Source organism: Phascolarctos cinereus, unplaced genomic scaffold (assembly GCF_003287225.1).
Source record: "Phascolarctos cinereus isolate Bilbo 61053 unplaced genomic scaffold, phaCin_HiC Scaffold_7;HRSCAF=346, whole genome shotgun sequence".
Classification (NCBI taxonomy): domain Eukaryota; kingdom Metazoa; phylum Chordata; class Mammalia; order Diprotodontia; family Phascolarctidae; genus Phascolarctos; species Phascolarctos cinereus.
Genome location: NW_027556180.1, coordinates 69,308,224 through 69,380,312, shown reverse-complemented (window position 1 = coordinate 69,380,312; position 72,089 = coordinate 69,308,224). Strand labels below are relative to the sequence as shown.

Sequence of the window (72,089 nt, the reverse complement as noted above, 5' to 3'; positions counted from 1 at the left end):
GAAGACTTTGATGAAAGTCGAGCAGAGGAGACCTTAGTGGTGGCAGGGGGCCGGTCAAGATGACCTATGTTGGTACTGGACCAGACACATTGTTGAATTGTGTTCTCTGACTCATTATCATTCCTTCTACGGACCTCACTGTATAAGTAGAAAGAGAGACAAATGAGAGAGGGCATAGGACTCTTCCCTCAGGCTCCAGCATTCAAGGCCAGGCAGCTGGCCTCAAAGCTTCTGTGTAGCCAAGTGAGATGGTGAGAACTCTGAGGCTGCTGAGTCGGATTTGAGAGAATTACAGGATTCCCCAGTGAACTGGTTCTTTGTTCTCTTTATAATCTTCTAATCCCCGGGAAAGGAGAAAGTAAAATTTTCCCCTGGCCAAGGGTTGAGTTTTCTAAATCTTTCTGTCCTTCACCCCACCTCGGGGTTGGGATGGTGCTGGAGACCAGTGGGGTGGGGGTGGTGAAGTAGAGACAAGGGAGGGGTTGGAAAGCTAGAGGCAAAATAATTGTTGAAGTAGTTGAAATCAGTGGGATAAAGCCACCGCCTTTCCCAAGGGAGAAGGGATATACTTACCTGGAGGGCACATTGGAACCTGCTCCTTTTTAAAATTCCATGCCATAATATTTGCACTCACCTCTCCAAGCCCTGTAACTGTTTGACCCAAGGTCTCTAGCAAAAGCAGCCTTCTGATATGTCTGCTAGCTGGAAATTTTTTATTTCTCCATCAACAAATCACCCTAACAATTAATTTATCCCAGAGACAGTATGATATGGTAGATAGGGCACTAAATATGAAGTTAAGAAGGTCTGTGTTCACATCCTCAGTTTAGTCAAATCACTAAATACTACCTGAGCCTTAGTTTCCTTATCTGTAAAATGAAGGCACTAGGTTAAATAACTCCAAGATACTTTCAGCTGTTAGGTGGCATAGTAGATAAAACACCAGGTTTGGAATCAGGAAGACCTTAATTCAAATATGGCCTCAGACACTTACTAACTGTGTGACCCTGGGAAAGTCCCTTAACCTCTGCTTGCTTTGGTATCTTCATCTGTAAAATGGGGATGATAATAGGATATACTTCACAAGGCTGTGAAGATAAAATGAGATAATATTTGTAAAGTGCTTAACATAGTGTCTGGCACATATCAGGTGCCATGTGAATGTTTGCTATTGTTAATCTATGATCTGATCCGTCTACTAGCTCTGTGATCTTGGGCAAGTTATGCCATGGGCCTCAGTTCCCCCATATGTGAAATAAGGATAATAATTCCTATCCCACAGGGCTGTTGTAAGAAAAGTGCTTTGATAGCTATGGAAAACTATGGGAACAGGAGCATTTGCTCTGCTTTTAGACCCTGGAAGGCAAGGATGGTGTCTAACATGGGGAAATCATAGTTTAGTGCTGAACCATAGGACTCATCTAGGCCAACCCTTTCACTTTATAGGCAAGGAAGCTGGTCCAGAAATGTTGCTATTCCAAGAGGGAAAAGGAAGGGAACAAGCACCTACTATGTGTCAGACACTCTACTGAGTGAGTGCTTTGCAAAGATTATGTCATTTGATATACAGTATGTGATTTGGTTAAATAGCAGGAATTGGTGTGCAGCTAGGTGGTTCCATAGTGGAGCACTGCGCTTGGAATCAGGAAGACTCATCTCCCTGAATTCAAATCCCAACTCTGACCCTTTGCAGCTGTGTGATCCTGGGCAAGTCACTTCACCTTGTTTGCCTCAGTTTTCTCATCTGTAAAATGAGCTGGAGAAGGAAACGACAAACCACTCCAGTATCTTTGCCAAGAAAACCCCAATGAGGTCACCAAGAGTTGGACACAACTGAAACAATTGAAGAACAAAAGCAATGAATTAAACTCAGGTCCTCTCAATGCAGAGGACTGTGCTGCTGTCTTTCAAATTTAACCTATACTTTGTATGTATGTGTGTATATGGGTATGTGTGTATGTGTGTATTAATGAAATGGGGGCTTTAGGGCAGCTAGGTGGTGCAGTGGATAGAGCACCTGCCCTGGAGTGAGGAGGACCTGAGTTCAAATCTGGCCTCAGACACTTACTAACTGTGTGACCCTGGGCAAGCCACTTAATCCCAATTGCCTTAAATACAAAAAGAATGGGGGCTTTGTTTTGATTGTACATATACATACATAGGGTGTCTCAAAAAGTGTAGTTTTTAGCTTTAATAGATTTAAAAAGTGTGTTAAGACTTTTGAGACTATATCTATCTATCTATCTATCTATCTATCTATCTATCTATCTATCTATCTATCTATCTATCTATCTCTTTATTTGTTTGTTTATCTACAATATCTTTTCCTTATCATCTCAATTCTTACCCTGGCCCCTATTTCTGACCTCCATTCTACTGGCCCATCATCCCTGCTCCAGAGGATGACTACCTTTGAGAAGCTGCTTTCTAAAGCAGGAATCTGATAAACCTTTAAGTGAGCAGACTGAGAGCTTGGAGGCTCTGAGGCTAGAGTTCTGCACTGCTACTGATTTGCTGTGTGGCTTTTGGCAAGTTGCTTGTCCTATCTGAACCCCACAAGGGTAACACAGGTCACAGGAATGTATAGGCAAATAAGGAGGCCTGACAAGCTCTTGGTTCAGAATAAAAAGACATTTTTTGCAGCATAAAATAGTCAGAAGTGGGTACTTCCTGGAGTGGGGGGGCTGAAATGAGTCACAGTGCTGAAATCAAGGAAGAGAAGGGGAGCAGTACCACAGAGCTGGGGGTGGCCTTGTAGAATTGACCCTTTTCCCCTTCTCCCATTTCCTGTCCTCTTCCTCACTTACCCCATTCCCAAATGGCTGCTTTTTATTTTTCAGGACATCTGGACATTCTTTTTGGCCTATGCAAGCTAGAGTTGTATTAGCAGGACTCTTAGGAAGGAGGAGGGAGGCTGCAGAGGGAGTAAGTTCATTCCCAGTTTGGACTGGCACAAAGGCCAACCCATGGTCTTAGAAGGATGCCCTGCTCTGCCAACCTCAAGACCAGACGCTGCCCAATGAGCCTGACATTGACAAGTAGCACATTCTGGGGATTGACATGCAAATAAGAGGGACCCAGTGTGCAGGTGGGCAGAAGGAAGTTCTGTTTGTGAATCTGAGTGGATGCATTCCCTCCCCTTCCCCATCCCCTGCTGAGTGCCAGTCTCTTCCTACTGCCACCTACTCAGGAGAAGGCATGAGACAACGGCGGGGAACACAGGAGTCCAGAGGAGAGAGGGAGGAGGGGAGGGAAAGAGCCAGCAGTGGGAAACCAGCTGCCCAGTAAACAATACCAGCTCAAGTTTCATGTGGCTGCTTGGGAACCCAGTCAGATCTCAGATGAATCCTCCAAGCAGCCTCCCTGGTCAGACCTCGCTTAGCTTCCCATGCTGGCTTCTCCTCTCACCTGGAGGGGACCCTGTCTCTGGATCAGGAACATGACTCCTTCTTTTGTGACTCCCCAGAGATCTTGGCACAGATCTCCACATGCTGGCCTCGGTCTTCCCTCAAACATAAGCCCTTTTCAGGATTTCTGCTTCTCCCTGACTTTTATGTGGTGCAGTCATTTTCTGAAATGCCAAATCCTTCATGAAGCATTCTGGGATTGATTAGAGGGACTATCTTTCTCTGATCTCACCCCTATTGATAGGCATTCCCACTATAGGATTTGGAGCTGGAAGAGGACTTAGAAGCTATATAGTGCAGTGGTGGGGGACTTTATTAAAGGGATTTGTTCTGTGAGGTTTGGATTCAGTCAAAGGGCCACACCTGAGAACCTAGAGAGCCACATGTGGTGTTGAGGCAGCAGGTACTCCACCCCTGATTCTAGTCTAACCTCCTCATTTGATAGATGATCTTTAGGGAAGAAAAGTGACTTGCCTGAAGTTACATCCGTAGTATGTAGCAGAGCCCAGAATCAACCTCTAAGGTCCTCTGACTATGACAAACTTGCTCCTGGAGGCGTAAAGAAGCACTGAGCCCTATGAAGAGTCAGCTGGATGCCCTGTGCAGCCCAGTCTGGCAGCGGATTGAACTATTCATCAGAGACACCATGCCCTTTGACAAACAAGCCCAGTTGAGCCACCCGTCCAGCAAAGAACCAGTCTAACAGAGCTGTGAGACATCCATCCATCCATCAGTGATGCCACACCTGTCAATGAATCTTGTGAGGACTCTCTGGACAGAGAAAGGACACCAAAGCCCTACTGTTTCAGAGATGAATTACCTTACCACATATATTCCCAACATATTTCCCTCTCTTGAAGTTTGTGACATCTCTCCCTACTGCACACTCTGAGTGTAAGTGTGGGAGAATTCCTCCCGGAGTTTCAGGGAGGAGGAATCTTTTGTAACTACTATTAGCAAATGTCTTTTCTAAGAGCCAATTAATTTACTGGATAGGTGCTAATGGGAAGCACACTGGTGGGGGCTCATGAGGTATAGGAATAGGAGTAGCCACTCATGGGATTACTCCTACAGCCTGAGGTAGCAGTTGCCACTCTGGGGTCTCCAACAACCATATGGCTTCAAGTCAGCCTTTGACATACACACACACACACACACACACACACACATATACATATACATATATATGTATATATATAATATATATATATATATATATATATATATATATAATATATATATATATATATATATATATATATATAAACATAAGTAATACTTTGACATATACAGTGGCTATGTAACTCCAGGCAAGTCACTTATTCTGTCCATGCTCTAGGCAATTGAATAATATAAGTTGCAGAGAAGACTAGGACCTCTATTGATAGATGACATTTCCTCATGTAGGAGTTCTCTATACCAGTGAAATCATAGGATCAGTCCAGATTCTAATATATCCCAGTACTCAAAATGGATCTGTGATTGAGGCAGCTAGGGGGCACCATAATGCACAGAGTGCTGGGCCTAGAATCGGAAAGATATGAGTTCAAATACAGCCTCAGGTACTTATTAGCTATGTAACCCTGGGAAAGAAACTTAACTTCTGTCTGCCTCAATTTTCCTGTTCGTGAAGGGAATGGAACATGCACTCATTGAGCACCTACTATATGGTAGGCACAGTGTGAAGCACTTTACAATTATTGTTTCATTAAATCTTCACAACAACCCTATGTGGTAGGTGCTATGATCCCCATTTTATAGTTGGGGAAACTGAGGCAGACAGCAATTAAGTGACTTGCCCAAGGTCACATAATAAGTGCATGAGACTGGATTTAACCTCCAAGTCTTCTGAATTCTAGGTCTGGCACTCTATCTATGTACCACTTAGCTGCTTTAAAATGAGGATAATAATAGCACTTATCTCACAGTGTTGTTGTCAGAATTAACTGAGATAACTTTAAATTTTAAAGTGCCATATTAAAATTATATTAGAATACTATTAGAATAGTATAAGTCTATACTGTTATTAGAATAATAGAACTATAATATTAGAATAGTATAATTATATCATAATATCATGGGAACATTATAATTAGATTACGATGAAATATATTATTATCAATTAATCAATTTGGAAGTTCCTTCTAATGATGCAGATTGTGCTAATTTTATCTCTGTTTTTCCATAAATTCACCACAAGGGAAGTACCACACATGCTGGAGGATTTCTCCTGGTATTCCCAGTGTATTAGTGACCTGCCCTCTTGTTACCTTATGCATTCTCCACTGGATTTTGTTCTTGTTTTTATATTTCCTTTTTCTTTCTTTCCTTTTTTTTTTTCGAGGCAATCGGGGTTAAGTGACTTACCCAGGGTCATGTAGTGAGTATCATGTGTCTGAGGGCAGATTTGAACTCAGGTCCTCCTGATTCCAAGGCTGGAGCTCTATCTACTGCACCACCTAGCTGCTCCTTGTTTTTACATTTCCAGAGGAGCTTATATTCCAATACACTGAATCAATTACAAAAAAAGCAGTCTTTTTATCTTTTTATCCCCATTCAATACCCTGTAGAACAATAAGTATACAAGAATTAATAACAGGATATTGACTGGTCCTTATAACATTTCTATCTCTATCACATTAAAAAGATGAGTGACGATCATGACTCACACTCATCTGGCCACTTAGCGTTTATAAGATACTTTCCTTACCACAACTCCATGAGGTAGGTAGTTCAAGGATTATTATCCCCATTTCACAGAAGTGAAGGGACTTGCTTGTGGTCACCCATGCCTTAAGTGTTGGAGCCAGAAAAGATTATTCATCTAATTGAGCTTGATTCACCTTCTGGAGTGATTACACTTTTAGAGCTTCAGCCTGGCTTTTTCTCAAAGCTCACTGCTCATCATGGCCCTGGGGGGGGAGGTGTCCCTTCTCTTTAGTCTCTAGGCATAACTGCTCAATTTCAAGTTGTAAATTTCCTCTTTCAATCTACTCAAATCAGGATCTGATGATGCTTACTATCCCTTGAATTCTGCCCACCATGTTTTTAGAAATATGCCTTCCCAGGGGGACAGCTATGTGGCACAGCGGATAGAGCGCTAGCCCTGAAGTCAGGAGGATTTGAGTTCAAATCCGGCCTCAGACCAAACACTTGACACTTCTTAGCTGTGTGACCATGGGCAAGCCACTTAACTCCAATTGCCCCCCCCCCAAATGCCTTCCCCTTAGCCTCTTATACAGCTTGGACAAATTATCTTCAATGACTGTTCTGTTTTCAAGACTTTCCCAGCTGACTTGTCTCTGGTCAGTTAATATATTCCTTTCTCAATGCCCACTGCAGCAACTCCACCCTAGATCAAATCATCATGCTTTTTGCTTGCCAGTTTCTCTAAATATTTCCTTTTCTCTCCATCTCTGCACCTACTCCCGGTCACCAAATCCTATGGATGCCAAGTAGTCACCCATCATTCAACCATGAAATTAGCCTTTCAAATCCTCCTTGATGTTGGGTAACATTTTCCTCTGTGAGGAAGTACAGGTTATGATTCAATATGTAATATCAGTTGGAAAGGGAGGCATTTCTTCACGATGACTCATAAGGGATGAGTATAGGACTTCTCTGACTTTTGCTGGCATTTTACAGATTCCCCCCCACACCCTGCTCCCCTCAAAGGGAACATGGGAGTTATTAGATACAGTTTCTCAAACAATATATTTTTTTGATTATTTGAATTTGTCAGTTTAAGGAACTTTTTTGTCAGTTTGTAGACTCCTAAAGTTGGTCACCCATCTAACATATTTTAGAAACCAGGGCCAGAGGCTCTATTCAGTTTGCCATCCTGCCTTTCTGTTCTCTTTTCTCCTGGGTTCTCTCCATCTGATTGGACTGCTTCTCTCGGAACCTCCCTTTAAGGGGGGCTCCCAGGTCATCCAGGTCTTCATTCCTCTCTAGGTTGCACTCTTGATTTTCTCTAACATGCCCCATCTCCCCTTTTCAGCTTCTTTGTATGCACTGTCTTCTCCCATTAGAATGTAAGCTCCCTGAGGGCAGGGACTGGTTTTTTTCTGCTTTTTCAGCACTTAGCACAGTGCCTGGTACACAGTAAATTTTTAACAAATGCCTATTGACGGTGGTTGACTTGAACACATCCTACATGAAGTCTTTTACCTGGTCAAAATGAAACAATTTAGTCTTTCATCTCCTTACATCCTCTACAATTCCCAACGTTAGGAGTTTCATGGAGTAGACTCGAAGTAAAAATTTGATGGTTGATTCTCTGAAATGTATTCCATTGGCGAGTTAAGAAAAATCTAAAGACCATTACTGAGTATTCAGTACTCTTTCAGGGGCTTCTCCGGAGGATGTTTTAAGGTTGGGAAGGAGAAAGAACCCATGAATTTGAGAAAGGAGATCAGTTGGTTGGATAGTATCCATGGAAGGGCAATCAGGATGTTCATGACATATGAGGATTGATTGATGAAACTGGAAATGTGTAGGTCAGAGAGGAAAAAACTTAGGAGGAAATACTAACAGTTTTCAAATATCGGAATATCAGTGATGTTAAAGAAGGATTATTTTGGGGGCAGCTAGGTGGTACAATGGATAGAGCTCTGGTCTTGGAGCTAGGAGGACCTCGGTTCAAATCTGATCTCAGACACATAACACTTACTAGCTGTGTGACCTTGGGCGAGTCACTTAACCCCGATTGCCTCACAGAAAAAAAAAAGGATTATTTTGCTTGAACCCAGAGGGTAGAGCAAGGAGCAACAGAATAAAAGTAGGAAAGGCAGACTTAGACTTGATACAAAGAAAGACTTTTTAAAAACAGCTATCCAAGAGTGGGATTGGCTGCCTTGAGAATTCCTGGGTTTTCCCCTACTTTAGCACATCAAGAGAAAGTTGGATGACTACTTCTTGGGGACATCATAGAGGGGATGTGTGGTGAGTTTCTGGTTGGATAAATTGCTTCTGAAGTATCAATTTTGATCTGAGATTTTTTTTGTAACTAGTTTCATTTTCTTGCTCTATCTCCCCAAATACATGTTATATGACAACTTGTTGGGGTTAGTGATGCTTCCCCCAGTCTTGCCCCCAAGTTGGATGAATAGTAATATTTTGCTTTATTGAGACCACAAGTTTTACCTCCTAGCTCCTTCATATGGGCCTAAATATTTCTAAGTGTCTCTCTGATAAAGAAGCATCCTCTGACACGGGTGACTCCAGGGTTCCAAGAGAAGAAAGCTGAAAGGGATGGTACTTCCAAACAATGACCTTGTTATGGAGGTGAAGGGCAGAGGGTAGTTTAGGAGGTGAGGGAGAGACCATAATTGGGAGATGAGAGTATCTCTCACTCATGTAACCCTGTTCCGTTGGTCCAGAGTGACTCCACTCCGGAGGACAAGCCAACCAACCAAATTAAAGACAGGAAGGTGACATGGTCACACACATATATTGATGACCCTCCCAAATTAAATATTTGAAGAATTCCATTTCACTTTGTTTTCTCTTAAAGAGGCCATGTTTTTTTCTCATATCAGAGGGCTAAGAAGACCTCATAAATATACTAATTAGCCCTAGTCACTCTTCATTTTTAATTTAAAAATTTTAATTAAATTAAAAAATTTTAAAAATTTAAATGTAATAAAATTTTTAAAATTAATTTAAAGAATTTTAGGGTAGAAGTAGCACACTATTTCCTCTGGATGAGTGGCAAGCCTCAGCAGGAAGTAGAATTCTAAGCGCTAGGACTCTTGAGTCTTCTTAGTAGGAAAGGCTTGTAATTAGGGCCTTATTTGTCCTTCTGAATTCTCATAAACTAGGAAATCTCTTTCCTACTTTCCTTGAGTCCCCTTGGTTAGGATCAGAAGGTATCATTTGGAGGAAGGGAATAGAAGATGGGGGGAGAGGGAGATTGGGAACAGATCTCAGATCACAGAACTGGAAAGAATCTTATAGACCATTTCATCCAGCCATATATTTTATCATCATCAGTCCAGGATTAGGACATTTCTCTAGGGGACTGATAAGGGGAGAAATGCTAGTCAGCAATTTCTGCCTGAAGTAACAGATATTCCTTTTCTGGAATCCATCATTTCCTTGGCCATACTAAATCATGGCTACTGATGAGGAAACTGAGTCTGAGGGAAGTTAAGCCCGAGGATGTGCAGTTAATAATTAGAAGAGCCTGAATCCAAACCCATCTTCCCTGACTCTAAATTCAGGATTCTTTCCATTTGTAAGATGCTTGGGAAGATGCAGACACTGGGGGATTTAGAGTTCTATAGGAATGAGAAGGGATACCTCAGCACCTAGCTGTGAATTAAGAGGGGAAGGGGGATTCTGGAGGTAGAGAGGACATGAAGCAGGAGTACCCAGGACAGGGCAGGACTAGGAAACCCTCCCAAAGTAGGATGGACAGGTTCTCAGGTCGCCCAGCCACTGGGCAAGGTTTTCATGCTCATTGGGTTCCTTCCCTCAAAATGAATCTCTTCTCCATTTTCCTCTATTGACTCTCATTTGGAATCAGGAGCCCACCAGAAAAGGTGTGAGTTATGAATTCTCAGCATTGTAACCTGCAAAGAGTCCCTTGCATTTTTTTCTCCTAGTAGACTTTCACTGTCCTGGGTGACTCAATTAGATGAACTCAAAGAATTGAAATTCTGTTCAAGTTATGTTCACCATCCCTTTTCCTCCTAGCGCCTTCTTTCTCTCTGTGTGGCCTGGGAAAATCTTTGTCCTTCTGTATGTGGGATTCTGCTTTTCCAGTCTGGGAAATGGGGAAAATTCTTTTCTTTTAAGCCTTAGGACTATTATGGGTGAGCATGGAGTTTGTGGAGAGTAATTGGAGGAACCAGAAAAATGGAAACAACTGAGGGAAATGTATCTCCTAGCTTTTCTGTGTCTGTTTTCCCCCCTTTGCCTTTTCTTGCTTTCTTTCTCTCCCTGTCTCTGTGCCCACTTGGTTCCTTATGTGTCTGTCTCTATTATGTGTCAGCTTTGCTCTCAGACTCAGCCTGCACCTGCTTCAGAAGTCCAAGTGATGACTGGACAGAGGCCTGCTGGCAGTCAGGTCTGGGGCAGAGGAATGGGGGTTGGGGTTAAGTAGAACAGGACTCTCTTCCCTGGGAAACAAAGGTCCTTCTCCCACCACCCACCTTCTCCATCCTTTCCAATAGCCATCTTTTTTTCCTTGAGACCAGAAAGAAAAGTGTCATGAGATGAGGAGGCAGGGGATGGAAGGTTGGGGGAGGTAGTGAGAGAAAAGAGCTGTGTCAGTGTGAGGTTCTTTTTGGACTGCTGGCCAGAGCTGGCTTAGCTCAAGGCAAGAGCTATCAATGCTACCCTTTTGAAAATGAGGAACAAGGGAAAAAGAGGAGGAACAGAGGAGAGGAGGGGGGGAAGAAGAGGAAGAAATGGGGAAAAAGGAGAGGGAAGAGAAAGAAGGAGAAATAGGGAGGGGTGAGAGAGGAAAAGAGAAAGAGAGAAAGGTGAAAGAGAAAGGGAGAAGAAGGAAGAGAGGACAGAGGGGGAAAGGAGAGAGAGAGAGAGAGAGAGAGAGAGAGAGAGAGAGAGAGAGAGAGACAAAGAGAGAGAGAAAAGAGGGAGAGAGTAGAGAAAGGAGGGAGAGAATAGAGAGGGAAAAGAAGGGAAGCGGAGAGAACAAGAAAAAGAGAGAGAAAGGAAGTGAGGGAGAGAGAATAAGATAGAGATAAAAAGGAGAAAGAAGGGAGCAGAGAGACGGGAAAGGAAAGAGAATGGGGAAAAAGGGAGAAAGAGGGAGGGAGGGGAGAGAGGGCAAAGAGAGAAAAGACAGGTTGAAAGAGAGAAACAGAGAGACACACACACACACAGAAGGAAAAAGAGTAAAAGAGAATGGGAAAATGAGAAAAAAAGGGAGGGGGAAGAGGAGGGGAAGGACAGAAAAAGGAGAGGAAGAGAGAAAGAACAATAGAAGAAAAGTAAAAGAGAAAGAAAGAAAGAAAAGGAAGGAAGGAAGGAGGGAGGGAGGGAAGGGAGGAAGGGAAGAAAGGAAGGAAAAAAAGAAAGAAAGCAGATGGTTGAGGCAAGACAGGCTGTGTGTTAAGAGAAGTAGGGGCAGGAGAGGACTGAAAACAGGTGGGGACTATTAAGTAAAAGGCCTGACTCAGCAGTTTTCTTTCATGGGCTGTTTGTTTTAGCTGGGTGGCAGGAGGGAGGCTGGGGAGACTATTTGCATTCATGGGGAGGGAGCAGGGATGCAGGGTTGGAGGAGGATCCTCTTGTCGCCTTTGGGCAGCTAAGCCCCTCTACTCCCCCTCCACCCCTAACCCAAGGAGGTTGTGTGGAGGGGCCGGCCCTTTGAGCTTCTTTTCTTGGAACTCTGGGGCCACCCAAGTCAGTTCTTGCCTCTTCAAGCTGCGGATCATTTAGAAACATTCAGGCGGGGAGGGAAAGTCTAACAGGTGAAGCTTGGGGGTGAGGGTGGGGATTTTCACTTCCACGGTCATAGTATGTATCTCTGTGCAGACCTCCTTTCTTTCTGTTTTCAGCTTTTTTCTTTCTTTTTAAAAATAAATTAGAGGGGACGTAATTTTTCATGAAATGATTGATTTAGAACAAGAAGGGGCCTGGGGGGGGTGTCATCAAACCCAATCCTTTATTTTACAGGTGGGAAAACCAAGGCCCAGCAATGAGAAATAGCTTCCCCTCACACCATAAGGTAGTAAGCAGATTCCAACCAAGGTCCAACAATCTTTCCACTGCATTATATTGACTCTTTTTCTTACAAGCCTAATAAAAAGTGAACCTTGGAGATAATCGGGTCTAACCTTCTCATTTTATAGATGAGAAAAGAGGCCCAGGCAAGTGTAGTCACTTTCTTGTGGTCACATAAATAGGAGCTATGGAATTTCAACTCTTGTCCTATTCAGAAAATTTAAAAGGAAGTGAATTCTTTAGGGTCTTATAAACCCTATAACCCAGGAATTCCAAGACCCCAGGAAATCCAGAAAACACTGTGCTCGCTTCCTGGGAGATGGCATGAACTCACTATGAGCCCATATTTAACTCCGAATTGGGGTATCAGCTACATGTACCCTCTTGTCAAAGATGTGGCTTTGATCACTAGATGGTGGGGAAAGTGGGAGGAAGGAGATTGAAGAGGGAAGAATGGTTTGAGTAAACATGAAACATGTTTTCCATATGTGTGTGAACAGATAACACACACCAGACACCCCCCCCCAGTTCAATGGTAAATATAGTTAATAATAGCACAAGATTCTCCCACTTTGATGCAGAATGGAACATCTATTTTTTTAACCTGAGGTCATTGTCTTCTCTTAGGGTTATAATCTGAGAAGGCTGTGGTAGAGAGGATAGAAAACGTGTCTCAGACTTAAGAAGATGATTCAAGTACTACTTTTGATATATAAGGTAGAATATGAAGGCAGCATGAGCAGCGAAAGATTGATGAATATGTTGTCTATGAAACTGGGTTCAAATTCTGATCAAGCTATCTACTACCCATGTGACTTTGGGCAAGTTTCTCTGTGATTCTAATAACTCATTAGGATTTATCTACTAAATTAGATGGGTTTTGAGAAGAAATCATAGATTTTTTGTATGTTCATTACACACACACACACACACACCCCAACAATTGCAAGAACCTAATTGGTTTTCCTGCATTGTCTCACCTATTTTTGGTGTATCCTTCACACAGTTGCCAAACTGATTTTCCTAAACTGAAAATCCAATTATCAAGCAACAAGCATTTATTAAGCACCTATAGTATAACAGGCATTACACTAAGCAATGGGTACACAAAAATAATGCAGCATGTTATTCTCTTACTCAGCAATCTAGTGTCTCCCAATTACTTCCAGGGTCTGTTCTTACTTAAAGCTTTCTGCAACCTGGCCCCAACCTTTTCATCTTCTTCATGCATTCCCTTTCTCGTTGCATACTTTGGTGCAGTCAAACCGGCCTTTTTGCCTTTCCTTTTTGTTGTGATTGTGATTCACTTGTGTCCTATTCTTTGTGAATGGTTTGCCATTTTCTTCTCCAGCTCATTTTACAGATGAAGAAACTGAGGCAAATAGGGTTAAGTGACTTGCCCAGGGTCACACAGATAGTAAGTGTCTGAGGTTGGATTTGAACTCACATGTTCCTGATTCTAGGTCCAGGGCTCTATCTACTGCACCACTTAGCTGCCCTGTTGCAGTTCCTTGCCAAATTCCAATTTTTGTCTCTCTGCCTTTGTCCTGGCTTATTCTTCATGCCTGAAAATTCATCTCTCAGAATCCCTAGTTCCTTTCAGGGCTAATCTCCATGGACACCTTTTACATCAGACCTTTGCCGTTCTCCCCTATTTCCCATTCCCTCCCCTCCCTGTGACTTTCCTCTACAATTACTTTTCAACTACCTACTATTTACTTTCTGTGTGTTTTGTTTCTTTGTCTTTTATATCCTTAATAACTAGGATAGTGCCTGGTACACAAAAAGTGCTTAACAATTCTTGTTGATTGATAATCACAGTAATGTTGACTCTCACTTGGATTCTGTGTTTCCCTGTGGAAGACACTACTTACTTTTATCATGCTTAAAAATATGGTAAGGATTGGACATTTCAGTGGCTCCTGAAATCCTACCTCCTACAAAAAGAACTCCCAGGAGGCTTTCTTTCTGTTCTGTCTAGTCAATGTGATGCATTCCCCTAAAGTTCTTGCTCCTGCCCTGTATGTATAGCATATTTGCATATGCATACACATGTGCATAATCCACATATTCACATGCACCCATGGTATACACATGCGCGACATATGCATGCATGTATATACTTACACACATGTGTATGTATGTATGCATGCTTGCACACACAATATATACCAGGAGTGGGGTATATAAGAAAAATTAGTGACTTCAGGATTTTTTTTCCTGTTCACACTTCAAATCTGAAAGTCAATCATCTGTTTAGTTAAGAGGTTCTACCTTGATTGGGCCATTAGCACCCATGCATACATGGATCTTTGTTTGGATTAGATAAACTATTTTAATTTCACACCAGGAAGCCAAGATCAAGCCAACCTTGAATATGGGTTTTTGCTGCCAAAAAAAACCTTATCCCCTGGTGATCAACCTACTGTAGGTTGCCTCTCCTGGTAACTAGCCTGGGCTTTGGATGGCAGCAGACTCAGTCTATCCCCAGGTCCATACTCAAAGTCTTTCCAGGTTGGGGGACACTACTGGAGTTTGTGTTCCATTGATATAGTGTTTGGGAAATATAGGGTTATTACCAAGCCATGATGAGAAGACTTCAATGGAATGATTTTAAGTATAGAATTTTAATATATAATGCTAATAATATAGTATTTTAATGCTTTAGTATGTAATGCTAATAATATGATGTTTTTAAGGTTTGTAAAACACTTTCCTTGCAACAACTCTAGGTTGTGGGTAGCTCAAATATTATCCCAATTTTTATAGTAGAGAAATTGAGGCTCAGGATAAGTGGTTCATTCATACAATAAGCATTTACTAAATGCCCACTATGATAATAACTAGCATTCACAGAGCACTTTGAAGTTTACAAAATGCTTCACATATATTATCTCATTTGATCCTTAAAACAACCTTGTGGGATAGGTGCTATTTTGTTTACAGAAGAAGAAACAGGCTAAGAGATTAAGTGACTTGGCCAGTGGTAGAGCTGGTAAGTGTATGAGGCAGGATTTAAGGTTTTTTGTAAATACTGTGTTTTCAAGAATCACAGTTGTGTCTCAGGCCATGAAGCTGCAAGCTTTCAGCAGAACCTATGTGATTTGGAAACATAATCTGATTGCTGCCTTCCTAGGTTTTCTTGTCCCCAGACCCTGGTTTGAGCCTAGCCAACACAGCTACAGGCTTGCCCTGGGTGAACTTCCAGTAGGCAGTTGTTGGCCTCCAGCCCCTGTCATCTAGCTGGAAGGCTCTATAACGTTCAGAGCTATCATCCTGCCTACTTACCCTTCTTCCTCATTGAGGGTGGGGTGGGGAACTGAGTCTGAGATACCTTCTCTGGATTAAGTGCCTATTAAGTTCAAGGATGAAGGCATCATAATAGATAGGGTGCTGGACTTAAAAACAGGAAGATTGGTATTTAAATCCCCTCTGACATTTATGAGCTATATGGCCATGGGTAAGTCACTTAACCTCGATGGGCTTCAGGTATCTTCTTAGGACTAATCTGCTAAGTCATAGATGGATTGAGGTCTTTTATGGGTTGCCAGAATTGCAATACCTGGCAATAACCTGATGTTTTCACAGATCCTTTAGGATTTGCGTATGTGTAAGTCACCACGGTAAGCTTGTCAGGAAAAAAAAAAATTAAAAACTGACCCTGCCCATGCTTTTGCCCAAGGTCACACAGACAATAACTGTCAAAGCTTGATCTCCGACCCAAGTCATAAACCCTCCCTCTCTAATGCCTTCTGTACTAAACCATGGGTATTACTCTAATTTAACCTCTGTTTGCAAGTCTTGACTTAAACCAATAAATTATTAGCTTTGGAGTAGAATCAGTCAATCAGAGCTAGAGGATGGAAATGTTAGCTCATGGAATCATTTGCTAAGGCATGAATTGGATTGTAATCTGCGTTACTGGAAGGAGTATCCACACAGTGAAATCATAGCTTTTTTGAAGAGTTGATTAAGGAGACCTTTCATTGGCTTACTTTTGTATTTGTCTTAGCCTTTCGGTTTATCTTGCAGTGTCCAGAATGATAACTGGTAATCTTGAAATAACTTTGGCCAGTTCTTTAACTGACATGTGTCCAGGTTATCAGTGCTTGCTTATTGAAATCCCTTTTTGTTTTCTGTTACCATAGTCCATGTGTGACCCATGTGTGGTCAGGCTCCCATTAGTCTGTTTTGTAAAAGATTGCAATTCTCATGAAAAACAAACAAAAGTAAAATTTCACAATTTTAAGGGTCATTTTCTGGATGGTCTATGTCATTTTCCCTAAGATGGCTTGCCACTGAAATCTCCAGGTCAAAAATCAACAATCCCCATTGTGTGAATGTCAAAGATGTCAGCTGGGGACCATGTCCAGTCGTCCTGATCTATATCTTGCCACTGGACCCAGATGGCATTGAAGGTGAAAGTGAGGCTGGTGACTTTGCACAGCCCTTCCTCACTTCAATCCAATTCACTTGCAAGTCATGGCATCCCCTTCCTGATGTCATGGTCCTCTTTGAGAACGAAGGACAAACAACAACAACTTGATAGCCAGAAGGCCAATTCACAGTGGCATTGCTACGGAGCAACCTTGCCAACCCAAGCGAGTCATCCCCTGTTACCGTTCCCTGTCTCTCCAGAACTGGCAAGGTAACTGACTCCGCTGACCCTTAATCCCTTTCTCCTCTACCACCTCCTCCTCCTCTTCAGCCCAGGAGAGCAGAACAGGTGTTAACAACTTGGCAGGCCACTCTTAAAGGTTGACTGCCCCCTGCTCCCAGAGCAAATTCCACATGGAGTAAGAACTATTCAGGTAGAAAAAAACCAATTCCTCTTTTTGTGTCTGTTTCTTTGGTCCTTACTTAGGGCAGAGTCCAGTGGGAGGAGGCTTGCCTAATGGATCTCCAGTCATATTATTGTCATAGATCTTGAGAGATTTTATATGCTCTGTTAGCTTCACAATTTGAGTAACAAACTCTTAGGTTTGAATCTTGAAAAATATGAATATCTTCTAAATGGGAAAGAGGACTGCCCTTCTCCCCTAATTTCTTCTTCCTAGGTGTTTTGTTTTGTTTTGTTTTGTTTCATTTCGTTTTGTTTTTGTTTTTGTTTTTTGCTCTCCCTCCTCTGGAATGGTCTTAGCACAAAAGAAATTTTCATACAAAATTGGAAAGACTTAAAATCTCTGATCCTCACAATGACCAAGCACAATTCCAGAGGACTCAAGGTAAAACGTGCTACGCACCTCCTGACAGAGAGGGAATGGACGCAGACTACAGATTGAAACCTTTTTTTTGTACATGGCCAACGTGTGAATGTTTTACTTAACTAGATGTGTTTCTAACAGGATTTTTTTTTCTTTCGCATGGTGGTTGGGGATAGGAGGTGGGAGGGAGAGGATTATCTGAAAATAAAATAAAATTCAATTTAAAAAATTGTGTAAAAGGGATGAAGATCAGGCTTACTCAGCCAGATCAGTATCTTAGTTGGAGGTAGAAGAGAAATAATGCACATCTATTCACTGCTTTAAAGTTGATCAAGTATTTTAGGTGGCAGGATCAGAGAAATAACACAAATGTATTTCATGCTTTAAAGTTTATCAAGAATTTTATTTCCATTATCTCATTTCACATGATCCTTAGAGATCATTGAGTCTAGCCCTATTATTTTACAGGTGGAGAAACTGAGGCCCAGGGAAGTTTTGTGAGGGGCTTGAGGTAGCACAATAGCAGAGCCAGGATTTGAACACTTCTCCCACCCCCACCCCACCCCTGCCACCCATATGCAGACTGAATACTTTACCAAAACTAGAAACCAGTGAACTCATTTCTATTTACTTTACTCTGCTGCTCTCCAATTTCATAGAACAGGCGGCCTCAACCTTTTATGTACTATGGGAATCTTTGACAATCTGGGAAGGCCAATAGACTCTCAGAATAATGAATGTTTTTAAATACGCACCACAAAACACATAGGATAATGACAGAAACCAATTATATTGAAATAAAGTTGTCAATAAAAACAATTGAAACAAGCTCATGGACTCCCAAGTTAAAGATCTCATGCCATAGAGCCATCTAACTATAGACTGTCAGAGGTAGATCATCTAATTAAAATCTTTCATTTTATAGATGAAAAAAAACCCTAGACTCACAACTTCTTGGTGCCATTTTGCTTAGAGGGTGTCTGTAAGGGCTATGTCTTTCCACTTATTTAAGGAAAACATTTAAGAATGTTCTCTCTGTCTCTGTCTCTCTGTTTCTAAATTTTTTTTGGGAGGAGGTATTGCATCTTCTAGAAAGTTTCGTTACCCTGTGAGATCCTTGAAAGCAGGGAATTTTTTTTTTGATCTTTCTTTGTGTCCCAGTGGTTAGCCCAGTGCCTAGCATGTCATAGGTGCTTAATAAATGCTAATTGACTTGAGTTAAGATCAAGAAAATCACAGCATGCCCAACGCAGCCACTCAAAGGAGAGATCTATCCCATATTTCCCATCTTTGGTTGGAGTCTCAGTAATTCCACAGGGAACTATGTGGTCTAGTAGAAAATCCTGTTTAGAAACTCAAGATCCTAGGTTCTAATTTTGTGTCTATTTCTGTGTGATTTGGGCAAATGATTTAACCTTTCTGAAGCTCAATTTCATTATATACAAAATGAGAAGGTTGGATTAAGTGATCTTTGATATTCTTATGAATTGTAGGAAATTTCTGATAGAGAGTAACTTTGGTGTTTGACAACTGGAGGTCATTCATTTTCTTATAAAGGAACAGAAGAAGTGTGGAAAGGAACATGGGACTGGAGAACAAACTTTTGTGGGTCAGACATAGTCCCTGACTTCTGGGTTATCTAGGGAAACAAGAAGGACTGTGGTCAGTTTTATATTTCGTTTTATTGGGAGAAACCAGAAGCCCCTAGTGAGGGTCTGGGGCAGGGTTACTACGTCAGGCATGTACCACCTCAGATGTATGAGGTCATCTCTTTCAATAGACTCAGCCCTTAGCAAGCAGTGACTCTAGCCCTACGGCCAATTTTTAGTACAGTGATCTGAACACAGCTAAAGACCAATAAATAGTGTTGACTGATGGGAACCTCAGAAGGGATATGGAAAATCTGGAGCAAGTTCAAAGGACAAACACATAGGTGATGAAATAGCTAGAAATAAAACCTATGGGGCAAGGTTAAAGGAATTGGGATAGTTCCACCTGGAGAAGGGAAGGTTGGAGGATGGCTGAATAGTGATTTCCAAATGTCTCAAGGGTCAGCCCAAGGGGGTTGGAGCAATAATTTGCCATTCAGTGTGTCCAGGGCAAGGGTCACATCTTGATTTGACCTTTTTGCAGAATTATGAGCTCCCAGAACCTCAGACACATTCAGGTAGTGTCAAATTGCATTCTAAAACCATGCTGCATGCATTATCAGTGCAACAGCTCCTCTTTGTTAATGGGAATAATGGACACTTAATAGACAGAAATTCTGCAGGTTATTTGTACTAATAGGGCCCGAGAAAAATCTATGGGGCACATGGGAATGTAAGGAACTTATAGGGTGGGATGGTGGTGAAGGAGAGAAGCTTGCACTTAGAACCAGTATATATTCACATGTCCCAATGTTTTTTTTTTAATGAAAATGCATTTGTTTTCCCTTTGACTACCCTAACCATTGGGGAAAATAAAATAAAATCAAAAGCCTCATAACAAATATGTAAAATTAAGCAAAACAGATGGGCTGGTGGGGGAAGGAGGGAAGCTTGCACTTGGAACCAGGATATGCTCACATGTATGGTGCTATTTACAACCATTACAGTTAAACAGACTATATATTAGAGATATGTGGATACCTCTAAATTTTCAAGAAACAATGGAAAAAATCTCTAACAGTGGAAGAAGGCCCCTATGATAAATAACGAGAGCTCTATTTTCTTAAGGGATGGTGATAGAAGTAAGTATATAAAGGTAGGGGGGAGACCTGTCCAGCGTTCCTCCAATAACATGATGTAATTATACTGTCTATTCATAAGGTGGGCTATGGTAATGAGTGGCCTGTAGGATATTGATGTGGTCACCTTTTGGAGAGAAATGGAGGTCAAACACAGGAGTGGTGTTTCATCAAGACATGTTTACCTTAAACAAGGGTTGAAAATCATACTCTTCCCCACGAGCACGAAGATATGAATACTCTCTTTATCTCAAAAACATGAACAACCCATGAAAGTATGAACATCCCCACTATGGAATTATTTTATACCTCCACGAGAGTATGAACATTCATGAAAGTAGGAATATCCCATCTATTATAAAAGTATGAAAATACAAATTTTTAAAGGAGTTGTATATTTCAAATTAGGGGAAATAGCAACAGAAGCAGGACAAAATTGTAGTTTTATAAAAGTTAAGTTACATTTGAATTTTTTGCAAATTTAATAGTCATAATTTAATAATCAGTAGTTACAGATCTAGGGCTAGAAGGCTATTTAACAACTTTGTATATATTTGCATTTATTAACTTTATATAAATTTTTTTCAGTGAAAATGCATTTGTTTTCCCTTCTGCTATCCTAAAAATTTGAAAAAATAAAACAAAATCAAAACCTTCATAACAAAACATAAAATTAAGCAAAAAAAAAAAATCCCCATATTGGTTTAGTCCATTTTGCAGGAGATGGGTGTCATTTTTCACCATCAGTCCTCTAGAATGTTTAGTCATTGTATTGATCAGAGTTCTTAAGTCTTTCCAAGTGATGTTGTTATTGTATATACAATGTTGTTCTGATTCTGCTCATTTCACTCATCAGTTCATACAAGTCTTCCCAGATTTCTTTATTATTGTCTCTTTTATCACTACTTATGATGTAATAATATCCCATTACATTCATATACTGTAATTTGTTCAGCCCTTGCCCAAATGATAGGTACCACCCCCTTCATTTCCAGTTCTTTACCACTACAAAAAGAGCTGGAATGAATATTTTTATACACTGCTATATATGTTTTACACGTATTTGTGTACTTTTTTTCCTCTCCCCCACTGGAACATAATTTTTTTTTTTTGTGAGTAGGAATTACTTCAATCTTTGTATTTGTATCCCCAGCACCCGGCACAATGTGGCTTAAGAAATGTTTGTTGATTGATAACTGATTGACAATTGTGGTATAGTAGCAAGAACAATGGGTTAAGCAAAATACTTAAGTTTAATCGTGATTCTGCTATTTACTAGCTATGTAATCTAGGGTAGAATACTTCTCAGAATCGAAATTTTATTTGTAGGGATAACAAAAGTTGCCCTTCTTTGCTACTCTTCTTATTCTAACCCCTCCTATTAGCAGGAAGGGGACCTGGGGATTTGTGAGGGCTGTGATGAGTGGAGCACCAATTCTGGAGCAGGTCCTACCAAGCTGGAAAGGCCTTGAGTACAGGCCAGACTGTGGACTTTGTATCCATTCTAGAAGAATTTAGCTAAATTCAGAGAGTCTCATGACCAGAAGCAATTTTTTAGCCATTGTAGGATCTTCTACAACTTCAATTTCCTGACATCAGTATGTAAATTCTTTGGGAGTAGGGAATTGTCTCATTCCTTGTGCTTGTATTTATTTCCCCAATACCTAGTACAGTGCCCGACACATAGTAGACGCTTCATGCTATGGTTGATAGATTGAAACTAAAGGATGGGGGCTATGAGTGCAAACACCATAAAATACATTACTGTTATTATCATCATTAGCTTTGTCATCATCTTCATCCTCATCTCTGTGGCTCCCTGCTAAATTAGGAGGGAGAGATGCAGCTTATGTATTTGTAAGTGGCAGAAGAGATACAATCCCCTAAGCTTGGATTTACAGTGGGTGTCAAGTTGCTGTTGCCGGAAACCTGACCTGGCCCATTTTCCATGGGCGACTTAGCCAAACAATGAAGCCAACAAAGGGGGCAACTCTGATATGTCAGTAACAAGCTCGAGAGCTGGGATGGGCGAGGTGGGGCTATTGAGCTGGTGAGGAGGGAGGGAATGACTGGCGGGAAACCGATCTTCTGTGTTCCAGCTTCTCTTCTTGGGAACCTAGGAGCAAGCCTCGTCTGATTTCCACCTTGGTCTAAACGGTGGGAATTTTTCGTGGTAGATTATGTTTTCCTAAGGTAGTTTCAGTTACACCTGTCCCATTTCATTTAATTAGGGCTGGGGCTGGTGCCTATTGTGTTCAACTGGCCTTTCTGCCTGCATGAATAAAAAGTAACTTGTGTTTGTTTTTTTGGGGGGGGTTGGAGGCTTGGAGGGTGAGGGCTAGTAGAGGAGAGAGCGTGAGGATGATGAAAACTTCAAGCCAAGGGGAAGTTATTAGTGGTCACGTTTTCATCACAATAAGTTTCTGGTGGCTTGTCTTTCTAATCCAGCCCTCTCCTTCAGCTCCTTCCTCTGTTTCCCTTTCTGCCCCCTCATCAGGGGTGCTTTTTCATCACTCTGTTTCTAGGACCCAGTTCTTTCTTTTTAGAATCATAGAGTTGGAAGATGCCGTAGAAATCATGTCCAACCCTCTCTTTTTACAGATGAGGGCAAAAGAGGTCAAGTGATCTGTTCAAGGTCACAGGGGGAATCAGAATTCAAACCCATGTCTTCTGAGTCCATAGCCCATGCTCCTTTCTGCTGTATTGCTTCATTCAATCCCTTTCATATCCCTCAGTTCCTGCTGAGAACTCTCATCCCCCTCCCATTCTCCATTCTTCTTTCTCTCCCCTCCCCCCCATTCTTCTTCCACCTCTCATCCCCAATCCCCTTCCAGTATTTTCTGGGGAGGTACTTCTGTCAACAGTTTCTGGTTTTTAAGGAACAATTTCTTCTCACAACTTTTCCCCAGCTACCTACTAGTGCCTTGATTTCTCTGAACTGGCCAATCAGACAAACCTAGAAGGATCAATCAATCTGGAGCTTTAGTAAGTGCTCATTATAGGCAACTCAAGCTGCTGGCCATTGTGGAGGGGAGGAATGAAGAAGGGTGAAGGAAGTTGCTTATTTTTACAGTGTTAAAGAGCCGGGCAGGTCCAGAAAAAGAGGCAGCATGACCTAGTGGTTAGGGATCTCTCTTGGAGTCAGCCCTGACAAGTAACTGGCTGGGCAATCATGGCAAGTCATTTCATCTGAATGCCTTGGATAACTGTCTGATGAAAGTCCAGAGGAATTGTTCATTTCATCAGAGTGTAGGGAGTTTCCATAGCAGGGAGCTTCTCATATTGATAAAATCACAGATTCAAGAAGAAAGACTGAAAAAATAAGTGGACTGGTCATATAGCAAGAATGAGGGACAACAATCAGTCAGACCAAATGTTCTGGAATCCAAAGAACCAAATTAAAAGAACCAAAAGAAGGCATCTATTAAGGATTCACTTTGGAGAATTTGGGGAAAGATTTGAACAAGTAAGGGATATGTCCCTAGATTCAGAGAGGACCCTGGGTTCCAGTTTTGCCTTTCATGCTTACTGTCTGTTTGACCTTGGATGAGTGATTTGACCTCTTTGGGCCTCAGTTTACTCATTTGTAAAATGAGGGATTTGGACTAGATGGTCTCTGAGATCTTTTCTAGCCTTAGAACTACAATCCTCTACATATACAAAACAATTCATTCTCTTCCCCAAACTTGTCCTCTCTTCCCAACTTTCCTACTACTGATGAGGACACCACCATTTTCCCAGTCACTCAGGCTTGAAACCTTGGCTTCACCCTCAAACTCTCACTCTCACTCACCCCATACATCTAGCCCATTGTCAAGTCTAGTAATTTTTTACCCATGCAGCATCTCTCAGATATATTCTCTTCTCCATTTACAAAGACACCCTCCTAATTCATCACCTCTCACCTGGAATACATTGCCTGCTAATTGATCTCCCTGATTCAAGTCTCACCCCACTGCAGTGTATTCCCCACTTTGCTGCTCCCAAGGACGTGGTCTTAGGCTACTGGGAGAATTGGCAGCAAGAGTGGTCCAATGAGAAAGGCCCTGCATCTGGAATTAGAGGACCAGGTTTTAAATCTCAGTTCTGCCGATTGTTATCTGTGTGATATCAGGTAAGTAACAACATCTTTGGGCTTATAATATATAATTAGATAATAATAATAACAACAACATTTATATAGCACTTACCCTGTGCTATATATATATATATATATATAGTGCTGGATAGATAGATAGATAGATAGATAGATAGAAAGATAGATAGCACTCTACTAAGTGCTTTACAATTGGTATCTCATTTGATCCTCACAACAACCCTGGGATGAAGCTGCTATTGTTGCCCCCATTTTACAGATGAGGAAACTGAGGCAAACAGAGGTTAACTGACTTGCCCAGGGTTACCCAGCTAGTAAGTGTCTAAAGCCAGATTTGAACTCAAGCTTACTTGACTTCAGGTCTGACATTCTATCCACTGCACCATTTTGTACATACCCAATTTACATGTTGTCTCTCTGATTAGAATATAAGTTCCTTTAGGGAAGGAATTTTTTTTTCTTTTGGCCTTTCTTTGTATCCTAGTGCTTAGCACAATGCCTGGAACATAGTATAAGGCTTAATAAATGTTTGTTGTTGGATTGATTGATTTTCCACCTGGCTCTTTGCTTGAGACAAAAAGGAAGCAGCCCTTGTACCCTCTAGGAATTTACATTCTGTGGGTGGTGAGACACTAAGGGAAAGAAGTCAGTGTGTAGGGAAAGCCTGAAGATCTGGATAAGGAGATGCTTCAATACTTCTAGAATGATTTCATTGATGTAGCTTTTCTTGAGACCGATGAAGATCCCAAACGTCTCCCTGTCTTAGTAGATGGTTTAATGAGTTGCTGTGGGCAACATATAGAGAACAGAAGGCTTCACCCATTTTCTTCATGTGTAGGAGCTTGAAGGCCTTCATCCATAGGCTATAGCACAGATACAACTCCTCTGACATGCTGAGTCTTGAAGATTGTTATTATTACAGAGTCATGGAGAAATAATAGTAACTATCTCTCCACAGGGATCTCTCCAAAGCTCTCTTTGTGAGCTGGAGGAGTAGGGGATGTTCCTAGATACAAATTCCTCTTCCCTCTTGTTTCTCCTTAATAAAATGTCAGGTTCCTAGATAAAGTAACAAGTTGATCCTGCCTTGAACCAGAATACTGTGGCTTGGTATGAGACTTTCGCCGTCATTCTTCCATGAGCGTCCCACTGCCGCGGCCTTGAATCTAATAGATAGAATCAATGTATGCATTTGGTCATTCAGTCTGTTTGTGGAGCAGCTCTGGAATCTACAACCCTCAAATGAGAGCTGTGGGGCAGAGATATAGAACCAGGGCAAAACAGTCCTTGTTTTCAGGGGGCTTGCCATCTATTTAGGACCAAGGGTGCCAACAGACACAAAACCTACATCAACCGGCTTCAGATTGGCATTCTGAGGAAGTCTACCTGTTGGCTTGGGTGGAAATTTCAACAGGCATGCCTAGATATGTCCCAAGAGGAGCACCCCTTCCTTCTGGGATCTCTTTAATGATGCATGAAGTCCCTAGGCAAAGTGTAAATGGCATACATATGGTGCTTTAACATTTTTGAAGTGCTTTACATATATTTTCCCATCTGAGGATCAAAATGCTGTGAGATAGATACCACAGGTATTATTATTCCCATTTTCCAGATGAGGAAATGGATTCAGACAAGTGCTATGACTGGCCTATTTGGGTAGTACCAGAGCTGGGATTTGAACCCAGGTTTCCCTGACTCCAAGGCTAGTACTTGATCCACTAAGGTAAAGACTACTCACGTGGTCTTTGTTCCGCATTCCAATCTAGGTCACACCCATGAATTAAGTACTTACAAAGGAACTACTTAGGCACAAGAAGCTAGAAATCGTTGGCAGAAAGGACAGAGGGGCTCCACAAAGATATGGATTCAGTTGCCTAGAGGAAGGCCTAAGCCAACCCGTGACTTGAGGTTTGTTAGTAGATGGAAGGAAATAAGCATTTATAGGATGCCTACAATGTGCCATGCACTGTGCTCAGTGCTTTTTGGTTTTTTGTTTGCTTGTTTGTTTGTTTTTACAAATAGTATCTCATTTGATCCTTATAACAACCCTGTGTGGTAAATGCTATTAATATTGCCATTTTACAGTTGAGGAAACTAAGGCAAACAGTGGTTAAGAGACTTACCCAGGTTCACAAAGCTAGTGTCTGGGGAAGGATTTGAACTCAGGGCTTCCTGAGTCCAGGCCTAGAGCTCTATCCACTGAACCATCTTGTTGTCTCTGTCCAAGATGGAGAGGGAAGTGGATCAGGGAGGATTTCCTGAGCCAAGCCAAAGTTGTAATAACATGTCCGTAGCAGTATCATGACAGTGATAGAAGAGTTCCTACACCAAGACAAGGGCCTGGTTGAAGCCAAGATCAATTAATACCTCCTTTAGGAACTTCACATCTTATTAAGGAGAAACAAGAGAGATCTTGGTACATACACCACACCACTACCTTACAAAGAATATTTGAGATCAAGCAATCAGTTATATTTTTGTAGCGATCTCCAGGATGTTGGGGTGTGAGGCAAAGTGTGAGTAATACTTCTTGGGCACTCTTTGAGGATAACCACACTAAACCCCACCCTTCTATCTGCTACTGACTCATGTCCTTATAAATTTTCTCTCTCCAGGTTCAAAGGCATTCTAATGGGTATGCTCTGAATAATCTCAAGCATTACCAGAATTGCAGAATTTCTTTTCTTTCTTTCTCTCTCTGTCTCTTCTCTGTCTCTTCTCTTCTTCTCTCTCTCTCCTCTTTCCCCCTCTGTTTCTCTCTTCTATCTGTCTCCTTCTGTCTCTCTCCTCCTCCTCCTCCTTCTCTCTCTTTCTCTCTCTCTGATGTTCTATCCGGTTTTAGCTCTTGGCCACTCATCTGTCACATCCCTGTCCTGTCTCCTCTTGCTTGAGGGTCTGTGAGCTCATCTTCTTGTATCTCCTTCTCACGTCTTCACTTTACTTCACAAAACTTTCTTTCTCAGGCCACTGTTACACACAAACGAACAAAGTTCTACTGAATCACCATGAACAGTCTAGCCAGGAGTTCTCTGTTGTTCCAGGAGAGCCTTCCAAAATTTTTGCTATCCTGTGTTTTGGCAAGTTGGGGCTTTACTTTTATTAACTACAGAATGGGTTAGACCAGTTGGGTCAAACTCAAATAGAAACGGGGCTGCTAAACTGTGTATGAGGATCCTGGCAGCTGCATGTGGGCCTAGAAAACCACATATAAAATTTTTTTTATTCTATTGTATTTTTATTTACTTTGTTAAATGTTTTCCAATCCCATTTCAGTTTTGGCCACATTTGGGAGTGTTGCAGCTGTGTTTGACACTTTTATGTTAGAAGCACTTATGGCAGGGCCTATGAGAGACACAGAGCTAAAATACAGTGCCTGTCCTCAAGGAGTTTATAATTTAGTTGGTAAGATAGGATGTGAGCTGACCCTGTACTGACTACATCAGACCTCAGAATCCTGCCCTAAAGTAAGCTGACCATGTGACTCCCCTTCTGCATAACCTCCAGTGGTTTTCAAATACTTCTAGGATAAGATATAAATTCCCCTGTTTAGTTTTGAGAGTGCTTTACAAACTGGCTTCAAGCTATCTCTCCAGCCTCATTGGGCATTACTGCAGCACTGGCACTTTGTGGAAGGAAGAAAGGAAGGAAGGAAGGAAGGAAGGAAGGAGGGAAGGAAGGAAGGAGGGAAGGAAGGAAGAAAGGAAATGAAGAAAGGAAGGAAATAAAGAATAAAGGAAGGAAATAAAGAAGAAAGGAAGGAAATAAGGAAGCAAGGAAATAAGGAAGGAAGAAAGGAAGGAAATAAGGAAGCAAGGAAATAAGGAAGGAAGAAAGGAAGGAAGGTAGGAAGGAAGGAAATAAGTAAGGAAGAAAGGAAGGAAATGAAGAAACGAAGGGAGAAAGAAGGAAGGAAGGTAGGAAGGAAGAAAGAATTAAGTATTGATTAAACACCAACTATTCGTTAGACACTATGTTAAGTACATTGCAAATATTTTCTCATTTATTCTTCACAACAGCCCTGAGAGGTAGATGCTATTATTATTTCCATTTTACAGTTCAGTAAACTGAGGAGATTGTGATCCTGCCAACCTGGCTTTCTTTTTCTCTGCTCCTCCCTCATGACAATTCACTTCTGATCTCTGTGCCTTTGCATCCAGGGGGATCCAAACCTCACAGAACAAATTCCCTTAATAAAAAGATTTGTTCTGTGACGCTTGGATTCTGTCAACGGGCCGCACTTGAGGACCTAGAGGGCCACATGTGGCCTTGAAACCACAGGTTCACCCCTGAGTCAGTTCCACATGTCTGGAGAGCATTCCTTCTTTACCACTGCCTTACGGTCCTATTCCTTGCCCTCTGCCCTCACAGAACTAACAATCTAGAAAAGCTAATATAGCTGAACTATTTCAGGCAACTGTTTCTCCTTTTCGTCTATCCCACCCTGTGTACAATCACATGTGGCATCAATAATTCCTACTGGATCATAGGATTTAGAGGTGGAAAGAATGTTAACCGGCCCCCTCAATTTGCAGAGTCTCAGAGAGGGGAGGCAAGGCCATTTTTCCACCAAAGTTGTACAGAGATTAAGTGACCAAATTAGAATTCAAACCCAGGCCCTCTGATGACAAAACCCCTTTTCTTTCCTCTCTCCACCACGCTGCTATCTACACATTCCCCAGCTCTCCAGATCTTCATGTCATGTGGATCAGTCTTCTCTGAATTCCCCACTGAGAATATCTTCTGCGTGTTGTTCACACACTAGACACTGTACAGAGCCCCAGTATAGCTCAGACGCTGCAGCCTGGGCCCTTGAAATCTGACAGGGAGAGCTTGGATATGCTGTGTCAGGAAAGCTGCAGCTGTCTGGGGTCTGGAGCCATACAAATCCTCTCCTGCCTATCCTGCCCGAGCCATTGAAATTTCCCTGTCAGCTGGCAAAGAGCTTTGTTCCTGACAGGTATCACATTTAAAGAGAATTGCCCTATTTATATACATCCATCTCTCTGAATGCTCCCCAATCTCCTTTTCCCCTTGGTGATAGAAAAGCATAAAACAAACAAATGGTGTTATCTAGCTTGAATGGCTTCAGTTTGTCACCTGCACAAGTCCTCAGCCACAGGTGCTCCAGGGAGGGGGGTCAGAAGTGGATTTTAAGCACTAGAATGTTTTGGGGAAGAATGTTTTGAAGCTGCTTTCTTTGGAGGTTTTTAAGAAACCAAACAAGCCCCTGTTTCTCTGAAACAGTAGAGGGGTGAGAGGATAGAGGAGAGGTGTGGTCTGCTCTAAAACAGATGGATTAACCAAGGGACTGTCCGAGATAGCATGCTGAATGACAGAGATGGCAGATGCCTTTGTCCCCCTCTCCTCTCCCCATTTCCAGATGCCCCCTGAATTCTGTGATGATTCTAAACTTAGAATTCATCCCTTTTCATGGAAGGATTCACTGTTTATTAAATAGAAAATTTATATATAGCTAATTTTACAGCTATTTATATTTTATTTATCTATTTTATATTTCTATTTTATAACTATTTATATATAGCTATTTTTTAAGGGACCTAGGGGATAGCCTTCATGGCACAGTTGAACTGAAAGTCAGAAGACCTGGGATCTAATCTTAGCTTTGACACTTACCAGCTGTGTGACCTTGACCAAGATACTCTCTAGACCTCAATTCCTTCATCTATAAAGTTAAGGGCTAAAAACAGAGGATCTCCTCTGTCCCTCGTAGGTAACAATATGACAAATATCTCTTGGGAGATGTAATATCTGAAAGTGGGATGTTATCTGGTACTCACTTGGGACAAGAGGGGCCAGGAGAATGGTGCCTGTCACGGGAAGGCTGGGACATCTTAGGAAAACTGCAGTCATTTCACTAGGGCAGTGCAGATGGCTTCTGGCTTTATCTGATTTGATCTTCTCTGGCCTCCATGCCTCAGCCCTCAAGTCTGCCTGGAACTTTGTGCCTTCCCATATGCTAAGCACATACTTCTGTCTCTCTTTCAATTTTGTGTATGGGCTTATATTTTGAAGCAAATAATCCAGAACTTTATTTTACATTTACATTTACATTTTACAATTCCAATATTTTGACCAGTATTTATAAAGGTTCTACTTCGTGTAAGGGACTGTGGAGTATACTAGAGCTACAAAGAGGAAAAGAAACAACAATCTCTTCATTAAGAGGTCACCATATAATATCACAAAATCACAGAATTGGAGAGTTGGAAGCGACCTTGGTGGTGGGTCAACTAGACTGACTCATACTTGAAAGGAATCTTTACTACACTATACCAGACACATGGCTGATCTGCCTCTGCTTGAAGACCTCCATGAAGGCAGGTCATTATATTTGGGGGCATTTCTAAAAGTTAGGAAGTTTTTTCCTAACACAAGCAACATCCTGGTTTTGCCTTCTGGGGCAAATCAAATAAGTTTAATCCCTCTCTAAAGATGACAGCCCTTCAAATACAGGAAGACAAATATCATTCCTTTTCCCCTCCCCCCCACCTCCAGTTCCGAGCATTTTCTTCTCCAGGATAAACATGGTCATTTCCTTCAATCAGTCCCAAATATCATGGACACAAGGCCCTTCACCATCCCTAGTATCTCCCCTCTGGACATTCTCCAGATGATTGTCTTTCTTAAACCATGGTGCCCAAACCTGAACACCTGAACTGCAGGTGAGGTTAATGAAGCCAGGGTATAGTGGGACTAGCACCTTTCTGCTTTTGGGATGGCTCAGATGAGCAGTGCAGTGCACTCGTGGAGGAATGCCTATATTAGCTAGCCACTTCTATTGTTTAGGGTTTTTTTTTAGTGATGTCTGACTCTTTGTGATCCCATTTGGGTCACAATTTTTTTTCTTGGCAAAGATACTGGAGTGGTTTGCTATTTCCTGCTCCAGCTCATTTTACAGATGAAGAAACTGAAGCAAACAGGGGCAAGTGACTTGCCCAGGTCACACAGCTAGTAAGTATCTGAGGCCAGCTTTGAACTCAGGAAGACACTTCTATGAACTCACAAAGAAAAAAAAAACACAGAACAATTCAGTTGAACTCAACAAGCATTTTTGAAATTCATACTGTGCTCAGGGAAGCCCTGTGTTAGGCACTGGAGCAAGGGTGTGTTGGTAAATGTTTAACAACCAGCTCTCCAACATTACAGACACATACTCTTCAGTTTAATCTACATCATCAATTCTTTCTCCATCACTTTCTCAAGTCTAGACAATCAACAAAACAATATATTGAGCCCTGATTTGTAGTTTGAGGACTTTTGAGGTATAAATACAATGAAAATTGAATCACCTCTTCAGACCAGCTGGCTCCATCACACACACAAAGCCAAAAACAAAACAGTCCCTTCCCTTGAGAAGCTGTGTATTCTCTTTCGAGATGGGAAATAAATAACATATACGTGACTCTAGGCATGCCCACTTAACCTCCATGGACCTCCATGTCCTTGTTAGTAATATGAGAGGGACTAGATAACCTCCAAAGTCCCTCCCATTTCTAGATCTATGACCCCAAGTAAATATAAAATATACACCATCATTCCTGAGGGAAGTATACAGGCTTAATATGAACAAGAGAACAGGGGTTTTAAAAGACCTAAAGGAAGGATGGGGAAGAATGGGTGAGAGACACCAGAGGCATGAAGATGATATGGACGAGTATGAGGGAAGGACAAAGTGACGGACGGGGAGTGCTCTTCAGCCTAGATAGCTATGACTCAGAATCACAGAGAACAAGCATTCTAAGTGGATAAAGCTCTCTCTTCTCATCATCCCTGTGAAGGCGGTACTGCTACATACTGATTCAAATAATAAAGCTCATGAAGCAGTCCCACTATTCAAATTCATACTGCATATTTCTATTGGCCTAGAACCAATTTTACAAATTATAACTTTAAATAGAATGAATTCGAGTAGATGTGACCACTTCCAGGGATTCATTATTCACACTAATTGGGACTTAGCTGTATTATTGGGGGGCAGCTAGGTGGTGCAGTGGATAGAATGCCAGGCCTGGAGTCAGGAAGACTCATCTTTCTGAGTTCAAATCTGGCCTCAGACACTTACCAGCTGTGTGACCCTGGGCAAGTCACTTAACCCTGTTCATCTCAGTTTCCTCATCTGTAAAATGAGCTGAAGAAGGAAATGGCAAACCGCTCCAGTATCTTTGCCAAGAAAACCCCCAAATGGGGTCATAAACAGTTGGACACAATTGAAATGACTGAGCAATAACAAACTATATTACATAAATATTGTTATCCATATTTTATTGATTAGGGAACTGAGGTTCAAAGAGGTTGATTGACATATGCATGGTTATGAAATGCATTATTGTCTGAGTCTTTCCTTGAACCTAGGTCTCCTGACTCCAGATCCTCTGTTACTTCAATCACTGGTTGCTGCCTTTCAAGTTGAATGGGAATTTATGGACTTTTAGAGCTGGAAAAGATCCTAGTACTAGCCCTCACTCTAAATTTTAGATGAGGAAACTGAGTCTCAGAGTCATGAAGCTACTGCTTATGGTCATACAAGCTAGTAAATGGAGGAACTCAAGTCTTCTCTCTTTAAATCTGGTGATTTCTCAAATATTCTATGGTATTTCCCTTGAGACTTAAAGGGAACCTCCAAGACATCCTCCTTCAGAAAGTTTTCTAGGACTAAATAGGAACAAGACAGCTTTCTTCATTTTCCAAAGTTGGCCTTCCACCTTCCCCAGAGCACCTATTTTCCAACCCTGGTAATTATTGCAGGGTCCAGAGACAGAATTTAGAAAATCTGTGAATTTGGATGAGAAAAATAAAAATAACATTTTAATTTTCATTAACCTCATTTCCTTTGGAATATCATATATTTTAAGCACTTTAAAAAAAACATTATTCTGGGGAGTCTATTGGCTTCCCCACATTGCTACAGAAAAGGTTAAGAAATCCTGGCCTAGTACTTCCTCCATTTTTAAAGACTTTCTAAGAAGTCTTGAAGTCACTTGATTTTCTCCTCTGTTCCATCTTTTTTTTTTTTGTTTTTTTTCAGGTTTTTTTTTTGGTGAGACAATTGGGGTTAAGTGACTTGCCCAGGGTCACACAGCCAGTGTCCAGTGTTTGGTCTGAGACTGGATTTGAACGCAGGTCCTCCTGACTTCAGGGCTGTGCTCTATCCACTGTGCCACTATTTACCCTTCCATTGTTTTTTAAACTTCAAAGAGGATCTCCCTCCCTTCCTTCTTTCCTTCCTTCTTCCTCCTTTCCTTTCCTTTCCTTTCCTTTCCTTTCCTTTCCTTTCCTTTCCTTTCCTTTCCTTTCCTTTCCTTTCCTTTCCTTTCCTTTCCTTTCCTTTCCTTTCCTTTCCTTTCCTTTCCTTTCCTTTCCTTTCCTTTCCTTTCCTTTCCTTTCCTTTCCTTTCCTTTCCTTTCCTTTCTTTCTTTCTTTCTTTCTTTCTTTCTTTCTTTCTTTTTTTTTCTTTCTTTCTTTCTTTCTTTCCTTTTTTTTCCTTTCCTTTCCTTTCCTTTCCTTTCCTTTTCTTCTTTCCTTTCCTTTCCTTTCCTTTTTTTTCCTTTCCTTTCCTTTTTTCTTTCCTTTCTTCTTTCTTTCTTTCTTTCTTTCTTTCTTTTTCTTTCTTTCTTTCTTTCTTTCTTTTTCTTTCTTTCTTTCCTTCCTTCCTTCCTTCCTTCCTTCCTCTAGAACCCATCCTGGTCAATGGAAGGTTGTTCCAGCAACAATAAAGGCCAACTTCAGGCAAAATCTTGAAGTAGGTGAAGTTCGTTTTGGAGGTCTGCCCAGCCTCCCTCTTCTCCCTCTACCCTCCCTTCCAGTATACAGAACCTTATTCTTCCACAGCTCTCTTGTTTTGTTACCTACTAAGTCAAGTTGAAATCTTTTTGTTAACTTTCAAGGCCCTCTGCAATGTGGCTCCATTTTACTTTTCCAAGTTTGTCTCATCCTTAACCTCCCCACCCCTACTACCATCCCATCCCGTGTATTCTTCAGCCAAAATCTCATTTTCTTCTATCTTCTGGAACCATCTGGCAGCTTCTGGCCTCTTGCCCTTTACTCACGTTTATAGGCATTCTCTCCCTTTTCCACAGATTACATTCCTATCTGTTCTTTAAAGTCCATCCCAAGTGCCTCCTTCTCTAGGAAGGCTTCCTGGATTCCTCTGATAAGGACCTTTCTCCTCCTGTACGCATTTGCACCCAACATAAAACTGCCTTTTGCATTTTTTCTAATGCACACATGTAATACTGTGTATTGTAGTTATCTCTCTATATACCATTCTCCCTCCTCGGCTGTAAATGCCACAAGATTACATAGCATCTTCCGTCGACTTTGTATCACCACCTTTCTCCCTACCTTCAACACTTAGCACAGTGCTTTGCATATGGTGTGTTATATGGAATGGATCAATGGACCTACCATCTCCTTTAGGTATTAGTTGGCAAGGCTTAATTAAACTCAGAACCTTTCAAGATCTACAGAAATAAATGTCAAATAGTAGGATTTTAGGTAGCCTGGGGGAAGATAATTTTAGTCTGGGAGCTCTACCCTGCCACCCTCCAAGTAGACGCTGTCTGCTACAAAGACTTCAAACCAAGAGCTGAGACATTAGAGGTCCATAGAGGAAGACAGACTCTAAGTCCCAGACAGAGAAAGGAAATCTGCCTCCTTCCCAGAGGAGTAGTGGGGTGCTTTAATTCTACCAGTGGGGATTAGAATGTGGTGCATGACCCCTCAGTGCCTGCATGAACCACCCTCCCCTCCCCTGACCAACCTTGACGCTGGCCCTGTGCATGCTGGGAGGAGGGCTGAAGGCGGCCCAGCAGGTTAGCCAGATACTGCTTGCCAGCCTCCAACAGGACCAGTTCTCAGGATTGCAGGAGTCTCGTGCCCAGGACCCGTGAGGCCCACAAGAAGAAACAGTCCCCGTTTCTTCTTTCTTTGCCTTCATCTCATCCCAGATCAGGTCTCTAGGGGTTAGGGTGTGTGTGGTGGGGGCGGGAGGGAAGGGGATGGAACAAGACTTGAGTAAGGGAGGGGTGGCTGCTAAGATTTTTCCAGTCCTTTCAAAAGTGTCTGCCTCCCCTTAATGAATACGGAAGTGAGCCAGCCAAGGCAACTAGCGGGATTGGTTGCTACTTACATCATCTGGGCAGCTCAGACTGAAGGGGGAGAAATTGAGCAGGGGATTAATACAACCTAGATTGAATTAGCAAACAAAGGTGTTGGCGATCAGGTAACCCTTTCCCAAGCACTGGCAGTGGGGAAGACAGAAAGGGCCTGGCAGGTAAATTAGCTGGTGCCCAGGGTCACACAACCCTGCTCCCACCCCTCCCCAGGGGGGCGCACACACACACACACACACACACACATACACACCCCAGACAGTTCTCTGTCTTCAGGATCACACCTTGCTCCCACCCCTCAAACACACAAACACCCCTCCACCTCCAAACACACAAATACACACACAGACACACACAGACATACACACACCTCCCTATCTGCATTCTGCAACCTGCCAATCACTAACTACTCCCTCCCTCCCCCATCAACACACAAAGCACACCCCCTACCAACTTGATTGTTTGCCAACTAGCTCCGGGACTGAACAGAGGAGGGCAGAACAGATTTCCCACACCCCTTCTGCCCAGTGGATAGGGGACTGAAGATTATCACCATGACCCCTCTGAAATGTGTGTGTGTGTGTATTGGGTTGGAGTAGGATTATCCCAGATTCACAGCTCTTTCTTCTGTGTGGACCATGGGATCCTTTTTGTCACCCCAATCATAGCTGGAGAACAGAAGGCTGATTTTTCTGAGGACTCAGGTCATTTTTTTCTACCTTCCTAATCATTGTTAACAATAAACCCCTTCAGGAGGAGAGAATGCTGATACCCCAGTGCTCTTGGGCTAAGCTACCCTTCCAGGTAAGGGCCCTGTGCCCTGTGCTTTAGTTGGGGTAGAAGTAAGGTGGAATATTGCAGCCAGGGGACTCCATGTTGGTTTTTCACTGAAGGCTTATACCATTTTGTGGTTGTACTTGTGTGGAGGCCACAATAAGGTGGACAGGTGATCCCAGAAAACAGATAATTAAACATTAAATATGCCTCTTTCTTCTTGGTAGATAGGCAGGGGACTTTGAAGACAGAATATTACCTCCCATCGTCAGATAAGATCACCATGATGATTTTTTTTCTTTTTGAATTGCATTTCTTCATTATAAGGGAGGGTTCAATTCTTTTATTGAAGGGAGGCAGGGCAAGGGCATCTCAAGAAATAACAATGATGTAAAGACAAAATGCATCAATAATAATACCCATTTTTTGAAAAGGGGATGGGGATGAGGGCAACCATATAAAGACTACCTCCCTACCCTCTATTACCCAAATATATTTGTCAAAATGTTTTCTTTCCACATCATAAATAATTTTTCCCCCACCCCAGACCTACTGGTGTAATTTCCAAGTGTTCTGCTTAACGGAATCAGCATCACCCCAAATACTTCAATGAGCAGCACTTTTTTTTTTTCTGGGTGCTGGCTCCTTAGATGAATCCTACTGATAGGGACTACAGAGTCTAGCGCTTCCTCTCTTTCTGTGGACAAAGGGCCACAACCTGTAATCTCATCAAGCGAATTGGAGCAACTCAGACTAATGAGAGGCTCTCCTGATTCCCGGAATTATACTATATAGAGGACACATTTGCACAGGACAACATTCAAGTTATTATACCATAGGTTTTCGAAATTAGAGACAATGAATATATGGAACTTCTCTAGGATACTGAAACTTATTCTTCACATGCAAACATAGATTTCACAAAATTATAGGACACAATTTTATTAAAAGAGTGAAATAAAGTAGAAATTAGTCCCAAAGACAGTGTGGTGCAATGGGAAGAGGGATAGATATGTAGTCAGAGGGGCTGAGTTTGAATTCCTGCTTTGCCACTTACCACTTGGCTCTTGTTGGTGCTATTTCCTTATCATAAAATTAATCCCTAAAAATCATGGACATAGGAATTTTCCGGCAACAAAGTATATGTATTTATTTATTTTAAAAATCACATTTAAAAGTGTCCCTTTTTATGCTGCCCTTCTTCCACCTGTCCCAGACATAGGCACTAAATCACATTGTGCCCTGGGATAGCTTACCTACCCTTAATCCTGGCTCTGCTCTAAGGTTGCCAGGGGGATTTGAGGAGTTATTTGAGCCATACAAGAGAGATGGCTTTATAGGCTGATAGTGAAAGGTCATTCCAGGGAGATCTTGTTGCTTAGGTGAAGGCTGAAAATGGGAGTGAGATGATTGAAAGAAAGGTGTTTTAAGCAAGTTTGCATGAACTGGGCTTGGCTAGGGATGAGAGAGTCCAGACAGAGAACTGTTAGTGAAGGGCTTTAGAATGGAATGCCAAGAATTGGCATGAATGTCAGGCAAAAGACGATAACGGCAAATTATTCATTTGTTCATTCCTTCATCCCATCCTTTTTGAGCATCTACACTGTACAGATAGTCTACTAGGTGCTATGGAAGAAACAAGGAAAAGATGGGAGAAGGTGATTCCCTTTCTTCATTTTTTTCCTCCCTCCTTGTCTCCTTCTTAGTCGTTTTTTCTCTTCACCGCCTCTAGGCTGCATTCCTGCGTCCACTTTCCCATCCAAATCGAAATTGGTTCTCAATAAAGAGTCTGATTTGATCTTTGATACTGAAGTTTAACAAACTAATAGAATTTGTGATGTTCCCTCTCCCAGAGAACTCCATAATAATGAATTTTAACAGAGCACAAAACCTTAAGCCAAAGGAGTAATTGTTTAATGATAGAATGTCGGGAATCGGCTTTTAGAGACAATACATATGTTTTTTGGGTAAGTCTCCTTTGAGATGCTCTTGAAATCACACCACGTTGGTGGTTGGTTCCTACATTTATAATGAAGGCTGGCACCACAGAGTTCCTACCTTCTTTTTCCTTCCTACCATCCCCTGAACCTTACAGAATCACTATTTTTGGTGAAGTGTGTTAGGGGGTGGAAATGGTGAGTGTAAACTTTTAATATAGTCTAGTTCCATTTGGGTCTCCATTTGGGAGGCACGAGTCTCTGAACAGTGCATAGAAAATCTGGAAAGACAAGCTGGAGAGATCCCAAAATTTCACAGCTTTTATACAAATATTGTGCTATGCATATTACCTAAGGGGCAAGAATGGGACTGGGGTGTCTGGGACCTGGGTTTTGGTCCCAGCTTTTTCTCTGCCATTGTACTCTGGGTTCTTGGAAAATTATTTCTTCTCCCTGAGTTTCTTTTTCCCTTCTAGGTAAAATGAGTGCTAAATCCCAATATATCTTAAAGACTGCTGAGAGACTATCATTAATTGTTTATTAGAAAAAATTAAGTCAATAGATGTTTATGACACATCTCCAGATTTGTCTGATGACTTGATAGATCAATGACCTCATTAAAGTGAATATTCTCTTCACCAATGCAGATTAGAATCTATCTATGCTGTATTGTCCTGGGTCATTCTTGTCCTTGACTTTCCACAAATCCTCTGTAGATGATCTGCTTAATGTGCTAGAGGCCTGTCTCTACACATTAAAAAAATTAATTTTATTTTTTTAATGAATGGAAGTGTATTTTCTGTACCTTTCACTTCTTTTCTTTTCATTTAAATAAAGAGAAACACAACCCTTGCATGAAATATACATAGTCAAGCAAAACAAATTTTCACATTGAACATGTCCAATATGTCTCATTCCATATCCTGAATCCATCACTTCTCTGTCAGGAAATGAGTAACATAATACATTTGTCCCATGAAATCATGATTGGTCGTTGAGTTGAGCCAAGGTTTTAAGTGTTCCAAGTTGTTTGTCTTTATACTGTTGTTAATATATAAATTATTCTCCTGCTTCTGTTTACTTCATCCCTTATCAGTTCATACAAGTCTTTCGAGATTTCTCTGAAGCCATTCCTTTTGTCATTACTTATTGTACAATAGTATTACATTACATTTAAATGCCATAATTTGTTCAGGCATTCCCCGAGGATACTCCCTTAGTTTTCAGCCCTTTGACACCACAGAAAGCATTACTGTAAGTATTTTGGTACACACGGGACCTTTTTTCCTTCACCTCTTTGGTCTCTAGACTTTTGAACATTTGCTGGGCACCAGTGTAGTCCTTGGGCTTTCCGTGTGTTTTCCCTGGATCTTCTTACATGATTGACCCAGCTTTTCCAATCATATGTTTTTTTTTTATCATCTCTGTTACACCACTTCTTGAATGTAAGTCATTGTTACTAATGTGCTGTAATCCATCAGATGTCTCTTAATTGCCCCTTTTTTATTTTAGAGTTCATTGTGTTCCATGATTTGTGCCATGGGGAGAATACTGGTGTTGAAAAGATGGGCTTTTGTGTTAGGGAACAACATGGGATACTTTAAAGTGCCAGGTATGTTCTCTTCCTCCTATTCAATTCTGAGCCAAGCTCATTATCCATCTTTAGAGTTTATTCTAAGACGTATGTAAAGATGAACTAATTCCATGGGCTGCCTATCCAATTGTCATAATCTGGGCAACATTTTGATTGCTAGGCCAACTATTTTGAAAAGTCTTATTTAGGAAACCTATAGTATTCTTGGGATTTTTGGTATCAGTACAATGTTATCTGCAGACCAGAATAGCCAGAGAATTTCACTACCAATAGGAAATGCCTCCTTCATCATATGATGACATCCTTCATCATATAGGTGAGCAACTATGGTCTCTTTGAGAAATAAATCAGAGAACTTAGGTCTAAATTCCTACTCTGCTACCTGCCACCTATATAATCAACTTACCAATTCACTTTAGCCTTGAAGACTTAACTGGGGCCAGTTACTAAATTATAAGCTCCTTCCTTCTTTCTACCTCATTACCATTTAGCCTGGAACTCAGCATATAATACTTCTCTTTTCTAGACACGGTCAATTAAAAATAAAAACTGAACAAAAAAAATCACTGTGCTAGGCACTGTGCTACAGATAGGTTTACAAAGAAAAGCAAAAAAGATAGTCCCTGCTCTCAAGAATCTCAAAGTCTAATGGGTGAGACAACATGCAAACAACTATGTACAAGGAAGATATATTTAGGATAAACTAGAGATAATCAACAGAGGAAAGAACCGTGAAAAGGGGAATCAGGAAAGGCTGGGATTGCTTACTTTACTGGCTGTAAAAGGTGGGGTTTGGATTGAGACTTAAAGGAAGCTGAGGAAGCCATGAGGTGAAGATGAGGAGAAAGAAATTTCTAAGCATGGAGGACAATCTGCAGAAGTGTAGGGAATTGAGAGTATCTTGTTCCAGGAATAGAAAGGGGGCAAGGATTACTGGATCACAAAATACATGAGGGTGAATAAAGGTAAGAAGACTGAAAAGTAGGAAAGGACCAGGTTATGAAAGCTTTGAAAGCCAAACAATTTTATATTTGACCACGGAGGTGACAGAGAGTTCCTTATACTTCACTGAATAGGGGCCTGATGTAGTCAGACCTGTGCTTTAGGAATATCAGTTTGACAGCTGAGTGGGGGCTGCACTTGAGTGCAGAGAGACTTCAGGGAAAGAGCCCAACTAGAAAGCTATTACAATAGTCCAGGCACGAGATAATGAGGGCTTGCACTGGGGTAGTGGCTATGTCAGAGGAGAGAAGGGGGTATGTGAGAGAAATTTCATGAAGGTAAAATTGACACGCCTTGGTAACAAATTGGATACAGAGGCTGAGAGAGAGTGAGAAGTTGAGAACAATGCCTAGGTTGCCAGCCTTGGAGACTGGGAAGGTGTGTTTTTCATTATTTTGTTGCCCTCAATAGTAATAGGGAATATAGGAAGAGGAGAAAATTAGGGGTAGGGGAAGATAGAGAGTTCGAGTTTGGACATGCTGAGTTTAAGATGCTTGTGAAATATACAGTTGGAGATGTCCAATAGGCAATCGGAGAAACAGGTCTTAGATGTTAAGGCTGGATAAGTAGATTTGAGAATCGTTGGCATAGAGATAATAAGTGGAGAGCTTCTGAGATGGGACCTCAAAGTTATATAATATATAGAGAGGGAGAAGAGGGCCCAAAATAGGGTCACCCCCATTTTAGTGGGCGTGACTGGGACGAATACCTGGCAAAGGAGACTGAGAAGGAGGGGTCAGAAAAGGAGGACCTAGGCTAGAAGGGTCATGAAAACTTAAAAAGAAGAGAGTACCAAGGAGAGAAGAACTGTCAACAACGTGAAAGGCTACAGAGAAGCCGAGAGGCTGAGCGCTCGGAAAAGACCATTAGATCTGGCAGTTCAGAGACCGTCATTGACTTCAATAGATATTTATTAAGCGTTTGCTGAACGCTTCTTGATTGACTACTGACTGACATAAAGAAACCGAAACACAGAGCGGTTTTCTACAGCCTGAGGGGCTGAGGGTGTATTCCTCTGTGCCGACAGCTTGGCGACAAGGCCTGACTGGGTGACAGAGAGCACAGCCGGGCTTGTGTTTGCCTACGCGCGCTTGAATGCATCTGGGCGCGCGCACGCGACTGTGTGTGTGTGTGTGTGTGTATGTGTGTGTGTGTGTGTGTGTGTGTGTGTATGTGTGTGTGTGTGTATACACATATATATACACACACATATATATACACACACACACACATATATATACACACACATACATATATATACACACACAGATATATATACACACACATATATATATACACACACATATATATATACACACACACACACACACACACACACACACACATATATATATATATATATATATAAAAGCTGTGTGTCAGCATATTTCCTCTTGGGTGTACATGTGTCTTCACTTTATGATTGACCGCCCTCTGAGCTTTGAATGTCTTCATGAGTGTGCAAGGATGTCCCCATCTGGGAGTCAGTCTTTTAGTAGAGGACCCAGGGTGGACAAGAGCCTATGGCTTGGTCAGGTTCGTTATAGAAGAGACCAGGTGCTTGGCACGTCCCCAGAGCAATAAAGAGGGAGCTGTCATGAGTCTGAAAAATATCCCTGTGAGGGATATAAATAAAGGCTCTAAGCCGAAAGCCAAGATTTTAGAAAGCCATCCTTAAACACAGGATAATTTATAGCCTACTGCCGTCCCATGGATGACTCAGCTCTCCAAGCCAAGCCCGAGTCCAGTCTGCTCTAGTAACCTTCGGGTTTGGCTGGGAGGGTGGAGCCTTCAACAGGGATCCAGGAACGGAATGATCCAAACACCTAGGGACCAGAGCAGCCCCTTTCCAAGGTTTTCATCTTCTGCTGGTCTTCTTAGATAAATTCCAGATGGCCAAAAGGATGAATCTATCCTAAATCCAGAGAAATTAGGGATTCAAGAATTACCTGGTGGGCTAAGATACTGGCTTGCCTGGATTTCTAAGTCCTTCCTTTTCCATCTCCCAGCCCCCATCTCCTCTTGTGGTATTAGACAACAAGAATACACCTATGTAGTGTGGTAGACAGGTCATTAAATCTAGAATCAGAGAATCTGGGTTCGAATTCTGGTTCTGCTGCTCACTAGCTTTGATACTTTGGGAAACTCAATAAAATTTATAATTTATGGTCCAGGATATTCTTCCACTTCCATCTCTGGACTCTGATCTTATGTGGACTGAATCTCATCTTTGGAGCTGACTCCACGAGACTCTTTCTTTCTTGGGTTTATTCCCAGCTTGAGTTACTCAGGAAAATTCAATATATTTGTAGTACAGCTTGTGTCTCAGTTACCTGACTTGTGTGTAATAGGGTCTCTAGTTCCCATACAAAGGCTCAAGGTACCAAATGCATACAGGGTATAAGACAGTCTTTATTTCACCTCACATAAAATGCTTAAGACTCACAGGAGACCTAAATGTTAAGAAGTAAAATAGTACATGAATTACCTTTGGAAAGGAGCTGAACTGTTGATTTCTATCAGGGCAAGCCTTTGGTCATCTAATGAGGCTTAATTTTTCTCTGTGGAGTCCTGTACCATCTCCTCAAGACTTAGTACTATCTTACAGTTTAGATTTCCTTCAGAAGGTATACATAATATGAAAGCCGTTGAACAAGCAATGCCTTGTGACCACAATGGTGGTGACTCCTCAGCACCAAAGAAAAAAGTTTGTGTTTTGCCCTGACTAAATCTAAGAGGTGGCAACATAAACTAATGCCACCTGAAGAGCATTGCTTTATTTGAATAGTGTGGAAATAATTTCTAGTCACTTATCAGTTTTTCTCACCTCCGTATATATTGATTACACTCACTAATGTTTGTAGGCTAAGGCCTGTACTCAGAATGAAGCCCATTTCCAGTGTTAGGCCTAATTGACAATGTACAATGTAAGTTCTCCAATAGACTGCAAGCTTCTTGAGGGCAGGAATGTTTTCTTTTTCTTTTTTACCTACTAGGTAATTCTGCAAATAGGAGCTAGTTTTGGGGAATCCCATGTGTAAGCACCCTGGCAAATATTCACATCTGCTTTGGCTTTTTGGAAGTGCTGAGGAAATCATGAATTTGGTATTGGTGTCAGGTGGTGGATACACTTCTATCACTCAGCTTTGCTCCTCTCTTCTTGTTATCTAGGGGATAGGGTTGTTGTGGATTTAGCCAATCAGCATTGACTTTTGAGCCTCTACTTCTTTCTAGAACTTGCTATATTTCTGTGACCCCTAGTCACACACCCTTGAAATAAGGGAATTCCTTCCCACACAAAGGGACAAAACATGCTGTACTATGGATAGTGCGTTACTTGGTACAGAATAAATAAAAGCAAATAAATAATGCATTATAAAACAGTTACCAAATGGCGACGCTCTTTACAGCCTTTTCCAGACATGGGCTATTCCTATCACAACAGTCTTGTGAGGTAGCTAGCATTATTATCCCATTTTAGAGATTTGGAAAGTGATGCTCTAGAGAAGGGAAGTGACTCATCCATGGAGGATTCAAACCCGGGACTCTTGACTCTAAGTCTAATGCTTTTTCAACTATGTAACGTTGTTTTTGACAAAAAAAAAACATTCAAATAAACAAAATACAAATAAAATCCAAACTTTAAACTATTTACAATGTTTGACAGAATTTTCATTTAACAAAAATAACAAAAATATCTAATTTGCCTCTGTAACCCCCTCTTTATCATGTTTTAAAATTAAGGTTGCTGCTGTTATTTATTATGAGTTGGTAGAGGCTCAAAGTCAGTGTAGAATACTGTAATTCTGACTTGCCTTTTTTTTTACTCTCCATCCCTTCATATTAGCTTTTCCATATTATATATATATATATATATATATATATATATATATATATACACACACACACACATACATACATATGTGTATGTGTATGTATGTATGTGTGTGTGTGTGTGTGTATGTCATTTTCAAGGAGCAATGACATTCCTCAATCAAATAGTTTTCTGGACTTGAACAGATCATGTTTGAGATTCTGCTTTTGGACCAGTATGTTTGCCAATGGCTTATTTCTGCATATGAAGCTTTAGATTATAATTGGCTAGAGACAAACAAACAAATATATACATGCAAACACACATATATCTCCAAAATGTATTTATTAAGTTCCTTTGGGTTTGTATGTTACATATTAATATGTTACAATATATGCAATATGGTATATCATGTATATATACAAATATAATGTAATATACATATAATAATACATGCACAATACATATTATAATATATAATACACATATAATATATACAAATGTAACACAATACAATATACATTATAATATAATATAGACACACATGTATGCAATAGAATACACACCTACACATGACACACAAGACATACATGTAATATGTACCTATCTATGTGTATATATGTATGCACATACATGTGCACATACACATGCAAAACATATATACACACATTGTGTGTGTGTGTGTGTGTGTATGATGTATGTATATGAGACTAGATTAACCCTTGGAAACAGTTCCAAGTGATCATGGCTAAAAGAAAAAAAATTATGCACCAATAAGATGTGCTTTTATTTATAGCCACCTAACAAAAACACTTCAGGGCATAGCTGTTGCTTTGTCTTGGCCCATTGGAGTTAAACAAGGTCAACCCTGGGCAAGGAGGTGAAGCCTTCAAAGTTTTTTTTTTATCCCCAAATTGTTTTTCTGTTTCTTTCTCTCCCAAGGGCAATCTCTCCCTCTCCTTCATCCACCATTGCTCTCTTCCCTGTATCTCCTGCTTTAAAACTGGAAAGGCCCTGTTATCATACAGTTAGAGAATGTTAACTTCCAAAGGGCCCTTACAAGTCACCTAGTCAAATGGTGTGATTTTATATACTTGGAAAATGAGATCCGGATTAGGGGAGTGATTTGCCCAAAGCCACACACGGCTGACTCTGTACTGGAACTTGAGGGCTTTGGCCCACAAACTGTCCTCTCCACTATATTGTGTTGTGCTTTTACTCACACATGGATGGATTTCTTGGTAGCTGTGTGACCTTGGGCAAGTCATTTCACCCTGATTGCCTCCAAAAAATCAACCAAACAAACAAACAAACAAAAAAACCCCCAAAACCCCAAAACCCTGAACAAACCACTAATACAACAAGACAAATTGATCTCTTCTCAGAGTTTTTCTATAGTTCCTCAATGTTCTCTCTCCTGGGAAGTCCTTTAAAGTCTCTCCATGCTCCTAGGAAGATCGTTAAAGTCCCCATGATCCCAGGTCTCTGCAATGGGAAGCTACACATCTATGTTATAACAGTGCCTCCCAACCTGGGGACCTTGGATTTATGTGTACCAAGCATAGCCATTTTGATGTTTATTTTTTTTTCATGTGAACCTATGATTTCATCCACATAGGATGTTCTAGGTGTGAAAATTCCTTCTTTCTGCTCATGCGGATTGACAACTTATCTATAACTTGTAGTTTTAGAGACCTGTCTGAGGCATTTTGAGCTTTGATGATAGCTCACAGTCACTCAGTAAGACTATGTCAGAGGCAGGTTGACTCCAAGGTAGTCCATTATTTCCTGTGCCAGCTTGCCTCTATTTAGCCCCATCACAATATAAATTAATTTAAAAATGTTATCGAATTCAGCTTTTTGTCATCAAATTTTTTTTTCAATAAACAGATAGTACAATTACTACCATGTGTGTATGTGAGAGAAGGGTAAAAGTTTTTGACCTCAAAAAGAGGTCCTTGTATTTCCTAGAAAAGGACGGGAGCCATTGGGATAGGAACAGATGAAATACATTTCTAAAATCTGATTTTCCAGGTCAACCCAGTAGTTTTTTGGCTTTGTAAACCCCACGTCCAAGGATGGGTATGTCTTTCTTGGCCAACTATGTCCCTTTCAGGAAATCCTAAGACAAGTAACATCTCCCCTCAATGCCCACTAATTGCTAAACAATAGCTATAGAGAAAGTGGCATACATGCTTGGTGATTAGAAGAACTCCGATGAGTAACTTGAGACTGGTTCTAATTAGTCTTCCTAGGTCTCTGTTAGGTTGAATCATCTCTTTCTTTTATATCTTCGGGACTCCAAGGGGTAGGGTATCTCTGGCTTCTTTCTCAGGTTGTTCTGCCGGCTCTAGTTCCTGGTGATTTTCTCTTTTGTTTGGGGGACATGCACCATGGTATCAGAGCTTCTCAGGCCTATTTGGGCCCTCCAGCTTGAAGTTACTTGGTTTATCCACTTGCCTTTGGGAATAGCTAATAATAATATTAGCTAGCATGTATAAAGCACTTTCAGGTTTGCAAACACTTTGTAAATATTATCTTACTTGATCCATATAATAGCCTTGGGAGGTACGTGCTATTTTTGTCTCCATTTTACCATTGAGGAAACCAGGGTAGACAGAAGTTAACGGACTTGCCCAAGGTCACACACAATAAAGTGTTGGATGCTAGATTTGAACTCAGGTCTTCTTGACTATTCTGGTTATATAGAATAGCTTTCTGCCAATATGTGCTTGTATGAATCAATACCCAGATGGAGTAGGATGGGCAAGCTGACAGGTGAGTGGGAGTGGATGGCATTATGTTATAGTGGTAAGGTGGGCAGGAATGTAAGGGGAAGATTAAAGAACAGGCTCCCCTGAAACACAGGCAGCTAGAGGCATGACTAAATGGCGTCACAGTGGCCTTTTGAACCCTGCAACCAAAGACTTTTTACAAAAGGGCTTCTCTGAGAAGCAACAGAGATACAGGAAAGATTACAGTTCCAGAAGGATGACCTGAGGCTTTCTCAGTGGGGGACAGGACCAGGGGCTGGCTACCAGCTACCGTTGGTAGGAGAGGGGAAGCTTTGCTGAGTACCACTGGCATTCTGAAGTCAACCAATCGCTAAGCAGTAATTTATTAAGCCCCTGCTATGTTCTAGGCCCTGAGGACACAAAGAATACCAAAACAATTCTTGTCCTCAAAGGGTGTGCATTCTAACAAGGTAGCACCATGTATATTTTAATAACTACAATATCTATCTAAGCTCCATAGAAGGAAATGTGGTAAGTGTAGGGGAAGGTATTAGAAGCTAGGGGGGGTGAAGACAGCTGGTGTTTAAAGTGAAATTTTTAAAAAGCTAGTGATTCTAAGGTGTACATGCCAGGAAGGCATGCATTCCGGGCGTGGGGAAGGCCTGTGTAAATGCACGGACAGGGGTGATGGAATGTTGTGTGAGGAACAGTAAGTACACTAGACTAGTCTGTCTGCCCTGTGGAGTGTGTTAAGGAGGAGTAATGTGTAATTGATCCGGAAAGGTAGGTAGGAGCCAGACTGGGAAGGGCTTGAACAGCCCCAGAGAGAAGGGTTTATTTTATCAAAGAGGCAATAGGAAGTCGCTAGGGCTTCCTCAGCAGGGAGTGGTATGGTCAGGTAGGTGCTCTAGGAACATCACTTTGGCAGCTGTGTTGGAGATTGATTGGAAAAGGATGAGATCTGGGGCAAGGAGGTTATTTAAGAGGTCACTGTAATAGCTCTTCTAGAGGTAATGAGGACCTGAACTGGGGTAATGGGCATGTGGGTAGAGAGAATAAAGAATGAATATAAGAAATTCCTTCCTTCCTCCCTCCCTCTCTTCCTTCCTTCCTTTCTTCCATCCTTCTTTCCTTTTATCCTTCCTTCCTTTCCTTCCTCTGTCCCTCCTTCCTTCTATCTTTCCTTCCTTCCTTCCTCCCTCCCTCTCTTCCCTCTTTCCTTCCTTCTTTCCTTCCTTTTATCCTTCCTTCCATCTTTCCTTCCTTCCTTTCCTTCCTCCATCCCTTCTTCCTTCTATCTTTCCTTCCTCCCTCCCTCTCTTCCCTCTTTCCTTCCTTCCTACCTTCCTTCCTTCCTTCTTTCCTTTCTTCCATCCTTCCTTCCTTTTATCCTCCCTTCCTTTCCTTCCTCTGTCCCTCCTTCCTTCTATCTTTCCTTCCTTCCTCCCTCCCTTCCTTCCACCCTCCCTCTCTTCCCTCTTTCCTTCCTTCTTTCCTTCCTTTTATCCTTCCTTCCATCTTTCCTTCCTGCCTTTCCTTCCTCCCTCCCTCTCTTCCCTCTTTCCTTCCTTCCTTCCTTCCTTCCTTCCTTCCTTCCTTCCTTCCTTCCTTCCTTCCTTCCTTCCTTCCTTCCTTCCTTCCTTCCTTCCATTCTTCCTTCCTTCCTTTCCTTCCTCCATCCCTCCTTCCTTCTATCTTTCCTTCCTCCTTCCCTCCGTTCCACCCTCCCTCTCTTCTTCCTTCCTTCCTCCCTCCCTCTCTTCCTTCTTTCCTTGCTTCCTTCCCCCCTTCATTCCTTTCTTCCCTTCTTCCTCTGTCTTTCTTTTCTGTCTGATGAGTGGTTTCCCCAGGGCTAGTGAAGGTAAGAGATTGGAGAGAGGAACTTGTGTATTTATTATTATTATTATTTTTTGCTCTGTCTTTTCCATCAGTGATTGAGAAACAGAAAAGAATATGATACATTCCTAAGGTAGGCAGATTCCTAGAATCCACAGCCCAATTAGCTTCTCAGACAAGAGAGCTTCCTCGTCCCTCCCCCCTCCCCCCCATCCCCAACACCACTCCGTAGGCCATACTTACGTTATTCTCACCTTTCATTTTCTAGTCCCTTGAAGTAGCAGCAAATCTTGTGCTTCCCCTGCTTGGTGACTCCCTGATTCTAAGGGAGTGAATTCCCTTTGTACCATTTACTCCTTGTGCCTGTAATACTAAAAAATTATCCAAAGTTTGCCTCATTCCCCCAAAACTTCTAAGTGGGTTTTGGTCCACTGAGCTTTGAGAGCCAGGGCTAAGAGAGCTCTGGCCAAAGTTCTCTTCTCCCTTCTTCCTCCTTACTTCCCATCCTTTCCACTCTCCCTCCCCATCAGTGCTCACCTCGGAGCTGGGTACACGACACCTCCTTGTTCTCCATGTTCGCACCTCTCAAGTATGGGATCTGCAGATGATTGTCATTCCCTTCTTTCTCTTGGTCCACTGCCCCGCCCTGGGCCAGGATACACTTAGCTCACTCTCCAGTCTTGGCACTGTCCATTACTCATCTCACCAGCACTCACAGGGCTGTCAACCAAACCTAGTCAAGAAATAAAAAATTGATTCTGCTGCCATGGATGATAAAGATTGAGATATAAGACAGAGGAGAGGAAACATGACACGACAGAAAGACCCCTAGGTATAGGGCTAGAGATCTTGGGTTTCAATCTTCTTTCTCCTACTTACTACCTGTGAGGTCTTGGCTAGGTCACTTCACTTTTCTGGGCCTCCGTTTCCTCATCTGTAAATGGTCTCCAAGCTTTTTATAGCTCTAAGTTTATGATCTATGGTCCAGTGGTCTTCCATGGGGTTTCTAATCACAGAAGACCTTCTGCCATGGCTGGAGTGAGGAGCTATTGGATTTGCAGGAGGGGGCAAGGTAGGCACTGACCTCTGGCTAGAAATGAATTGATTATGGGTTTTGCCATTACTCTCAGGAGTGTTACTATTGACCCCCAATTGTCCTGCAATGGAGTTTCCTCAATCCTCCTCTTCCCTGACTTCTCTTCAGCATCTGACCCCCGCCCCAGACACTTCCTTTTCCTTGATACTCTCTGCTTTCTTGTCCTTTGTGACTCTGCACCTGGTTCTCCTCTTACCTCTCTGACGGGTCCTTCCACCCTTTTATTGCTGTTGCTGGCGACTCTTCTTCCCCCTTCTGTGTTTTAATATGGACTGTGCCAGGGCTCAGTCCTTGCCCTTTGTTCTTTTGTTTCTGCACCCTCTTCCTATTATTTTCTCCCATAGGATCAATTGCTAAGTCTATGTTTAGGTCTTTAGCCACCTGCAAGAGAGCAACTTGGTGTAGGAGGAAGAACACCGAGTTTCACATCTAAGGACTTGGGTTCAATTCTTGGTTCTTTTAATGATCTCATTACTTCGGTAAGTGGCAATTTTTTGTTGCCTTAATTTCCTTGGTTGTAGGTGATGAGCCTTTTAAATTCCAGATTCTATTATTTTACGGCCTCCTTTTGGGTGTCCTGATGCTGCCTCAAACTTGGCATGCTCCAGACAGAATCAGCCATCTTTCCTTCCCAATTCCCTTATTTCTGCCAGTTACCCCTATTCTTTTGGGCCTCCAGGTATGAAATCTCGAGTAGTATTTATTTCTTCTCTGTCCTTCTTCTATTATGTCTGGTTTCATCATCAAATTCTGTCCATTTTTCCTTCAAAATTGCTTTCAGTATCTGCCTTTTCCTCTGTTCCCACCACCACCACCACTACCACCTCCACCACCACCACCATCATTACCTTGATGCAGGCCCTCCTCTTGCCTAAGATCCCTGTAACAGCCTTCAACAGTAGTAAGTCTTCCTGGTTCTTGTCTTTCCACCCTCCATCCCTCCTGTGTGTGGCTGCCAAGGATCCATGGTTTCTTTGGCATGACTATTCTTTCCATTGACACAGATTTTGAGCCCTCCAGTAAATAATATCCTCTGAGTTGCTATGGTAGAAAAGAAAAATTCCTCACCTGGCAACCAGGCCAGTGGTGGTGAATTTGTAATTGCTGCTACAGACTAATCTTCCTAAAAATGTGGTATGATGGGTTTTGAGTCAGAGGACCTGTGTTCAAATCCTACCTCCCCTGCCTATTAACTCTATAACCCCTGAGCAAATCACTTAATCTCTCTATGCCTCAGTTTTCTCAACTGTAAAATGAAAGAATTATACAAGATGCCTTATAAAGTCTCTTCCAGCTCTTAACCTTGATCTTGTGGTTCTAAAATACTGCTTTTATTTGTCATTCTCCAGCTCTAGGATTGGCAGTGGCTTCCTATTGTTTCTTCTATGAAGTCTATTCTGTGAAGTCTATGCTTTGGAAGGTTTTCCAGACCTTCCAAAATCAAATCCCACTCCTCTCTCCTAATCCAACCTTACTTATTTCCCACTATTCATCATCATGCCAATCCATTCCAGTAAAGCCCACCCCCTGCCCGACTCCTGTGTGCCCCATGCTGATTTTGACCCATGCCTCTCTCTGATCATGCTGGAACTACTTTCCCACTTTCATCTATCCAAACCCAAATCTTGCCTATTCTTTAAAGTGCACCTCAAGTCTGCTGTGATTACTCTGGTCCACATGGATCATGAACACCAACCTCATTGGGAACTGGAGCCTTTCATTCATTCATTCATTCATCCATCTATTTATTTATTTAATGTGTTTGTTTCACAGGTGTTATGCTTCTGAGTATTATATCACTTCAACTAAATCACAAACTCCTGGGCAGAGGGGACGTTGGCTAGCATTTCATGTCAGGTGTCGTAGGAAGAGCTTTGGGAGTTATGAGACTCATGTTCTAGTCCTGACATTGCCCTGAACTAGCTGTGAGACCTTAGAAAAGTTACACCCCTTCTTTGGGCCTTGTCTTCCACTTCTGTAAAATGTAGGGGTTATACAAGATAATAGGAACTGTAGGTTTAGAGCTGGAAAGGACCTTTTCTAAAATCCCTTCTGGTGATCTGGTGATTCTAGGTTCCTCCAGCTTCTAGTTCCAGGCACATAGTAGGCACTCAATGAACACTTGATGATCAATTTATTGTTGGCTGAGCTACCCCACCCTGAAGCCCTGCCCTGCCCTGCCCTGCTCTGTTCTGAGATCTGCTGATCTGACAATTCAAAGGAGCTTGGCTTCCGTAGGGAACAAATAGTTGCTGCTTACAGTCCAGTTGGCATCTGAATAGAGTCAGGTTTGCGTCCCAGATCATTTACACTCTGTTGTGGTCCAAAGGGGCTTATGTGATTGCTGTGTGATTGATGCTCTGGGAGCCATGAGGGCTGTTCCCTGGCCCCAAGCCTTTTACTCTTCAGCCTGACAACTGCCCAGACTCTTATGTCCTCTGTGCCTCATTCTCTGGTAATGAAGGCCCTGACTCATGGGCTAAACACACACACACACACACACAGAGTCATACATTCAACACATATGCATACTCATGCCCACACACACAGGCATAGTCACATAGTCAATACACACATGCACACACACATACACACACAGAGGGAAGCAGTTGTGGAAGGGTGCTGGAAGAATATTTATAGCAGCATTTTTGTTGAAGCAAAGAACAAATGTCTGGGAGTCAATCTACCAAGGCACTCTCAAGGCCTGCTTAGACACAAGAACAAAACACTGTAAAAAAAAATGAACACTTAACTAATTGGGGTGGGGGAGGAGATATTCAGTGCTTACGGATGGACCAGGCCAATATAATACAAATGGTAATACCACCTCAATTCATTTAGAGCTATACCAACTACCAAGGGAATGCTTTTTGGAGCTAGATAAGCTAATAACAAAATTCACGTATGGGGACAAAAGGTCTAAAATCTCAAGAAAAATAATGGGGGAAAAAGCAAAAGAGAAGAGGCCTCAAAGTGTATTCTGAAGCAGTAATCATTAAATTAAATCATTAAAAATTACAACAGTAGATTGGTGGAACAAGCTAGATGAGAAAGAATCAGAAACAATTGAACTCAATTCAGGGCTTGTTAAATCTATGATCATAAAATACTTGTGGAATTTTTACAAGGCTCACTGGGAAAACTGGAAAGCAGTCTGGCAGAAATTATGTTCAGAGACCCCAGATGGGAAATGCTCTTAGGTCCTCCTCAGGTGGATAAATTGGGGAGTTCTGCATACTTAGCCCCATGAGGATGAACCCCCTTGTAGCTGGTTCCCCAGTGGAGAGGGAGTGAATTTTATAAAAAAGGATGAGTTTAATAGACTGGATTTATGCTTTCTTCCCAATACCCCATTCCCTATAACCAGCCTGTTTCAGGTACAATTGGATCCTGCTTTTTGGGTGGAACCCTACCTGAACAGTATCAAGCTTAAGCTTCTGCTCTTCTCTGCCAAACCACCACCCAGGCCTAGACAGAACAACTGCTGAGGAATGAGTGGGGGATTGTCCACACAAATGGGGGAAGAGAAATCATCACCCCCATTTTGTGATTTAGGAAACTGAGATAAAAAGAGGTTAAGTGCCTTGACCATAGGCAGACAGCTAGTATGTGTCTGAGGCTGGATTTGAACTCAGGTCTCCCTGACTCCTGGATAGAATGAACTTTTAAAATTATTGCTCTCTCATCACACCTTTGATTATTGGGATACGTTTTCTGTCTGGCAGTGACTGGATCTTTGACAAATCCTAAGAAGGGGACAGGCTCTCAAGTCCAGAAGTTTCTCGGATCTGAGCTATAGCAAGACTCATTGATGATAGTTGACTTCTTTTGGACACAGTCTCAGTTTATCTTTCCTAGTCCTTCCTTATTCTGTTCCATGTATGAAGTTACTCAGGCCTTGAGGTTTCTATAGAGCCTAAGGAAACAGTTGAACTGTTACTTAATTATCAAACCTACTTGCCCCTTGGTGATTCAAACAACTTTTTCTTAGAAACACTTTGGACGTCCAAAGAGTGGAATTATTGGGAGGTGCTTTACTTTTTAATAATTTGGAGAACAATAATAATCTTTTTATAATAATCATATAATCATAATAATTTATATCTATAATGATAATAATCATCCTTTTATAATAATGGTGAATAGGAATTCACCTGAAAGAAGGGAAATTCTTTCCCCACTTGATAAATGATCAAAGGATATGAACAGGCAGTTCTCAGATGAAAAAATTAAAGTCATCTATAGTCATATGAAAAAATGGTCTAAATCACTATTGATTAGGAAAATGCAAATCAAAACAACTCTGAGGTACCATCACACCTCCCAGATTGGCTAAGATGACAAAACAGGAAAATAATAGATATTAGAGAAGATGTGGGAAAATTGGAACACTAATACATTGTTGGTGAAGTTGTGAAATGGTCCAACCATTTTGGAGAGCAATTTGGAATTATGCCCAAAGGGTTATAAAAATGTGCATACCCTTTGACTCAGTAATAGCACGTCTAGGGTTATATTCCAAAGACATCATAAAAATGGGAAAAGGACCCACATGTACAAAATATTTATAGCAGCTCTTTTTATGGTGGCAAAGAATTGGAAATTGAGGCAATGCCCATTAACTGGGGAATGGCTGAACAAGTTGTGGTATATGAATGTAATGGAATACTATTATTCCGTAAGAAATGATGAGCAAGCAGACTTCAGAAAAACCTGGAAAGACTTGTATGGACTGATGCTGAATGAAGTGAGCAGAACCAGGAGAATGTTGTACATAGTAACAGCCATGTTGTGTAATGACTAACGTTGGTAGATTTAGCCCTTCTCAGCAATGCAAGGATCTAAGACATCTCCAAAGGTCTCATGATGGAAAATGCTCCCTACATCCAGAGAAAGAACTGCAGAGTTTGAATGCAGATCGAAGCATACTATTTGCTCTTCTTTTTCTTCTGTTTTATTTTGTTTCCTCTTTCTTGTGGTTCGTCCTATTGATTCTAATTCTTCCTTACAACATCACTAATGTGAAAATGTTTAATAGGAATGTATATGTATAGTCTATATCAGATTGTGTGCCATCTTGGGGAGGGAGATGGAGAAAAACTTAAAACTCAACAGCTTATGAAAATGATTGTTGATAATTCAAAATAAATTAATGAAAAAAGTGAAAAAAAAAGAAGGGGAATCCTTTAGCTGATAGGTGGGAGGAGGGCAGTTCTTTATCTAACTCTCACAAGAGGTGGTAGTCTTCCAGTAAGGGGCCAACATTTTGTACTGTCTTTCAATGGAGTTACCAGGAATGGTGAAGTTCTGACTAGTGGGCAGAGAACGCTGATTAGTTAGTGGTAAAGGATGAGTCCTGGTATCAATTTGAGCCCTTTGACATGTAGCATTAGAAAGGCCTTTGTCTTTTTACCTTGATACAGATGACCTGCACCTGTGATGGAGACTAGCTGTGGAAGGAGTTCAGTGGACATGATGCTCCTAGTGCTGTACCTGGCCATCTTGGTTGTGTTTATGTCAGAAGACTTCATCTGGACTGCTCCTGACATTACTTCCACTGTACGAATAATACTTTTAGGAAGATTATATTGTTTTATGTTTTTAGTTTTTATATTAATCTTCTCCTCCAGTACTATTTAGTTTATACTGTTTTAAGATTATTTTAGTTGTCCAAAGCTCCCTAGAAAATTTGGGGGAATCTTGCAACCAAGAGATGGAATATATTAGGAAAGGTGCCTATTTTATGCAAATTTCCCAATCCCCAAGTATCCTACGTCAATGGGAGCTAAGAATACACGCGTCCTGAGAGATGCTGGAGTGCCAGTAGTGACTAGAGTGAGGTAGGATAAGCCTATGTAGATAAATTAATTTCACATTAAGTTAAAATTTGGGTACATGATTGAGGAAGGCAGAAGATGTGGTTCAGAAGAGGGACAACAAGACTATGCCATGTTGTGTAATACCATGTGTCAAGGCTTAGGTTAGGTGGGTCTTGTAGGGGGCTAAGAGGGGACTCTAGAAGCCATTACATTCATTCTCTAGGTGAGTTGAGACCTCTTCCATAATGAGAGTTGTCAGGGAATGGAATTGCAACATTTCCATAGCTGAGGCCATCCTTCTTATCTGGAAGGGAGTGAACTTGATAATTATAATGCCTATTTACACAGTGATTTAAAGTTTACAGAGTACCTTTTCCATATCTACTCCATAAGGTAGGCAGTGCATATCTTATTGTCCCCATTTTACAGATAGGAAAACTGAGACCCGGAGAGAAGTAATTTGCCCAAAATCATACTGCTAGAAATTATCAGAGCTTAGAACACAAACCATTCCAGGTCTAGCATTCTTTCTTTACTTTTTGATGTTTTATTAATTCCTGTTTCTTTTTACCTCATCATTGCTTCCTGCTGACTTCTCTGTATTCTGAACCAGCCCTAACCCGTGCCAGTCCAGTGATTCAGGCTAATGGTTAGAATGCAGTGAGACAGATATGGACCACAACATGCAATAAAAAATGACTTTACAAATAAAGGATAAAAAGGATGTAATTCCTAAGGTTTAAAAGATAATGCTAAAGATAAATTAGCTACTGTCTTCCACCCTGCATTAATGACAGCAATTGGCCAACCTAGGTCAGAAAAGATTCCTACTGGGCAGTGGGGATTCCACTAAAACCTCTGACATCAATTTTCCGTAGGTTAGGCCTTTTATGCCTCAGGCATCAAGGAATTCAAACTAATACTGATCATCAGAATGGCTTTTTGCAAATGTTCAAATGCTAGAAAAATGAGAGTTTTTTTTACTTTTTAAATTTTTTAGATTCTGAACTCAAGAAATAAAACAAGCATTTCTATAACATAGTAGAAAAAAAGACGATTGTGCATGAAACTACAAATCTGTTATGTGCAACTTGCTATTCCTTTTAAATACATAATAAAGTTATGTAACTTTTTCCCCCTTTTTTCTCTCTCCTCCACCCTAGAGATGGCTACCATTAGACACATATGTATACGTATATATTAGACACACATATGTATATCTATCTATATATGTGTATATGTATACACACATGTGTATATATGAATGTGTGTGAATATATATGAATATTAAAATATATGTGCTTAATTAATAAATGTGCTTAATTAACAAGGTGCCTGGCACCTAGTAGGTGCTTAATACACGCTTGTGGACTGACTATCGACTCATGGATTGACCAGTTCTACAGTGAACCTAGGACTAGATTTTTTGTTTGGTTATTTTTCTTTCCCCAAGTCTGACCGTCCCTGGACTTCAGAATGAGAAAATCAGGCATAAAACAGTTCGGGGTTACCCTGGCCCTTTGTTCATCTAGAAACTTTTCTTATAATATTGTCTATTTATTTGAGAAGTGTTTATACAATGTAATCTCTGAGGTTAAGCCAAGTGTGAGTCTCTAGGGGTCCCAGCTGTCCTCAACCCCTGAAGGTCCCCTAGTCGCCACTTGCCCCCAAAACAGCAAGAAAATCCAGGGATTCTGCAGAACAGTCCAGGCCTGGCACGTCCTAAGGGTGGTAGGGAGGTGGCCTTATGGGAAGTAAAGGCCTTGAGGTTCAGCACAGACCTCTCTTAGCATAGGCCTTCTCTTTTTCTGCAGCACAAGCAGTGAGCATGGTGAAATTCCCTCATTGCTGCCTGTGAGTCACTCACTGAATCCACGGATCAGCACAGTGGAGGACATGGGCCTGCTGACAGGGAGAGGAGACCTGGGCCAAGTTCTTGAGGCACTCACCCAGTCCCCAGCAGAGGGATGACATTTCCACTGCGTGGAGAGCCAAAATCAATGACAAGAGAGAGGATGGAGGTTAGTAAATTCTCATTAAGGTAGAGAAGGGCAGCATCAGAAGAAGCGACTGAAGGGGAATATGGTATCTCTTTTCTTGGGGGTCTCTTTTTTAGCACAGGAGAAAAGCCCATGCATATTGAGCTGGGGGAAGGGCTGCTCAGTGTGATGTAATGCACAGGACTTGGTGTGGAGAAAGACATGGTCTGGAATCCTACCAGAAATCCTTACTAGCTGTGTGACCATTGACAACCTTTCTGGGCCTCAGTTTCCCTAGCTGAAAAATGGAGGTAGTCATACCTATGCACCTGACGAAGATGTTGGGGGAACCAGATGTTTATTAAATGTTTTGTAAATAATAGCACATAGACTGCTTCTATTTTTGTTTTTTTAAACAGTCTTTTATTATATATTTTATTTTATTAATTATAAAATGAAAGGGTTGGGCAGTCTCTGAAGCCCCTTTCAGCTCTAGGGCTTTCATCCTATGAAGGCTGTGATATTGGTGGGCTATTCTCATTTTATAGATGAAGAAACAGACTCAGAGGTGAAGTGACTTTCCTATGATTACACAGCTAGCAAGCATGTATCTGTGAAGGGATTCCATTCTGGTCTCCTACTCCGGGGTCAGTGACATATTTTTTCCCCTATGATCCCTACTCTGAAGGGGATAGAATTTATTGAATATGGCAGGATGAAGGAAAAGGAGAGAGAAGGAGTTAATTGGGTTCCTCCAGGTCTTCTGGTGATGGTACTCAGGGTCCCATTTCCTGGGATAAGACTCTAGTGTTCTTTCCATAACACCATACTGCCTTAAAATATCATATTGTTAACTATTATTCTAGTTCAGTACATTGGCAAGGGCAAATCAGTTCAATTTAAATCAACAATGCCAACAAGAAACGTCTTGGATGCTGCTGCTTCTTTTTTTAATTGAACATCCATCTTCTTTTATTAATGGTTAGGCCTAAGTTACTAGCTATGTCACCCTGGGCTGCATCTTAAATTCTTTTACTCTTTAGTATACATTATTTCTTTTCTTCTAGCAATTTCTGATGGCTTCAAGATAGACTTGTTTCATTCAAATTTTCTTTCCTTTGTGTTTGAAAATCTTTCTGAATTTGTTTTTTGTCATTGAAATCATTAAATTTAACTGCATGTGTCTTGGAATTTGCAGCATAGGGTTTTTTCCCCTCCTTTTTCTTTCTAGAGACAACCTGTCAATTACTTTGATTGACACTTTGTTTTCTGCTTTTAGAAGTTCTAGACGGGGTGGGGAACCTGTACTTCTTGTTTTAGACTGTCCTTTAGTTCTGCTTATTTCCATTCCTAATCAGTTGTTTCCTCTTCTTTTCCCCCTTTGGTGAAGTTTACCTTCCTAGGCCAAGTTTTTCTATTCTGACCATTATTTCTGCTATGCAGACCATAAATTCTTTCACAATTTTAATTTCACCTTCAAACTATTCAGAAACATTATTTTGCAGTTCCATGATCTTTTGAGAATACAAGGTTTTCTGCCTCATCAGATAATGACTCAATTTCCTTTGTCTTATAACATTTATTCATAGATGTCTGGATTACTTTAGATAATCTGGAGGACATATGTCTTTTTAGTTTTAATATCTTCCCTATTACTTTATCTGCCTGTCCTTAAGGTCTCTGAATTTTCATTCTCTTGAAGTCTTTAGTAACTTCACACTTTCCCCCTTAAATTCCCCTATTGCTCATTTTCTGACCCCTTCCTCCCTTTTGATGGAGGTTACCCTAAGGGAATGTATCTTAAAGCTGTCTTAGCTTAGTGGGAGGCCACACTGGGGAATTTATGTTTGTCCAGGCTTGGCCTCTGGCTAAGTAATTTCTGGGAACACAGCTGGATACTGGGCTTCAGGCTTACTAGGCCATCACACATCCCACCCCAGTTCTTTCTGTTCCTTTCTTCTTTGGCTATGCTTATGCCTTTTAATTTTCTGTGGCACTGGGAAGAGGTGGGTGGGTAGGTGAAGAAAGTTCAGTTCTGTTATAAGACCATGTGTTGGCTTGTACAGCCCTGACAGAGTGTGGAGGCTGGTGGGAGAGGAGGTGCTGAGGGAGCAAGTTAAGGATTAGGTTTTCACCTTCTATGCTTTTAGTCACCTCATTAGGGTTCTTGGTTTCTTAGCCAGTGGAAATAGTCAAAGTTGCTTTATTTCTCATGCATAATTCCTAGTTTGGAGAGGTTTAAGAGGTTGAAAGGATCAGAGGATGAATCTGGTCCAGGGGTGGGGAACCTGTAGCTTTGAGAACACATGTGGCCTTCTAGGTCCTTTTAGGTCCCTGGCTGCAGCTTTTTGACTGAGTCCATGTTTTACAAAACAAATCCTTTTATTAAGGGGATTTGTTCTGGAAGTTTGGATTTAGTCAAAGGGTCGAAATGGGGTTAGGTGACTTGCCCAGGATCATACAGCTAGTAAGTGTTATGTGTCTGAGGCCTGATTTGAGCTCAGGTCCTGCTGAATCCAGGGCTGGTGCTCTATCCACTGCGCCACCTAGCTGTCCCTGAAATCCTCTTTCTTAATAGTCCTGTGACCTCTTTCTACCTTTTATATTTTCATTTCCTTTTTGCTCCAGTATGCCTAGGGCCCTAAGAAGGATTAGGAGACTAATAATTACCTTGGAATTTGGTATTCAGTTCCTGATCAGAGGTAATTGTGATATTGACTAGTCTGGAGAGAGCCAGACTTGAAACCAGTCAGGGATTAAGGGGCAGATATGCATTTATTAAATATCTAGGGTCAATTTAGAAAGCTTAGAACTATCCAGTTCACTTGGGCTGATAACTTTTTCTCACCATTATTTATTATGTTCTTTCTGTTATCTAGGAATTTGCAGTACTATAATTTCTATCCCTGTAGTCACACGGCTGGTAATTTGCATAGCTGAGATTTGAACCCAGGACCTTTGACTCTCAAGTCAGTGCTCATTCTGGGGTTCTTAACTTAGCATTTGTGGACCTCAGAGGAGTTCATTGATATATTTCTGGGGACCTGTGAATTTGGATGAGAAAAAAAAATCTGTTTACACTAATCTCTAATGAAATTGAAATTTCCTCCAGTTATGAATTTTAAAAATCCCATTAATTTGAGAAGAGGTGCATACGTTTTACCAGACTTCCAAAAGGGTCCATGACACAAAAAATGGCTAAGATGGATTTGAAGTCCCCCCTTTTGTTTGTGAGACTAAAATGAGACTATATATACATATATATTACACACACACATACACACACACATATAACTTTGTAAACCCTTGTCGATTGTTGTTATTATAAATGTAGTCTTATTCAAATGGGGAGATGGATAAGTGGCGTTCGGATGTCCCTCTCTATCCAAAGATGATGAAAGTCATTGAGGGAGAAAATATTCCGATTCAAAAGTAAAGAATGTGAGAATCCTTTTAAAATGTCAATTAATTTCATAAAATAGTGTAGGAGATCCCTGATCAAATGGATGAGTTTATGTGCCTTTGTGTGGGACTTTGTTTGCATCTCATTGATTTGGAATTGGCTCAGATTATTTTGAGACCAAGCTGCCCCTTCATGTGGGGACTATAATAGAGATTCTTCATTGTAGACTTGGCTCTTTTTGGCCCTTTTCTCCTCTAGAACAATCTTGAGAGATCAGCAAAGTTAAGATTGGACCTGGGTCCTAGGTGCACGTGCATAGCATCTCCCTCTGCCCCAAACCCCCCAACTACCTGAGATCCTTCACCCCCACCACCATCGGAGTTGCATTGGGGTAGAGAGTCTTTGCAGTTACATGGTGTTTTCACCTATTTGACCCAAAAGAAGAATTCTTGACGTCTAATACATATTAGAGGAAGTAGAGATAGAGGTAAAAAGGGCAGAGGAAAAAAGATTTCCTGGGCAATACTGAGTTGCTGGAGAATTCCTGAACTCTAGCCTATGAGACAGGGGAGGGGCTCTTTTCTGGATAGTGCCAGGCTATTGGAGAGAAGAGATTCTATAACCTAGTATTCTAGAAAGAGAAAGAGGAGTTCCTGACTAGTTTCAGCCTCAGGGTCACTTCTCTAGCAGCCCCAGGTTTCAGAGTCTCAGGAAAAATTCTTGGAGAAGACAGTAGCTTAATCTCCCAAGAGTTGACTGAAATGGGGAGTGAGAAAGGGAGAAAAAAGGGCAGGTTCTACGACAAAGATTTCCTCTTATAGGCCCGGTAGGATGGGATGGCTCTGCTCTACCGAAATATGAGTCAAGCAGTTCATCACTGCAGAAGCAAACCAATTAATCCCTCCCCAAATAATGAGATATAAGCAATGCTCCCAAAGTCTCACCACCCAGTAAGCTTGTTAAATTTCTACTCTAACTGGTATGCTGTGATTTTTCTTGCCCTATTGTTTATGCTTCGCCCCTCCCTGCTCCCTCCCTGATTGACATCTACATAAAGTTGCCATGGCTGTCCATTCCTTACATAGGTTTGGCTTGATGGAACTGTATTGTAATGAGCAGTTTGCCTAAAGGAGTGGTGTCAGTTGATGAAGAATTAGATAATGGGCCTGATAAAGGAGATGAGCTGAAAGTGGCAGGTTTTGGGTTACTTGGACCATGTGGGTTCCAAGAGGGACAGGTGCTGGGCTGGTGTCAGGGGATACTCATCACCAACCTGAACCCTAAAGGCAGGATAGAAGAATACCAGCTTTGTGAAAATGTGACCTGTTAGCAAATGGGACTTCTCAGATGATTTTGGAGCTTATCATTGGCGTTGTGTTCCCAAACACCAGTGTAACCTCAAACAAAGCTAACCTCTATATTTCAACAGATTTCTATTCAAGTGATTTTTTAAAAAAATATTTATCTATTTATCTGTCTAACTATCTATATATCTTTCTATCTATCTGTCTACCTATTTCTTTTTTATGGGTACCTGGCTGTACCTGTACCTGGCTCAAGGGAATGCTTTCTTTCTCTCTTTTTCTCTCTGGGAGAGTGGAACCCCAGAAGAAGCCAGGGTAAAGGCTAGTGGAGGAGAAAATATACCAAATTTCTGTATTTTCTATCTCACTGAGCCATGATTCTACAGCTGTTTGTAAAATCATATGTCTATCCTACGTTGTATTTCTTTGCTTAAGACCTGACTATATCTCAGGGACCCACCTGCTATTTCCTGTGAGTCTCTTTAATTCTTTACAGACCCAATTCTGGCTCCTATGTGTTTCTCCTTGTCCATTCATCTCCCTTTCCTGTCCCCTCAGATCCTCCCCAATCTTTAAAATCTTCCTAACCCCCACTGGAGTGACCCTGCGCTCAAAATCTCCTGCCTTTTGAGAATACTCATTCTCATCAGATCTTACTCTGTCATAAAAATCTCCTCTCTCCCCAGATACATCCCCCAACTCCTCAAAAATCTCCATTTTCACCTTCTCTCTTCACAAAGTTTCCTCTTTCCTATTCCTTTCAATTCTCAGAATTCCTTCTTTCATCTCAGTTCTTTACGCATCTTTCCAATATATCTGGGTATTTGCCATTAAAAGGCATGGTAGAAACAGCTAGAACAGAACCAAGATAGGACCAGGCTGAGGAGAAATAGTAGAGTAGGGGACATTTTTCCACTCCTCAGTTCTTTTTGTTTTCTTCCCTGCATCATGGATACTCTATACTCTTAGGCTACCCAGGCCTCCCTAGCCTTTCCCTGTCTTCCTAGGAAGATCATAAAAAGCTCATTCATATTTTGAACCTTCAAGATTTTGTGATTTTATTGATGGGGTACTCTCTTCACTAACAAAGATTGAAACATCCCTATGTTTTGGTGGGTGTGCTCCACAGTTTCAGTGCTTGAAATATTACTATTCCTATGGCACAGCTGATGAGGAGCTTCTCAGAAATGAACTAGGGTCTTTTATGGATGAAAGACAACTATTGTAGGGTCCATTCTCAAAACCTTTTCACTTTGGTGAAGGTGAGAAGCTGCATTTCTGCAGGGCTAGAAATTGCATTCCACTGGCAGAACCTTCAAGGATATGGCATTGCCTCTATTCTCTCATATAAATGAGTGGAGAAACTTATGTGTTATCCTCTCCCCTTCCCGGGACAGTTTGCATTTTTAGTTAATAAATCAATATTTATTTATTAAGTGTTTGCTCTGTGCCATTAGACTGTAAGCTCCTTGAGGGTAGGGACTGTCTTTTGCCTCTTTTTGTATCCTCAGCACCCATCACAGTTCCTGTCACAGACTGGTTGCTTGCCAGTCACTTTACTAGGCTTTGATGGTACAAATACAGTCAGAAACAAAGACAGTCCCTGCCTTTAAGGAGCTCACATTCTAAGGGGAGGTGGAAGACAATACATAAAAAGGGAGCTAAAAAGTAGGGGTGGGATAGGGAGAGGTATACCTACGCGGCTCTGTGGTAAAGTCTTGAAATTCAGAAGCTGAAGAGTCAGGGGAAGAATGAAGACAGGATGACTGACCTGGATCCTTCTTCAAAAGGGAGATTTGGAGAGCAGCTTATTAATGGGAGGGGGATGTGCATAGGGCCAGAAGAATCTTCCAGGATGAGGCCACAGGGGTGGGGAGAACTTCCAAGGTGAGAAGGAGGCTGAGACATGGTGGCAAAGTCCAGAGAGTCAGAAGCAGAGTTGGGAGGGGAATGGTGTGATTAAAAAGTACCTTAAAAGAACAAATCAAAAAATGTGGACTTCAGGGCCTCAGTTGTCTGCTGCTGTGGAGTTTTTTTGGGTTTTGTTCTGTTTTGTTTTGTTTGTTTGTTTTTGTGGTCGGGAACCTGTGATCTCTCCTAGTTCCCCTGAACTAGATTTGAAATTCAAAGATTGGGATTCCAGTCCTGGTTCTGTTACTCTAGAACTTACTCTTGACTCTGAATGAGAGACCTGGCCATATCATACTGCATTTTTAAAGGTGCATATCCTGAGGAATGTTGTTTAAAAGAAAATCCAGTAACAGGAGTTGTATCAGGGAGGAAGAATCACAAAGGGGCAGCTTGAAGATAGACAAGGAGAGTGTGGAGAAGGCTGAGATGGAGTCAGGGAAGTGTTTCCATGTTAGTGTGTGTGTGTGTGTGTGTGTGTGTGTGTGTGTGTGAGAGAGAGAGAGAGAGAGAGAGAGAGAGAGAGAGAGAGAGAGAGAGACAGAGAGAGACAGAGAGAGACAGAGAGAGACAGAGAGAAGACAGAGAGAGACAGAGAGAAAATGAAAGAGATTGAGAGAGAAGAAGTCACCTCAGAGGTTTCCAAATCTTTAAAATCAGAGAGTTGGAGTAGATCAGTATCTCTCAAACCTTTTGGTATTAGGACTCCTTTACTTTCTTAAAAGTTTCTGAAGACTTTCCAAAGAATGTTTGTCTATATGGTTTACATCTATTGATATTTATTGTATTAGAATTTAAGTGTCTGGATGTTGTTATAGAAATAACTTTGACCTCATGAATCCCCAGGAATTCTGGGGACCCTCAGTGGTTCTTAGACCATACTTTGAGAATGGCTGGATGAGATGATTTCTGATTCTCTATAGTTTAGACATGTATGTGTTTTATGTCTTTGTATCTTTGTGCACTATGACCGTAGGTAGATGGCTTTATGTCTTGTGAACCTTTAAGATCTGAGGAAAATGCAAGGAGGGTAACAAATGGGGGCTGGGATAAACAGGAGAGATTAAATGTTTGTTAAATTGAATTGAATGAAAAGATCACAGGGTTGACTCTGTGTGTGTGTGTGTGTGTGTGTGTTGTAAGAAAAAAACAAAAAACTTACGTGGGCAGGAAAAGAACGGATATTGAAGGTACCCAAAGAAAGGCCAAAAGATGGGATTCCCAAGTGGAGGTAAGATCTAGAATGGAAAAATCCTAGAAACCATCTCACTATCTTTTGCTTTTGGGTGTTCTGAATTTCTGTGCTCTTGTCTCAGTCAGGAAATCCCTGCCTTAGCTTCCATGTCCCCAGCGGACCCAGTCATTCCTAACCCCTTCTCTAAGAGAAAATGACCTCTCCTCAGGGGCAGGCTGAGCTTATGGGAAGGGGAGGGATGCACCAGGAGGTGGGTTCACTTAGGTTTCCCCCGGAGAGATGGGGAAGTCATGTGCCCGAATCAGAATAGTCCTAGAAAAACCAAGGACAGCTGGTGCTTCTGTCATCCAAGGAAGGATCTTAACAGCTGTGGGGGCAGGAAAGCTCAGTGTCTGAGATTGGTTTCAGAGGAGAGGGATCAATGATAACGACTTGGAAATGGGCCCAGTGAAGGAAACTTCAAGGCTCTGAGATTATTTAATTTAGAGAAGAGAAGACTGAGGGATGAAGTTAATAGTCTGCCAGTTTCCGGAGGGTTGTGTAAAGGACAGAGAGCAGCTGCTCTCCATTTGCAGTGTAATAACAAGAGGCTGCTCAGTCCCCTGAAAAGCTCACTGGGCAGAAAGGGAACATGGGTTCTAGTCCCATATATTCCACTGACTATCTGAGTCTCATTTTTCTCACCTGTAAAATGGGAACAAAAGCTTGCAGGAATTCTACCTGTATCTCTCTGCATTGTTACCTCTGTGTTTGGGCATCACAAACAGGACAAGGGGAGGATGATGATGAAAGCTAATGTATGTCAGAGCACTTAGAAAAGATTGACATTAATCTACAAATCATTTAGAGGGAATAGACTTAAAAAGACAGCAAGATGGGCTTCCTTTTATACAGAGGAAGAACTTTCTAAGGGGAAGAATCATCTAACATTGACAAGGCATAACTATAAAATGTTGGACAGTCTCCTTCCCTGGAGACTTTTAGAGAAAGTATAGACTGCTCTCTTTCTGGAGTAGGATGGTCCAAAAAGGAGGGAGTATGATACAGTAGATATAGCACAGAACTGGTAATAATAATCATAATAATATCAGACATTTATATAGATCTTCAAGCTTTTGAAACATTTTATATATGTTTTTTAATTTATCAAAATATAAAACAGCACTGAGACTTTTGGGATACCCTATGTAGCTGTATCCACATAGTCCCCAGGGACTGAAATCCAGACCCTTTCTCCCAGCGTGGACTGGTGGCCCTTGGATGGGGCTTCTGGGACCCTGAAACTAGAAGCCAGAAGCCATCTCTGGATTACAGAGGCCCTGTTTGAACCCTGGCCTGACCCTTATTCCACTCCCCACCACCTCATGCTTGTCTCCTTTTAGGAGGCATTTGGCTGGCATCCTGACTGGGGTATAGTTGGCTAGTTTTCTCAGCTGAGCCAAGACGCATGCTTTTTCTGCTGAGAAATGACCAAGTGGTTTTTCTCCCTGCCCTTGACTGGCAGCCAGGCCAAGAAAATGCCTCAGTAAGCTTATATCTATGGTGAGTGGGGAAGTGGGGGTTGCCAGTATGGGATGGAAGTTCCTTTTAAATGAGAACTTTTAATTTTTTCCTGCTCTTTTTTATTATTCATTAAAAACACAAAGCAAACACCATATTCATGGACCTTGTTATATTCTATTCTTGTTGTCTTGGGTGGTGACAGGTGTGTCCTCCTGCCAACAGGAGGTTGATCAGATCATTCAGGCAATGTTACTGTAGGTGGGCTAAGACAGCGTATATGGAGGACACAGTCAAAGCAATGAACAGATATTCTTCCAATGGCCTCTATCAGGGCAGCTAGGTGGCACAGTGTATAGAGCGCTGGCCCTGGAGTCTGGAGGACCTGAGTTCAAATCTGACTCAGACACATAACACTCACTTAGCTGTGTGACCCTGGGCAAGTCACTTAGCCCCAGTTGCCTTACCAAAAAAAATATAAATAAATAAAAAGAAATCATCAATGGCCTCTATGATTAGAAACTCACTCCCCTCTCTATCTGACCATTGCTTTCTTTGAACCTTTTGATGGAGCCAAAAGCTTTTAGTCATTATTTTCTGCACATCCATTTGAATTCACCAAGCATTTATTTTTTCTGTTCATTTCACCAAGCATTTATTAATCACCTATTATACAGGAAGCAATGGTCAGTCATCAGGAATAAAAGAACACCTCAAACTGTCTATGTTGTCAGGTGTACTAAGTGGTGCAAAGGAAAGACCACTGGGCCTGGAGTCAAGAAAACCCCAAACCCAAGTTCAATTCCATTCTTAGATATTTACTAGCTGTGTGATCCTGGGCAAGTCATTAACCTCAGTCTCTCTCAGTTTCCTCATCTGTAAAATGAGCTAGAGAAGGAAATGCCATATTGCTCCAGTATCTTTGCCAAGAAAACCCCCAATGGGGTCACGAAGAGTCAGACAAGACTGAAACAACTCAGTAATAACAACAAAAATGCGGTGTAAATGCTGATGCTGAAAATTTGACCCTATTTCTCAGGCAAGCTGGGCAGAACTGGCTCCAGCGCTCCCCGGAAAATGTCTCTGCATAAACTTCTCTTTTCTGCTTCTAGACCCCCATAAGCACTAATTGTCGCAGAATTCAGGAATGTGAGATCTGAGAAGGATCTTAAAGATCATTTACTACAACTCAATCATTTTACAGATTAGGCCACTGAGTTCCAGAGAGTTGAAGGGATGTGTTGTCACAGCTTATTAGAGGCAGGGCTTAGACCCGATTCTACTTCTTGTTTGGTTCTTACCATTTGTATTGTCACCTTTTAATGCATCTTGCACTCGGTTCTCCAAGTAAATTATAAACTCCTTGTGGTCAGGGACTATGAATTGATTTTTTTTTTATCATCCAAAGTGCTTAGAATAGCATCTTGCACAAAATAAATGCTTGCTAAGTGTTTGTAAACTGACCCAAGATTTGTAATGTATAGTGAAAATCATGATTGTTATGGAATTAGAGGAAAGGAGTTTGATTCCTGGCATTAGCACTAGCCCTCTCATCCTAGGCAAGTTACATCACCTCATTTTCCTTACCTATAAAATGGGACTGACGATATTTTATTATTTATCTCATGGGACTGTCTTGAGGTAAGTTGCCCTATTGCCCATTGGACCATAGGATTTAGAACTGGATTATCTTGTTCATTCTACTCATTTTACAGATGAAGAAACTGAGGGCACTCCAGGAAGTCTTACAGATGATTTTAGTCTGGAGGTTTTGATTCTCTACTACACATAGAAATGAGAGCATCTTAGAGATTAACTAGGCCCAATTCTTCACTTTACCAGGTAGTAAACTGAGGCCCTGAGAGGAGAAGGGACTTGCTCCAGGCCATATTTGTTGTTGAGTAATTTTTCAGTCACGTCTAACTCTTTGTGACCTCATTTGGGGTTTTCTTGGCAAAGATGCTGGAGTGATTTGTCATTTCCTTTTTCAGTTCATTTTTACAGATGAGGAAACCGAGGTAACAGAGTTAAATCCAACTCTTCGTGACCCCATTTGGGGTTTTCTTGGCAAAGACACTACAATGGATTGCCATTTCCTGCTCCAGTCCATTTTACAGATGAGGAAACTGAGGCAAGCAGGGAGAAGTGACTTGCTCAGGGTCACACAGCTAGTAAGTATCTGAGGCCAGATTTGAACTCATGAAGATGAGTCTTCCTGACCCCAGACCCAGCACTCTATCCACTGTATCACCTAAACTTCCCTTTCCAAAAAATATAGCTAATATCAATGCAAGGACTAGAACCATCTTAGGCCTCCTGACCCTTAGCCCAATGCTCTTGTGCCATCCTGCCTCCCTAAATATAGGGTGTGTTGAAGCCACTGCTATTAACATTGGAAGCTGCAGAAGCTGGGTCTTCCAGCTCCAGAGAGAGCCGAGACCAGACTTGCTCTCTTGGGAATAGTCAGGAAGGTCAGCCTCACCGGCCCCTGGGCTCAAGACTAAAATAGATCAAGCAACGGGTCTAATGGAAACCAGGCACAGGGCCCAGAAGAAATCGAATAGCCTTCCTTTAGCCAGAGGGGCAAATCACAAGTAAAGAACTCTCAGTGTTTTTTGGTACAGTGCCTAGCATGGTGTCACATGAAATTAGGGGCTTAAATGCCTTTTTGAAGATGATGAGTTTCTGTCACTCTGTTTATAGACTTGCAGGCTGGCAGAAACCAGAGCTGACATAAATCCTACAAACCCTTTTGCTTGCAAAGAACAACTCATGTTCTGCAAGGCATCATCCTTCAATGCTGTCTGGGCTTGCTGGACCATCTGACTCTCATATACTGACCCCTATCCTCACCTAAATTCTCCATCCTTTATGGCACTTCTCTCTGAAACATTCACAGTCTTTCAGATCCATTCCTTAAATTAAATATTGAATTTTTTTTAATTTAAAAATCATTTAAATTTTAAAAAATTAATTAAATTTAGATAAAATGTTAAATTAAAATTCTAAAAACTTTCCTAGTTTCTGTCATATCAAAGTTATGTTAGGAAATCACTTTAAAATTCCTTTTTACAAATGTGTTTTCTGTTGAAATTGAGAGGTAGCATGAGATCCTGGCTTTGCTAATTAATAGTTGTGTGACTTTAGGCAAGTGCTCTTACTATTTGGGAACTTCGTTTTCTTATTTGTGAAATGAAGATATTGGAAAGAGAGCATTTCTAAGGGCCCTTGTAGCTCTATAGGTTGAAATGTTTGGCTTTAGTATATAGTTGCCAGTTCTTTTAGACATTAGTTCTGGGGAATTCTTTTTATTAAGCAGTTTGTAACCAAGGAAGTCTGGAAAAGTTACAAGTTGCCAGGAGTAACCTCAGCTGCCAAAATTTTTTCTATTGTTTACATTTCATGTGATATCTTTGCTAGCATCTGGAAACACTCCCTGGGAAAGGGAAAATGTCTGCCTTTGTCAGAAACATCAGAAAGTTACCTTCTTCTGAGTAGGAGTGTGTGTGTATGTGTGTGCAATATATACATGCATACATATATATATGTATGTATAATAAATCACATGGTCTCACATTGGAATGGCTTATATTCTCAGTTCCTTAGTATATAAAGAAAGAATGAAGAATCAGATGAAACTATGGACTTTTCTAGTTGATGAGAAGGCAAGAAAGGCAAGCTAAGGAAAACCTGTCTAAGCCGGTGGTACATGTTGCTTGTGATGAAAGCAGACCACAGCTGTTGGCGATAAGGACTCAGAAGTGGAAGAGACCCGAGGCAGACATCACACGTTGGAGAGTGACCCACAGAGATTTTAATTGTCCATTCATTGACTGCCTGGGGACGGTTCTGCTAATGTCCTTAAAGGACATGGAAAATAGGAATGGGGTGCTGGGGATTCACGGAAGGCTAGCATTAATGTTTTTAAAAAGCTTTTTTTCATACCTTTTTGTTTTTTACATTGTAGTAATGTCCTGATGTATTTCCTCCCCCACGTTGAATCCTCCCTCCAGAGCTTATTTGTACATATCTGTTTGCTTGTTGTGTCCCCCCTAGATTATAAGCTCCTTGAGGGCAGGGAACTGTCTTTTGCCTCTTTTTGTATCCCTAGCACTTAGCACGGCACTTGGAACATAGCAGCCATTTAATAAGTACTTACTGACCTGCCTTGTCTCAAAGGAAAACAGATAAGTGAGTTGGCACTGCTAGGAGCCCTGAGGCCTCTCAGAGGCTCTACAGAGCCTCTACAGAGAGGAGGACTACATATTACATCATTTGTTCTCTGGGACCAAGATGGGTCATTGAAATTGATCTACGTTCTGTCGCCTTTGGAGTTGGTTTCATTTACATGATTCTAGTGGTTAAACATAATCGTCACATGCTTCTTCGTTCTTCTCTCTATATCAGGTCATGGAAGCCTTCTCATGTTCCCCTGAATTCCTTATATGTATTGTTTCTTATGGTGTCGTCATACGCGTATGCTACAGTTTGTTTAGTAATTGTGGAAATGATGGACATTCACTTTTTGTTCTCACTACAGAAAAAATGCTTATGTTCGTGAAGGCTTTTCCCTCTGTCTTTGGCTTACAACCCAGAATGATTTCCGTTGAGTTTGGCTAGGAAGCTCCAAGGAAGGCTGTGGACATGGTCCACGAAGACAGAACTACCCCGAAGCCAGTTAACCTGCATTCATCCCTTTGGTGTGTTAGCTCTGGCCTGTGTTGCTCATTGGTCAGGACCTGGTGCATGTGTACCTGAGGAAGGGGCTGTGAACTGGCAAGGCAAGTCCACAATCATTTATTAAGCTCTCTCTATGTGCCTGACACTGTGCTAAACACTGGGAATACAAGAAAGACCAACCCCCCCTCAAAAAATAGTCCTTGCACTCTAGGAGCTCACAGTTTAATGGGGGGGGGGAGGCATGTAAGC

The 72,089-nt window shown here is 41.4% G+C and overlaps 1 long non-coding RNA gene across 1 annotated transcript; it reads left to right on the top strand.

The window, feature by feature from the left end:
• Positions 1–34,992: 34,992 nt before the first annotated feature.
• On the top strand, positions 34,993–57,886 carry LOC110219510 (uncharacterized). Its single transcript, XR_002327651.2, has 3 exons — positions 34,993–35,104; positions 55,476–55,611; positions 57,686–57,886. It is a non-coding gene; the product is annotated as an uncharacterized LOC110219510 (long non-coding RNA).
• Positions 57,887–72,089: the final 14,203 nt, after the last annotated feature.